Raw genomic sequence first — 72,089 nt, 5'->3', positions numbered from 1 at the left:
CTCCAAAATGAAGTGATTATTCTGTTTCTATGGAAAGATAATGCACTGGTTTAATAAAAGCTGAATCAATAGTATAACGATAGTAAACTTGCCACCTCTGCCCTTTAGTTACTGAGAGAAAAAGTGTGTTGTACATATTTAGGACATAAATTCCAAATGCTTTGATAGGCACATTCATATACTTTTCTTATTTTAACCTCACAACAGATTTGAAAGTATTATCGTTATTATTTTTACAGATGAAGAAATGCTCCTCATATCACATAGTAAGGATCAGGCCTAGAATTTGAACACAGGTCTGTACTTTTCTAAGCTATCTTCTATTAACAAACAGTGATAAAGCATGATGCTTGAGAGTGTGGTCTCTAACAGTCACTCACTGTGGATACTGGGAAAGAGTTCTCTTTGTTTGAGGTAAAAAGAGTCATAGTTCAACAGAACATTGAGGCTCAGCGGAAAGCCTAGAGTTGCTACTATAATCTCCCTAGATCCTGTGGGAAGTGAGAGGACTTGAGAAACTTTCCCAGCTGACCCCACATTTCCACACATGTCAGGAAACAGTACCTGACAGAATGTGGGTTAGAATTAAATACTAGTGATGATGGTGGAGTTGGAATTTCTTTAACAAAACCAGATGGAGGTTACCCTAATACCTCTGAGTTTTTGAAATTAAGTCCTTGATTATTTTTTCTTTCTGTCCCTCTCTCCCCGTCCCTCCCACCTGCCCTTTCTCCTCCCTCCCTTCCTCTCTCCCCCTCCTCCTTCTCCTCCTCCTTCTTCTTCATCTTCATCTTCTTTTTCTTCTCCTTCCTTTTCTTCTCTCTCTTTCTTTTGCTGCTTGGTAACTCCCAAGAAATTTTAGCTCAGAAAACACTTATTTGATACACTTGTGTGTGATCTTTACTTCCCTTCTGTTCTTTCTTTTCTCTCTTCCTTCTTGTAAGTTTTGCCCGTTTCAAAGGCAGAATCAAATAGAAAAAGATTACCCTTCATGAAGCTGGTCTTAAAAGAGAGACTGCTGGGACTCTATTGAAGTGGAAGACTTTTTTAACCAAAATGACAAGGAAAACATTGCTAAAGGTAGAATCAAAATCAAAGCAGTGTTCAAGAGGGCACATTCCCATGAACCTGGGAAGTTGATGTGGGTGGTCAATTCCGAAAAGTGAGGTGAGGATGAAAATAGGAGGATGAAAAACTCTGGGAGTATCAAGAGTAAGACAATGAATGTTACAGGAATAAGTCAGGACAAGCTAAAGTTCTGGAAAGAAGAGAGTGCTGAAGCTCTAACTTTTATGTGGCATTTGGTATACAGTGTAGGTGATTATGCAAAGAAATTTTATAGGACTAGGTATTTGTTTTGTGTTGTGTCAAATATCTTGTGCATCAAAAAGCTTCTTATGGATGAATTCTACTTGTAACATATTGCATCTTTCTTCGTTGTTGTTTAGACTTTGACAAATAATTGACCTACTCATAAAGAAAATATATTGACAGTTATTTTTTCCCCTGGAGGGAGTATATGTGTATGAACCAGCAAGAGTGAAGTCATAATTTTGGACCTAATCTTAGAAATACCATGATGTGCCATTTCTCTGACTTCTAAAATTGAAGCCAACGAGAGATGCAGGATCATTTTCTACTCTTTGGCAAAAGGTATTATAGAAATGCAGAGTATTGGCCTATCATTTACACAGTCTTGAACTGTGCTGGCCTCAGAATACAAAAGAGAAAAGTGCAGTTGGAGGCTATTGCAGCTGGCTTCCTCTGATTCATGAATAATTCCTATTCAACTCAAATAGCAGAAATAACCCTCAATAAGAAAGAGGCACCTGATAGCTCCACCTATCAATCCATGCAGGTGAACATAAAACTACCAACTTTTACATGGACAGATGTGATTTTTTATCTCCATCCCAGTGGAAAAATAAAATCAAATTTATACTTTACTGTGCTTAAGAAGACACTGACTCATGGTGAATGGCTGTGATTCGTTCCTAAGCCATTGCTCTTCCTTCAAAGCTGAAGCTTGACCCAGTCAGATTCACTACTAATTCATGCAGCAGCCACATTTACAACTGAAATGCAAGGGTGGGGGCTCAAGATGAGGTGAAGGTGGAGAGGAGGGGAGGGGAGGAGGAAGTAGCTCTAGGAAATATCAGATGATTATCTATTTATCTAGTTATCAGATGATTATCTGTTATCTAGTTAAGAGAAAAGTGATAGGTAACCAAAGAGATTAAACATAAAACACTTATTTGTAATTATAGGTTACAATTTGTGATTGCTATTTGTTATTTGTAATTGTAGGTCAATTCAGAAATGGAGACAATTCCTGGCTGCAAACATCCACATAATGTAAATTACTGCATAGATTATTAACTGTATAGTTCAGTTCAGTAAACTACAATAATTTACAATAAACATTTTTTTCCAAAAGCATCAAGTTATATTTTTGTTGTTATTTAAATATGCATGGTATATAAATGGAACAACATTGCTCTAAGTAGAATTGTTTCTTTAAAAGTAAGATCTGGGAAACATTCATAACTACTCTGCATCTCCATTACAACAGTAAGGGTGCAGAACATATCAGATAAAGGGTGTCTAGTCCCCAGCATGACAACCTGGCAGTAAATGAAGGATGAGCCTTCACTACTTCAAGTCATTTCATCTAGAATGCTTCAGTGAGTTTTTATGGAGAAATCATTTTCTCCTGTTTCTTAAGATCATTTATCATTTAGTTATATAAACTGATCTTTACAACTGTCACAAATACTTAACCCTATCCCAGAGCATATTAAGGGAAACTTGTGGAATATTTATGTGTTATGTGTGTACAAAAAGAGGTTGTCTACAAAACCTCTATAAAAGACAAGTTGCCATTTCCCATACCTTGGGGGAATAGTAGAAGCTCCTTTCTCTTCTCCCCTATGCTGAATGTACTGCCATTTTCTTGCCTTCTTTATAGGAAACTCTACCTTCCATGTATTTTAAACACTGCTAGGTGTTTGTGGAAAAGAGAAGGAGAAACTTGCTACTTTCTAATTTTTGTTGTTGAGAAAACACAATAATATGATATTTTATAGTTTAGGTTGTAAAAGCAAATCTGTGCTTCGCCACATAACAGCAAGACCTTTGAAAAATTATTGGACTGTTCTAAATGCCAGTTCCCTGTGTGTAAAATGGAAACATAACAGCATTGAGGTCTCAAAGTTGCTGTGCATGAAATAATGTACAGGAAGCACATTGTACGTTGTCTCATTTAATTCTCAAACTACTCCATGAAGTGAAACTGTTATTATTTCTCATTCACAGGTTTGTTCATTAAATTTCCCAAGTTCACTCTGTTAACTAGTAGTGAATATGGTATTCAAACCCAGCTCTGCCTGACTCTAGGGCCTGAACTTATCACTGCATGAGACTCCTCCCTAGGTACTTCACTGGTTTCTAGTGAGGAAGGATTTAAGTCACTGTTAGAGCTCTGCTATATAATCAGTCCTTGTATTTGTGATATATGTAATTTGGTCTAGCCTCATTGTATAGAAACCTGTTGTATTAGTCCATTCCCATGCTGCTATGAAGAAGTACCTGAGACTGGGTAATTTAAACAGAAAAGTGGTTTAATTGACTCACAGTTCCTCATGGCTGGGGAGGCGTCAGGAAACTTACAATCACAGCAGAAGGCACCTCTTCACAGGGCGGCAGAAAAGAGAATGAGTGCAAGTAGGGAAAATGTCAGATGCTTATAAAATCATCAGATCTCATGAGACTCACTATCACGAGAACAGCATGGGGGAAACCACCCCCAGCATTCAATTGCCTCCACCTGTTTCTGCCCTTGACAGGTGGGGTTTTGGGGGATTATAATTCAAGATGAGATTTTGGGTGGGGACACAGCCAAACCACATCACCTGTCTCCAGTTTTCATCCCATGTAACAGTTACAGCCATTTCACATCCAGCCATTGGTTATTGTTTTAAAATCACACATCTAAAAATCTCCTCAAGCATTGCTCTAGTTTGATATCTAACAGGTAACTCCCAAAGGTTAGCTGCAGTGAAGGTTCTGGGGCACAGGGTAGGCAGAGCAACTCAGCAACTGGTATAAAATGGGCTCGTCTCTAGGCGTCCCGCAGGTTTTACTCATATTCACAAACGTTAATCCAGCTGCTACCTATTTGAAATTGCTAATAGAGTTGTAATAGATTACCTTTCCTCAAGCCAATACCAGAAAATTCAAACCTGAGAAAAAATTAGTCCTGCAGGTACTGGCAGCTTAATAATAGCTTTTCTCTGATGATCTCAATCTTTGTGGTCTCAGGACCCCATGTGCTCATAAAAAGTACTGAAGATCCAAAAGTAGTTATGTGTGTCACTTATGTATTGCTAGGCTCCATATTAAAAATTAAAACTGATACTTTTTATTTGAAATAACAATAATTATCCCATTACATGTTAGTATAAATTAATGTTACATAAATATCTTTAAATAAAAAATATATTTTTCAAAACAAAATTAATGAGGAGCATGGCATTGTTTAACATTTTTGCAAATCTCTTTTATGGCTTAATAAAAGATAACTGGATTTTTACATCTGCTTCTGCATTCAATCTGTCACAATATTATACTTCCTGTAGAGTCTGGAAAATGTCATTCTTCACTCATGAGGGAATAAGAAAGAAAGAAAAAAATAACATTTTAGAATTATTAAGATAGTTTTGACCTTACAGAATCTCTGAAAGGATCTTGGGGACATACAAGAGTCCCTAGCCCGCACTTTGAGAACCACTAGCTAGAAGTATACTTGATATAGCTAGAAATAAACTTGATGCCATAAGGAATGTCCTACTGATGCAGTTGGTTTGATTGATGGTACAATAATATTCATTACTAAAATCATGCAAGCTTTAAAAAGTAAACTAGTAACATAAGGTTTGAATTTGTGAGTTCTGAAACTTTTACACAAGTAGTAGGAAGGTCCCGGACCTTTGTCATTATAGCTTTTGCAGATGTGAGAAATAATAATATTTCTTTCCTATGATCTTTGTTCACTTACAGTGGGATCTGACTGGTGTCAAAAGTCACTTAAAAGAGTGGTTGTGAGATTCAAATGTATATTCCTTCCAGTAAAGGCGTATTTACTGGACAGTGAGGTATCCATCTTCAAAGGATCCTCAGGCATGTGGTGTGTAAACAAGTCTGTGGTGGCCCAGTTGGCTTTCTCTTCCACAGCTTCCAAGAGAGTCCAAATCTCCCCCTTTTTTCCACTGTGTCCTTTAGCAGACCACTTCAGCACACATAGCCTGGTTCTTCCGCACTGTGATAGGCCCACAAAGTCTCTGGGCACTTATGCTTTCCTGTTTCTGAGTACATGCCCTATAGTTTCCATGGTTACATTGGTGAAGCTCCAAGTAGTCCAGATGGCTGCAGAACACAGTCCTCTGATTACTTCTCAGAGTACCCACCTGCTTTCTTCCATCCCATTTGGTTTTCTTTCATCCTTGGCCCAAGGAGATCTTTAACAGGCTGCAGTTCCTAGTGACCTTGTTAATTTGTGAAGCTTGTTAGTAATATTCAGCTAACTCTGCAGTTAGTCAGGCATATAATAAACCTTGAAAATAAGTCTGATACCAATGTTATCAATATTTATAAGATTTTCTTAAATCTTATAAAATCATTATTATTGCTGCTATGTACAAGTTCTTAAAATTTAACATACTCATATCATGCATCTTGCAATTTGTAGGACTTTCTTAGAACTACTGTGATATAAATCATAATATAAAATATCAGTTATGATGTATCAATAAGTGATAAGCTAACATATTTATAACTATTTTCAGTTTAAAAAATCCTTTCAAAGACAGTAATTCATTTAATCCCCAAGAAATGCTCTTTCAGATAGCTACCTCTTATGCCTCTTCTACAAATGAGAAAAAGAAATGAGGCAATGGAGGTTAATTAACTTGTTTGAGTAATCAACAGGCTGTTTTCCAATTGTAAGTCTTCAGATTAAAAACTTATCTCCCTTTCTGTTGTACTGGTGTTTAGTGTATTTAAGGTATTTTCATATTATTTGCCATATCCATGTACTTGAATTTCCTATATCAAATAAAGTTATTTAATTCTAGTTGGAAACCGTTGCCTACTAAAAAAAAAACAAAAACAAAAACTTAAGGCCCTATATACCCATGTGAAAAGGGGAAAATAGCATGAGGTTGAGAAGTTGTTAAAGTCATACCAATACCAAACTGTGACTTTCTCTTTTAAGAACTGAAAGGAAATTAAATAAGGAATAACTTTAACAATACACTATGTATAATCATTTTAATACCTGCTCATGCTTGCTCATTGAATTTTGAGCACTGTCTTCAATCATTCTGAATCCCTTGCCTCAATGAGTTCCAAGTCACCCATAAAGCAGGTGATTAACCAAAATCTATTAAAACTGTTTGAAAGTGGAGACCCTCCCCACAAGGAAATCAATATGTGATTTTCAGCATAAATTGCAGCATGGCATATTTGAAAAATTAGCAGAAGTAAAACACATTTAGTTAGCGATGAGGGTCAAGTTTATAACAGAAGTAATTATTGAGAATGTCACCCACCCAAAAATTCATTGCAATTGTCTAGGAGGAGGGAAGTGGAGACAACATATAGCTGATTCAGGTTTCATTTCAAAGGTTTCTTTATAGGAGAGAAACACGTGTATCAAGTTAGGATTCCAGTTAGGAAAAAAAGATAGGATGAGCCCATGTTTCCCAATCTCTTCTGTGAGAGAACACCGTAATACTGGATAAACATAGAGGCTGCGGTTAGCTGTGAGAACTTCCTTAGAGGCTAAGAGTTCCTGAGATCCAGAGTCTGGGGGATCAACATCTCTGGAAATTTGCACATCACTTGTGGCTCACCAGGCTACAGCAGCACATCTGTGGGAAGCTCTGCTACAGGAAACTGATGAGAGGACCATGAATAAGAAGAAAAAAACACAGCCCCTGACAGCAAAGAATTAATCCTTTCTTCCAGAAAAAAAAAAAAAATGTATAAAGCATTGACGGTGGCAGTGGCCTGTCTGGAGCAGCCACTGTGAGGACAACAGCTGTAGCAAGGGAGTCAGGGCCAGGGGTGACTGCTCCGTGGAGCTGGCAGGGGGGCAGGGCACAGGTGATCCCAGTGAGAGCCCCACACCCTACAGAGATGGCAAAGTGGCAGCCCACACTCCTGGGTGCAGGTGCAGTCACTCAGCCGTGGCTCTGGACCTGGGCATCCCTGTGCTCTCAGGGACCCAGGAAGCTTCCTGCCACTGCAGGCTTGGAACTGCTTCTCCCGCTCCCTGGCCTCTCCCTGCTGCCAGCACCCACTATGGATGTGTCTCAATAGCCAAGCCCAGGCACCGTTGTGACCCGGCTGGGTGCGCACACACTCAGGATGGTGCTGACATGCCAGCCTCCTGCTTCCTTGGCCCCCCCCAAAAATAATCTCTAAGGCTGAAACTTTGGGTGTCAATGAGCATGGGAGGGAGGCTGGGGGACTGAGGGTGGCTCAATGCAGGCCTGCAGGTGCCTCTGGTGTAGACAGCCTGGGCACCATGGATGGCGTGTTGATGGTAGCAAAAGGCAGACAGGTTCCTAGGCAGCAAGGGGTGGGTCCCCAGTGACACCTCACCTTCAAGCCAGGGATGGCCTAAAGTCTGGGGGTTGGGCTGCCAGTTCCAGGTAAAGTACAAGACCATGAGTGAGAACTTCCTTGATGCCTTTGAGCCAATCGTACGGTACTTTTTCCAGGCCTGCCCATGGCCGCTCATGGATCATTCAGCATGTCCTTCCACCCAAGAACTAGTCAGCACGCACATCCTACATTCTGAGCCCGTAAAAACTCCACACGTAGCCAGACTCATACACTCATTGGGACTACCTGCCTGTGGATAGAAACTTGCCACTTTAAGTTTCCTCTCCACTCATCGGGACTACGTGCCTGTGGATAGGCACTAACCACTTCAGGTTTCCTCTACACTCCTTGGGACTATGTGTCTGTGGATAGGATCTAATCACTTTGGGTCTACTCTCCACTGAGAGCTGTTCTGTCACTCAATAAATCACCTCTTCACCTTGTTCACCCTCCAGTTGTCCATGTAACTTCATTCTTCCTGGATTCTGGACGAGAACTCAAGACCTGCTGAAAAGAGGAAGTGAAAGGAGCTGTAACACATTCCTGGCTGGCTTGCTGAGCTGCAGGGATAACATGCTCCCAGACTGTGGTGGTGAAGAATGGTGGCCCTTCTGGGGGCCCAGACCTCAGGATTTCCCCAGCCAGAGCTGCTGTAACACTATAGTCCTCCTGTCCTCCACCAGAGGCAGGCAGCCACCCCATGCAATGGGAAGCAGCAACAGGGCTGGGCCTGCACAGGAGTCATGGGCCGGAGAGGGGCAGTGGGACTGAAAGAGTGGTAACACAAACAGGCTGAAACATACCCGCCTTCCATTTGCCCTTCCATTTGCCGCGCGGAGGGTGATAAGAGGAGAAGAGCTGTGGCCCTTCTGGGAGTCCAGACCTCGGGGCTCCCTGAGCCAGGGCTGTGACATGCTGTAATGCCCTTTTGGGGGCTCTGCAGTTCCTGGTGTCTCCAAGCTTTTGATCACTACCACATTCCCCTCACCAGTCACTGGTGCCCTCAGTGGAAACCACGTACAGTACATCTGGCCCAGTTGCAGCCTCATATAAAGCTGGTGCCTGTGCCAGCACCTGGAGCTGCCTGCCCTGCTGCAGCAGCCAGCACACCTGGCTGTCCACAGTGACCAGACCCTGCACTCACACACCATTTGATGCACCACACCTGGCTTGCCCTTGAGAGGTGTAGAAATGCAGCATCTCAGGTTGCTGCATGTGGAGTGAGCTAAGTACACTGAGCACCTACAACTTGTGACACACAGTGACAGACATTTTAAATTTCTCAGAGCTTACAAGTATTTAAGAAATTACTGCTATATATTTCTCTGCCAAATTAAATTCCTTTTCCACACTCAAGTTTTACATACTTTGCAGTCATTAATTTCATGGTATGGATTTTACTTCTTCCAATTGCCTCATCAAATAATATATAAACACTTTAATCTAAACTTATTTGTCTCTTTCCAGGAAAATAAAGTTTATTGGGTACTAATAATATAAGAGGTATTGCACTTGTGCCTTATATAAACTATTTGAAACTTACATCAACCCCACAAAACTGGAATAATCACCCAGTTTTACAGATGAGAACATTTTGGCCAAAGAAAAAAAGTAAATAATAGACAATAACCCAGCATTAAAATGGAGGCATTTCTGACTTAAAAGCCAATCCCTTTTCACTACCACAAGTTGCAGTTTTGTAATCTATCTCTATTAATCTTTGTATTGAGTTAGTAAAACAAATATGGAAAATTATCCACTGTTAGACTCATGTTCTTCCTCTATTTACTTCACAGACTGGCAGATTGGTAGTCACATACATATACCTATACATATGTGTATTAGTGCCCTTTCATGCTGCTAATAAAGACATACCTGATACTGGGCAATTTACAAAAGAAAAAGGTTTAATGGACTTACAGTTCCACATGGCTGGGGAGGCTTCACAATCCTGGTGGAAGGCAAAGAGGAGCAAGTCACATCTTACATGGATGGCAGCAAGCAAAGAGAGAGCTTGTGTAGGGAAACTCCCATTTTCAAAACCATCAGATGTCATGAGACTCATTTACTATCACAAGAATAGCACGGGAAAGACCCACCCCCACAATTCAATCACCTCCCACCAGATTCCTTCCACAACATGTAGGAATTGTGGCACTTACAATGCAAAATGAGATTTGGGTGAGGACACAGTCAAACTATATCATTCAACCCTGGCCCCTCACAAATTTCACGTTCTCACATTTCAAAACCAACCCTGCCTCCCCAACAGTCCCCAAAAGTCTTAACTCATTTCAAAAGTCCATAGTCCAAAGTCTCATCTGAGACAAGGCATGTCCCTTGCACCTATGAGCCTGTAAAATCAAAAACAAGTTAGTTACTTCCTAGACACAATGGGGGTATAGGCATTGGGTAAATACAGCCGTTCCAAATGTGAGAAATTGGCCAAAACAAAGGGGCTACACAGGTTCCAAGCAAGTCTGAAATCCAGCAGGGCAGTCAAATTTTACAGCTCCAAAATGATCTCTTTTGACTCCATGTCCTGGATCCAGGTCACATTCATGCAAGAAGTAGGTTCCCATGGTCTTGGGCAGCTCAGCCCCTACGGCTTTGCAGGGTACAGCCTCACTCCTGGCTGCCTTCTTGGGCTGGCATTGAGTGTCTGCAGTTTTTCCAGGCGTACGGTGCAAGCTGTTAGTGGGTCTGCCATTCTGGGGTATGGAAGAAGGTGGCCCTCTTCTCACAGCTCCACTAGGCAGTGCCCCAGTAGTGACTCTGTACAGAGGCTCCATCCCCACGTTTCCCTTCCACACTGCCTTAGCAGAGGTCCTTCATGAGCACCCTGCCCCTACAGCAAACTTCAGCCTGGACATCCAGGTGTTTCTATATATCCTCTGAAATCTAGGCAGAGGTTCCCAAACTTCAATTCTTGACTTCTGTGCATCTGCAGGGTCAACACCACATGGAAGCTCCCAAGGCTTGTGGTTTGGGGCTTGCATCCTCTGAAGCCATGGCTCAAGTTGTACCTTGGCCCCTTTTAGTCATGGCTGGAGTAGCAGGGCACCAAATCACTAGACTGCACACAGCAGAGGGACCCTGGGCCAGGCCCATGAAACCATTTTTTCTTCATGGCCGGTGATAGGAAGGACTGCCATGAAGATCTTTGGCATGCCCTGGAGACATACATTTTCCCCATTGTCTTGGGGATTAACATTCAGCTTCTCATTACTTACACAGATTTCTGCAACCTGCTAGAATTTCTCCTCAGAAATGAGATTCTCTTTTCTATCGTGTTGTAAGGCTGCAAATTTTCCAAATTTTTATGTTGTTAACCTTTTAAAACTGAATACTTTTCACAGCACCCAAGTCACCTCTTGACTGCTTTGCTGCTTCGAAATTTCTTCTGACAGATACCCTAAATCATCTTTCTCAAGCTCAAAGTTCCACAGATCTCTAGGGCAGGGGCAAAATGCAACCAATCTCTTTGCTACAACATAACAAGAGCCACCTTTGCTCCAGTTCCCAACAAGTTCTTCATCTCCATCTGAGACCACCTCAGCCTGGACCTTATTGTCTATGTCACTATTAGCATTTTGGTCAAAGCCATTCAACAAGTCTCTAGGGAGTTCCAAACTTTCCCACATTTTCCTGTCTTCTTCTGAACCCTCCAAACTGTTCCAGTCTCTGCCTGTTACCCAGTTCCAAAGTCGCTTCCACATTTTCAGGTATCTACAGCAGCACCCGACTTTATTGGTACCAATTTACTATATTAAGTCTGTTTTCATGCTGCTGATAAAGACATACCTAAGACTGTGCAATTTACAAAAGAAAGAGGTTTAGTGAACTTACAGTTCCACATGGCTGGGGAGATCTCACAATTATGGTGGAAGGCAAGGAGAAGCAAGTCATATCTTACATGATGGCAGCAGGCAAAGAGAGAGCTTATGTAGGGAAACTCCCATTTGTAAAACCATCAGATCACTTAAGACTCATTCACTATCACAGGAACAGCACAGGAAAGATCCGCCCCCATAATTTAATCACCTCCCACCAGTTTCCTCCCATGACATTTGGGAATTGTGGGAGTTACAATTCAAGATGAGATTTGGGAGGTGACAGAACCAAACCATATCAACATGTTAAGAACATAACTTTTAATAATATACTTTGAAAATATAAAATCATCTTTTCATTAAAAAAAGTTAATTTTTGAGGCAATAGGAGTAGATCTATAAAAACTCTTTAGCTATTCAGCAACAAATATTTATAGGATCCCAATAAAATCCTTGTCTGATGTATTGCAAGTCACACATTGTTTCCATTTGGGGGATCTCCACTTTCAAACACCTTTAATAGATTTTGGTTGTGCACTTGCTTTATGGGAGACTCTGAACTTAAGATTCAGAATGATTGAGGATAGTGCTCAAAATTCATTGGGCAAGTTCTTACTTAGTAGATCTGAGGTAAGGCCTAAAATGCTGCATCTATAACAAGCTCACAGGTGAGGCTAAAACTCCTGGTCCTGGCACCAGACTCTGAGGAGTAGGGGTCCAGGACATATCCATTAAAGTACGGTCCACAAACCAGTACTAGTCAGGAAACTGTTGGTTCCTTATCTGCAATGAGTTTACAGTAGAGACTGAAGGTAAGCATTTAGACAATTTTAGCACTTTGCGGAGTAATTTTATGTTTGTTGAATTTAATAAAATAAAAAAATTAGGGCTTGCTTTTATTTTGTATGACTTTTTAAAAAATTTCATCTTTCCAGTAATTATTTTTATTATATTTTATAAAAATATTAGCCTGTGATAGATTGGAGATTATATATAAAACTAGTTATATATAATTAATAATTAATATGTATATTTATTACATATATTACTATATATTATGTATTAGTTATATATAATTAATTATATATAGCTATTAGATATAACTTGCTACATATGTAATTATATATAGCTGGTTTTAGATATAATTATATATAATATATAACATAAATATATATTTAATATAACTAGCTATATAATTAATATATTATATAGAACACATATAACTAGTTTTACATATAACATACATAACTAGATTTATAAATTAATATATATAACATATATAAAACTAGTTTTACAAAATATATAAAACGAGTTTTACAAAATATATATAAAACTAGTTTTATAAAATATATATAAAACTAGTTACCTTTGTGGTGAAATACTACTATATGTATACAGTAGTCCTATATGTAATACATACGTACTTTATGTATATAGTAGTCCTTCAAAAATGTGTTAATACATATATAACAAAGAATACTATGCAGTCATAAAAAAGAATGAAATCATTTGTGGTGAAGGGCTAATCATATATGTATAAAACTAGTCCTTCACTACAAATGATTCAGAAGCATGAGTCTTTGGGCAGTATGGCCATTTTCACGATACTGATTCTTCCTATCCATGAGCATGGAATGTTCTTCCATTTGTTTGTGTCCTCTTTTATTTCATTGAGCAGTGATTTGTAGTTCTCCTTTAAGAGGTCCTTCACATCCCTTGTAAGTTGGATTCCTAAACATTTTATTCTACTTGAAGCAATTGTGAATGGGAGTTCACTCATGATTTGGCTCTCTGTTTGTCTGTTATTGGTGTATAAGAATGCTTGTGATTTTTGCACATTGATTTTGTATCCTGACACTTTGCTGAAGTTGCTTATCATCAGCTTAAAGATTTTGGGCTGAGACGATGGGGTCTTCTAAATATACAATCACGTCATCTGCAAACAGGGACAATTTGACTTCCTCTTTTCCTAACTGAATATGCTTTATTTCTTTCTCCTGCCTGATTGCCCTGTCCAGAACTTCCAACACTGTGTTGCATAGGAGTGGTAAGGGAGGGTGTCCCTGTCTTATGCCGGTTTTCAAAGGGAATGCTTCCAGTTTTTGCCCATTAGTATGATATTGGTTAATTCTTGTCATAAATAGCTCTTATTATTTTGAGATACGTTACATCAATACCGAATTTATCAAGAGTTTTTAGCATGAAGGGCTGTTGAATTTTGTCAAAGGCCTTTTCTGCATCTATTGAGATAATCATGTGGTTTTTGTCTTTGGTTCTGTTTACATGCTGGATTACATTTATTGATTTGCGTATGTTGAACGGGCCTTGTAATTTACAGATTCAATGCCATCCCCATTAAGCTACCAATGACTTTCTTCACAGAATTGGAAAAAACTACTTTAAAGTTCATATGGGACCAAAAAAGAGCCCACATTGCCAAGACAATCCTAAACCAAAAGAACAAAGCTGGAGGCATCATGCTACATGACTTCAAACTATACCACAAGGCTACAGTAACCAAAACAGCATGATAGTGATACCAAAACAGATATATAGACCAATGGAACAGAACAGAGGCCTCAGAAATAATGCCACACATCTACCACCATCTGATCTTCAGCAAACCTGAGAAAGACAAGCAATGGGGAAAGGATACCCTATTTAATAAATGGTGCTGGGGAAACTGGCTAGCCATATGCAGAAAACTGAAACTGGATCCCGTCCTTACACCTTATACAAAAATTGACTCAACATGGATTAAAGATTCAACCGTAAAACCTGAAACCATAAAAATCCTAGAAGAAAACTAGGCAATAACATTCAGGACCTAGGCATGGGCAAAAACTTCATGACTAAAACACCAAAAGCAATGTCAACTAAAGCCAGAACTGACAAATGGAATCTAATTAAACTAAAGAGTTTCTGCACAGCAAAAGAAACTATCGTCAGAGTGAACAGCGAACCTAAAGAATGGGAGAAAATTTTTGCAATCTATCCATCTGACAAAGGGCTAATATCCAGAATCTATAAGGAACTTAAACAAATTTACAAGAAAAAGACAAACAACCCCATCAAAAAGTGGGCAACGGATATGAACAGACACTTCTCAAAAGAAGACATTTATGTGGCCAACAAACATATGAAAAAAAGCTTATCATCCCTGATCATTAGAGAAATGCAAATCAAAACCACAATGAGGTACCATATCATGCCAGTTAGAATGACGATTATTCAAAGGTCAGGAAACAAGAGATACTGGAGAGGATGTAGGGAAATAAGAATGCTTTTACACTGTTGGTGGGAGTATAAATTAGTTCAACCATTGAGGAAGACAGTGGCAATTCCTCAAGGATCTAGAACAAGAATTACCATTTGACCCAGCAATCCCATTACTGGGTATATACTCAAAGGATTATACATCATTATACTATAAAGACACATGCACATGTATGTTTATTGTGACACTGTTCACAATAGCAAAGACTTGGAACCAACCCAAATGCCCATCAATGATAGGCTGGATAAAGAAACTGTGGCACATATACACCATGGAATACTACACAGCCATAAAAAAGAATGAGTTCATGTCCTTTACAGGGACATTAATGAAGCTGGAAACCATCATTCTCAGCAAACTAACACAATAACAGAAAACCAAACACTATGTTCTCACTCATAAGTGGGAGTTGAACAATGAGAACACATGGACACAGAGAGGGGAACATCACACACTGGGGCTTGTTGGGAGTGGGGGGCAAGGGGAGAGAGAGCATTAGGGCAAATAACTAATGCATGTGGGGCTTAAAACCAAATGACGGGTTGATGGTTGCAGCAAACTACCATGGCACATGTATACCTCTGTAACAAACCTGCACATTCTGCACATGTATCCCAGAACTTAAAGTATAATAAAAAAGATAATAATAGCCATAATGACTGCTATGAGATGGTGTCTCATTGTGGTTTTGATTTGCATTTATCTGATGATTAGTGATGCTGAGCACTATTTCATATGTTTGATGGCCACTTGTATGTCCTTGTTTTGAGAAGTGTCTGTTCACGCCTTTTGTCCACTTTTTAATGGAGTTGATTTTTGCTTGTTGATTTAAGTTTCTTACAGATTCTGGATATTAGACCTTTGTCAGATGCATAGTGTGTGAATATTTTCTCCCATTCTGTAGGTTGTCTGTTTACTCTGTTGTTAGCTTCTGTTGTGGTGCAGAAGCTCTTCAGTATACTTAGATCCCACTTGTCAATTTTTGTTTATGTTGAAATTGCTTTTGGGGACTTATTAATAAATTCTTTCCCAAAGCCAATGTCCACAAAGGTGTTTCCTAGGTTGTTTTCTTCTAGAATTCTCTTTTTTTTTTTTTTTTTTTGAGATGGAGTCTCACTCTGTCACCCAGGCTGGAGCGTAGTGACACAATCTCAATTCACTCCAACCTCTTCCTCCCAGGTTCAAGTGATTCTCCTGCCTCAGCCTCCTGAGTAGCTGGGATTACAGGCATACACCACCATGCCCAGCTAATTTTTGTATTTCTAGTAGAGATGGGGTTTCACCATGTTGGCCAGGTGGATGCCGAACTCCTGATCTCAGGTGATCCACCCACCTCGGCCTCCCAAAGTGCTGGGACTACAGATGTGAGCCCCCATGCCTAGCTTCTTCTAGGATTCTTATAGTTAGAGGTCTTATATTTAAGTGTTTAATCTGTATTGAGTTAATTTTTGTATATGGTGAGGGGGTCCAGTTTCATTCTTTTGCATATGTCCAGCCAGCAATCTCAGCACCAATTATTGAATAGGGAGTCCTTTCCCCATTGCAAAACTTTGTCAAAGATCAGATGGCTGTAGGTGTGCAGCTTTACTTCCAGGCTCTCTATTCAGTTCCATTGGTTTATTTGTCTGTTTTTATACCAGTACCATGCTGTTTGGGCTACTTAGCCTTATAATATAGTTTGAAGTCGAGGAATGTAATGTGATACTTACAGCTTTGTTTTTGTTGTTCTTGTGTGTTTTTTTGTTTTTGCTTAGGATTGCTTTGGTTATCCAGTCTCTTTTTTGGTTCTATATGAATTTTAGAACAGTAGGATTTTTTTTTTATTCTGTGAACAATGACATTGGTAGTTTAATAGGAATAGTGTTGAATCTGTAGCTTGCTTTAGTAAATATGGCCATTTTAATAATATTAATTCTTCTAATCCATGAGCATGGAACGTTTTTTGTTTGTTTGTGTCATCTTGATTTCTTTTAGCAGTGTTTTGTAGTTCTCCATGTAGAGGTCTTTCTCCTCCCTGGTTAAATGTATTACTTGGTACATTATTTGTGGGAGGGCTATTATAAGTGGAATTGCATTCTTGATTTGGCTCTCAGCTTGAATGTTATTGGCATACAAAAATGCTGATTTTTATACATTGATTTTGTTTCCTGAAACTTTACTGAAGTAATTTATCAGTTCCAGGAGGCTCTTGGTGGAATAATAGAGTAATATTGTTAGTGAAGAGAGATAGTTCAACAACTTCTTTTTCTATTTGGATGCCTTTTATTTATTTCTCTTGCCTGTTTGCTCTGGCAAAGAAATAAGGGGATATTTTGGGTATAGACACACATACAAGGAGAATACCATGTGAAGATGAAGGCAGATTTCAAGGTAATACAAGAGAAGCCAAGGAATGCCAAAGATTGCCAGCAAACCACTAGAAGCTAGGAGAGAGTCATGGGATGGATTCTCCCTCATAGACCTTAGAAGGAATGGACCCTGCTGACACCTTGATCTCTGATTTCTAGCCCCCAGAACTCAGAGACACTAAATTGCTGTTATTTAAGCAAATGTTAACAATTTCTAGAAGAAATATTTCAGCCATCAAATTGAAAAATCTCCCTACATGTGGAGCAGAATTAAAAAAAAAAAATCACCCAGTATTATCAAAGTAGCATGGCAGTACATCAAAGGTAATGAGAAAAATATTAAAAATTGATATAAATTGTATGTTTTGTGTATTTTGCCACAACTTTTAAAAATTGCAAAAAATGATAGGAAGGAAAGATAGAAGAGAACACATGAATTTAACCCTGGGGTGATTTTATAGAGTCTGAGAAAGGTGTGGAAGCAAGAGCAAAGGGCATCTGCTTTTTAAATATTGGCAATATCTCCATCTCGACTTCATCTTCATTGGATTCTGGCTGCACAGTAGCTGGTGAAGCTCTTGTTTGGCCACAGAAAGCAAATGTAGGACTAGAAAATTAAGGGAATGTCAGGGATGTGTGTGTACACATGTAGGGAAAACTCCTCTTTCCATATTTAGTAGTTCCTGGGTATGTTGGAAAGAATAAAGCTCAATATATCAGTATATATTCAGTCAGTCATATATACTAAATACCTCATACAAGCCAGGCACTACCCTAGGTTTATACACACAAAGACAAACAAGATGGAGTTTTTTCCTTCATTCGTGGGTAATCTCACTCTGTTGTACTATTTATTACAGTTACAGAAACAAGATACAATTTTTGAAGGTAATCTATTCAACGTAAACATTCCATTCAAATAGCTTTAAGGATATTTACTGGAACCTTTATTGAATATAGACCTTCTTTTCTAGAACTTTGCTACATGCCTTTGTACTCCATCTTGATAAGATGGTTAAGAAAAAAACATAAATAAGCAGATCCACATGCTTATCATTTACTTATCAATATTATTGCCTCAATTTTTTCTAAATACTTTAAGGAGGCAGATAAAGACGATTTACACACTGAATACCCTTGAGTATCGCTGTAAAAATTCAATATGAAGGCATTACTAAATTTACTTTCAATGTCCAAACTAAATGTGTTTTCAAATTAAGTTGAAGCAACTGCAGAGAAAGTCAAATATTTGCTCTCATTAATAACATATTGGTACTAAAAAGAAGAATGATAATGACAATCTCATAAAGGTTTTCTTTAAAATCTCTAAAAGATTACTAATTATACTTTATTCATCTTTACCACAATTTGTTTTTGCAGACTACTTTATTAGATTTATTTCATGGAAATTTGTCTCAAGTTTCAGCAATTGGCTAAACATCAGTACTTTAGCTATCAAAGAAAAGTTTCCTGAGGAGGAAGAAATTTCTTCTTGAATGACCTTTTTTTCAGAGGAGCACCCATCACAGATGAAGAACCAGGCCACTCTGCAAGTCAAGTCCCACTAAACCTTGAAACTTCTTTATTTTATGTTTGTTGGTTTTGTTTTGTTTTTTTGAGACAGTCTTACTCTGTTGGTTGGGCTGGGATGCAGTGGTGCGATTTTGGCTCACTGCAACCTCTGCTTTCTGGGTTCAAGCGATTCTTTTGCCTCAGACATCAAGTAGCTGGAATTACAGGTATGTGCCACCACGCTTGGCTAATTTTTGTATTTTTAGTAGAGACGAGATTTCACCACGTTGGCCAGGCCAGTCTCGAACACTTAACCTCAAGCGATCCGCCCTCCTCAGCCTCCCAAAATGCTGAGATTCAAGGAGTGAGCCACAGTTCTGGGGCTAAAACTTCTAAAATAGAGAGCTGTGTCACACAGAAAACACCCCAGGGGAGCAAGTCATGTTTCTAGGAGGCTTTCTTAGGTGATAATCGAGCGGATATTGATGGCATGCTTTTTCGTTGTTGTTAGCATCCAGAAGAAAAAAAATAAATCTACAAGAGGGGTTGAGCAAAGGGACCTGAAGGCAGGAAAATTAAGTGTAAGAATGCATAAAATTTAAAGTAAGTTTTACTGAATCTTTTGTGCTCAGAGAGATATGTGTGGGTAAATTCCCTCTCAAAGCCAAACATTATCTCCTAATTATGGCCTTAACAAATAACACTGGTATATAACAACAATGACAAGTTTAAAAAAGACCTAATTTATTTTGAGATCTACAGCCACAGACTAGTCCTATTTAGTGCCAACAGGACTAGCAATGTTGTCTACAATTTGTGAAGGGAGGCTCTGACAATGCTACTTTTATTTTTTTTAAATGGTGATAGAGGAATGCTAAGCATTTCATGCCTATAAACAAGGCACTGAAAACGAAAGGTAAGATAATGTAAGAAGTTAATTAAAGCCATTTGGCTTTTAATCTTTTCTTTGATTTTTCTTTTATTTTCCTTTAACCTTAAAGAATTCCAAACTATAACAAAGAGAGGAAAAAGCCAGCAGGAGAGGAAAAGGGACTCACTGTGATGGAGTATCAATGTTGGAAGAGTGAGAAGAACAAACGAGTTGGAAATCAGAAGATACGGCACTTACTTCCTGGACACAGAGATTTTGGGGAAGGATGCTTACTGTCTTTGTATGCCCATTTTTTTAGCTGTAATATATAAATAACAATATCAGACGGTGTGATGAAAACCCTTGTAAACTGTCATACACTATACAAACAGCAGTTATCATTATTCACACACCTAGAGCCCTTGTAAACTGTTACACACTATACAGACCGCAGTTATCATTATTCACACACCTGGAGTGAACACAGTGAAAAACCTTTGCTTTAAGGGAAGTGGGTTAGAGCCTCTACCACGTCACTGGGCCACATTACCCAGCCACAGATGAACAGCTAGGCCGCTCTGCAGGTTGTCCTACAGAAGCTTCTAAAATAGAGATGTGTCACACAGGAAATGGCCCAGGGGCTGCAAGGCATGTTGCTGGGAGGCTTTCTTGGGTAATAATTGGGTAAATGTTTTCTGTTACTTTTAACACCCAGAAAAAAATTTACAAGGGAGGTTGAATAACAAGATCTGAAGACAGGAAAATTAAGAGTAAGAGTGCCTTGTATGTAGAGCCTAAAAAGAGAATGCTGTAGATAAGAAATTGAGAAATATTACAAAATGCCCACAGGGTACAAGGGACACTCCCTTTTCACCTCCCATCTGAGCCTCAATGCCCATCCAAGTGCTGAATACTGACTGGAAATAAGGCATGGTGATGCATCATTCTGTTAGATGTGCAGCCTCCCTGGTTTTGTCCACTTTCCTCACCAAAATGCTGATTTCAAATGCCACTTGTCCTTTTAGTCTTAATATCTATTTATAACTATATCTGGAGAAGTTCTCTAATTTAGACATCTGAAATCATATTTTCCCCATCTTAAGTCTCTCTCTCTTCTTCCCACAAGAATATAAGAACCAAGAAGCCATGCATTTTATCTGCCTTGTTAGGAAATGTATCTCTACTGCCTAGAACAGTGACGTATTGTAGGCATTGAAGAAATGTGTTGATGAGTGAATAAATGAAGAAAGTGATGAAAGACTTAGTTACTAAGCAGTTATGAATAATTTACAAAAAGGAAATATGATCTTATGATTTCCAGCATACATAGATTCAAATGATATAAAACATTTGTTTTCCCAAAAAGTCCCTACTAATGTCTCTTGGTGGATAGTTAGTAGTCTCTTTGAAGTCTGGTCTCCAGTCTTTTCCCCCATCTCTTCCTCCTCCCATCTTCCCTTTGGTCTTTTATTCCCTTCTGCTCTTCCCTGCTTCACCACCTAATCTGCAGTCTCAGTTCTGTCCTGGAGAGAAGCTCCATCTTAGATGGTAGGTTTTACTGTCCACCTAAGAGTAGATTCAAGTTTTCAAAGTCTTAAGGGAGGAACATCTATAAGAAAAGCAACTCTTGCTAAATCAGTTATACTTCCATAGCAGAGTTTCCATAGCATATTATGCTAACTAAGTCTCTATTGCTTTTGTTTTCCTGTCATAGATGAGGAAGACAAGGGAAAAAAGACAAGGCTAGAAACCAGTGCAGAAAATTCCATTGTGCAACAAGAGCTCATCTCATGGAGATGGCAACTCAAGAGCTCTGCAAAGTTTTCTAAAACTGCTTCTCAAACTTTAACGTGCACAACAATTACCTGAGATCTTGTTAGCAATTTTTGTTTCAGTAGTTCTGGGGTGAAGCTCCAAGTTCTGCATTTCTAATAAACAACCAGGTGGTCCATGGGTCCACACCTTAAATAGTCAGTCTCTAATATAAAACTTTTCATTTTGGACCTCTGCTTTACAGTCCACTAAAAGTAGTCTACTTTACATTATGGTCTACTGAAAATGCACTATGTAAGAGAAAGAGCAAGAGGATTTGGGGTCATCTAGGACTGGGTTTGAAATCTGGCTCCGCTATTCCTTAAGAGACACTGGGCAAGGATTATTTTTTAAAATACAAATTTCGTAAGCTTCAGTATAATCTGAAATATGGGTATAATAATATCTGTCTTAAAGGGTTGTTATAAAAATTAACCTTTTTAAAGGCACTTTAGCATAGGGCAAAGCTTGATCCCTTCCCCTTTCTTTTCCCATTTCAAATTCTTCAAAATGGCCCGATTCAGCTTGAAATTCTGTTTCAAATCTCGTCTATTTCTACTCTTGAAAACTGAAAGCATATGCACCCAGACAGTTTACTATCTATATTAACACAATTTAACTTTTCAACCTGTGCGCTAATCTGACTTAATTATTCCAGGAAATCATTGCCCAGGAAGATGAAGTTGCAAATAACTGTTTATTTCAGAATCTCCTGAATTTATTTATCTGAAAAATCAATTCATTCTCTTTAAGTAAATAGCCTCTTCAAAACAACAGATTATTAAGCTGGGTTCAACAAATGATTGTTTACTCTTAAAGACTCTTCAGTGTATTCCCTTTACTGTGTCCATTAATTATACACTATTATATTACAACATCTTTCAGTACCAATCAGACCACTTCACTGAAAGACATGCCTTAAAGTAGACTCCAAATCCTTACAAATGCCAATTTTGACTCTTCCCTTGCAAAACACCACTAAGACTCTGCCGAGGTAGTCACTGGCTTCCCTTACTACGGTGAGAAATAAACTTGTCTTTGCTTGATCAAACATGTGATTTTGCTGGTATCTTGAGAGTTGGCAGTTGACAATCTTCTAATAAAACTATCATCCAGACAAACGTACTTAATTACTTGTTATTTCCTGGAGGTGTCATGCATTTTAATATTCCATGCTTTTGCACGATCAATTTCTTTTTTCCTGTAATATCATCTCTTTTTATTTAACCTTCAAGACTCATACTAAATGTTGGTTCCTCTGTGAAATATTTACTGAGACCCTTTAGCGATATATATTTTTCATGTTTCTCTTCTCCCATAGCATTGAGTAGGCCTTTGCCATCATACCCTATTATTTCCTGATAGCTTGGTTACACATTTTTCTTTCCCAAACATAGTGTGCTCTTTAAAAATAGGGGCTGTGCTTTATCCACCTCTGTCATTAATGTCTTAAAGAATTTTTTTTAAAAACTATTCGTTGATCAATAAATATTTGTTGAATGTTGAATGAAACACAGCCAGGATATTTAGAGGAAGAAAAATGGGTAAATAAATATTTGTTAAGAGAAATTTGAGCTTCTTTTCAAAAGGGTTTCCTTTGCAGCGTCTTATTCTTTTGTTTTAGGTAATCCTGAGAAATGTTACCTCTGAAGGCTGCTACCCCTGAAGTAGTAGCTCTCTGAGCCAGCAAAATAGGACCTTTTTGATGTCTCAAATCCTGTCAAAAAGGTAATTTCTCCTTTCTTTCTCATCTAGTAATTATTGATGGCAAGTGTGAGCGTGCAGCTGGGCCAGTCCTTCTATCAGGGTAGCAGATTTTTTAGCCCAATCAAGGCTGGGCATTTTGTGTAGCCCAATTAAGGCTGGTAGAAGGGCGAAATTTTATAATGTGAAATGTATGACCCTGTGATGGCTGATTAAAACAATCCCTGGCATAGTTATATATGTATCATATCTCAGTTTCTGATCATTTTAGGTCATTTGGAGGTATAAATATTTAATAAATATGTTTAATGTTCAGCAGTATGTGAGCACTACTTTCATCTCTCTCTCTTTTTGGCTGTCATCCAAAATTGAAAGAAATAACCTTTATTATAACATAAGCTAGTTAGCCGTCTGAGTAGTCCCTGTAACATTCACTTCATACCATAATAACAATAAGCATTATAACATATTTGTGTGAAGTCCCAATGATCTTGATTTCTGTGAGGCTTGTATTAATCAGATTTTTTCAGGAATATAGGTAGCAACTATAATATTTCATTATAAGTTTATTGTAATTTTTGCCATTAACATGTATGAACTGTGTGATCCTTAAATACTCCTGTGAAGTATTTATGTACCCATTTTACAGAGGAGAAGGAGGAAGGAGACCAAAACAGAAGACATGCCTTTTCATAGGTCACACAGAACATGGCAGAGCTAGAGCCAGATCTCAGAACTCCTGTCTCCCAGAAACAGTCCCCTTTGTTCTACAATACACAGATCTCTGTTAATATACTTTAAAATGATTATAGAAGAGATGTTACAGACCCTTCACATAGAATTTGATCAATGTTTATTTTGAGGCAAGTGAACTAAGACAGCATTAATTTTAATCACATTCTCCATCTGAGAATAGTAATCATGAAAAGAAATTAAAAGACTGAGTTCAGGATTGATTTTCCAGTCTTTGTAGCAACTCTTGAAGCTTCAAAAAGCTTGCAGAAAGACTATTTCCACAGACTGTTTTGACTTCCTCATATTAGACTATTAACGACCATACTTAGTACTCAGTAGAATATTAATAATATTGGGCTCGAATTGGGACTTTTTTTCTGTGGGTGCTTCTACATTTTGAAGAGTATCAGGGCAAATACATTACCATGCAGGGCATAACACAAATTGATGAAGTGGATTGGTAGTTTTCAAGCACAAGTAAGTGCCAGGAACTATGCTGGACACTTATTTTCTATATAATTTTTCAATTAATGTTCATAACAATCCTACATCCATTTTATAGGTATAAAAACAGACTCAGTGGAGTTAAGGAACTTGTCAAAATTCACAAGATGTTACATAACTAAGTCAAGATTTGAACCCGGGTCTATCCAATTTCAATAATTCCACTTCAGTATGATGTTTAGTTCTTTTCAAACTCCCAAAAAAGGAAAAAATCTTTACCTAGTCAGATGGGGCCCACATTTAACCTGGATAACCTACATTGGGAAAGCGGGGGAAATGCAATTGTTTTCAGTTTCCCTGTTCTCTCTTCCACATCTCTTTCCACATTTGTTGGCTGCTATTTCTCACTCTTTCACCCCTTTCAGAGACTGACCAGAAAAAAGAAGGCATTAGAGAAAAAGATTGCCCAACACAATTGCAATTCAGTATAAGAGGCTCCCCTGGATTTGACTGATGTCCAGAGCTGACCTGTTCTACCATGGGACTTTTTAATTGTTCTCTGTAGATCTGTCCAGTGGGAGTCTTTTCTATACCATCCTAGATACAGAAAATGTCTCCCTGCTGCTAGCCACTTACCCCCCGACCATCAGCCCTTAGGTTTTCAGTGGTCCAGAAGCTAATGGATCTTCTTTGACTCTCCAGCCAGTCCTCTCAAAAGCTTCTTTTCTTGGAGTCCTCTTTTGATTTCCAAGAAACACACACACAGCTTTGCTCCTAGTTTGCTCTGCCTGGTGAAAATGCAGCTCGCTCTCAATGCAACCATTTTTGTCCTGTTGTCAGCAGACACAGCTGCAGCCACAGCCTCTTGTCTTTCATTTTCCTCTCAGGCTTCAGATGCTATTGAATTGATTTTGTGGCTTTTTTCCTTTGACCTATTATTAAATACGTTACATAAGTAGAATTTTTCATGCTAATTTTTTGTATATGAGGAATAAATTCTACCTGTTTTTCATGTAGTTTTTTTAAAGAACCTATTTGCTAATATCTCATTTTGTAGCTTTATGTCTCTGCTTATAGTCAGAGAATAATTGATTAGTACTATTTTTTGGTTAGATTTTGCTAACTTTCTAAAATTATGTAAAAGTGATCCAATCTTGTCTCATGCTCTGGAAAATTTCTATGAAATAGAAGTCAACATCTCCTTGGAAATTTTAAACACTTTCTCATAAAACTCACTATGTTAAGTGTGATCGATAGTCATTAATACAATAATTCTTAGTGTTGCTCTTTGTATTATTAAATCTACTTAATTTCTATTGCTTGATTTATCAGTTTTTAAAGATACATATGATTCCCAGTTACTGCAACAGACGAGGCAACAATAACAATAATGGAATGTAATCTATGTTATGTACTCTGGTAATCCAATAATGTCAAACTAACAAGTAAATGGAAGCAGAGGGAGGAGACAAAAGGAAAAGCAGAGAAAATAGGAATTAGTCAAACAAACACATAAAAAACATGTCCAACATCATTAGTAATCTGAAAAGTACAAAACAAACTCACAATGAGATAGTATTTTATATGCACCACATTGGAAAATCTGAAAATATCTGATAATACTATGTTAGGCCAGACACAGTGGCATGCACCTGTAGCTGCTTCAGAGGCTAAAGCAAGAAAATCACTTGAGCCCGGGAGTTCATGGCTATTGTGCACTATGATCATGTCTATGAGTAGCCACTGCACTCCCGCCTGGACAACATAATGAGACTCTGTCTCTAAAAAAAATTAAAAATAAAAATAAAAATACATAGTGTTGGCATGGATATGAAAGAACTAGACATCTATGTCTTTGGGTAAAAATGTAAATTGGTATGACTTTGTACCAGTACCTAAGTCTTTTTGTGGGCATGTAAATCAATATAAAATGATAACAATAACTTATTTTTTAAATTAAAAATGCACTCATTCTATGACACAGGGATTAAGCTCCCACAACTATTCCATAGAGAAACTCTTGCATATATATATGGATAGAAATGCCATACAAAATATTCAAAGCAACATACTTTGTAATATCACAAAACTAGTGATATAGTTTGGATGTCTGTCTCCTCCAAATCACATGTTGAAATGTGACTCCTGTTGTTGAAGGTGGGGCCCAGTAGGAGGTGTTTGGGTGAGGGGAGTGGATCCCTCATGAATTGCTTAGTGCCCTCCCTGCAGTAACGTGTGAGTTTTCACTCTATTCATGAGAGTTGGTTGTTTAAAATGAGCCTGGCTCCTCCTCCGCTCTCTCTCATGCTTTCTTTCTTGCCATGTGACACACCTGCTCCCCCTTCACCTTCCACTATGATTGGAAACTTCCTTAGGCCCTTACCAGAAGCAGATGCTGGTGTGATGTTTCTTGTACAGTCTGCAGAACCATGAGCCAAATAAATATATTTTCTTTAGAAATTACCCGGCTTTAGGTATTCCTGTATAGCAATGCAAAATGGACTAATATAACTGGAAACAACTCAAATGTTAATTAATGGTAGAAAGGCTAAAAAATGTTGCATATAACGCTGTATATTATACGTTGTACTTTAACAGTGAAAATGAATGAAATACAACTATATAGAAAAACAAACTTACATCTCTTAATGTTGAGTACAAAAGAGATTTGGGGTATGTGTGAAAGTTTGCGTACAGTATGAGACCACTCATATAGCTTTTTAAAATACAAAAATAAGTACTATGTTATTTGACATAGAAATGTATGTGGTAATATGCTAAAGTAAGAAAATGATAAAGTTGGCTGGGTGCGGTGGCTCACGCCTGTAATCCCAGCACTTTGGGAGGCCGAGCTGGGCAGATCACCGGAGGTCGGGAGTTCAAGACCAGCCTGGCCAACATGGGGAAACCCTGTCACTACTAAAAAATACTAAATTAGCTGGGTGTGGTGGTGGGTGCCTGTAATCCCAGCTACTCAGGAGACTGAGACAGGGGAATCAATTGGACCCGGGAGGCGGAGGTTGCAGTGAGCAATCGGATTTCCACTTAAGATTGTGCTCTGTTGGGAGGCTGAGGCGGGTGGATCACGAGGTCAGATCAAGACCATCCTGGCTAATATGGTGAAACCCCATCTCTACTAAAAATACAAAAAATTACCTGGTTGTGGTGGTGGATGCCTGTAGTCCCAGCTACTCGGGAGGCTGAGGCAGGAGAAGGGCGTGAACTCAGGAGGCAGAGCTTGCAGTGAGCCGCGATCATGCCACTACACTCCAGCCTGGTGACAGAGTGAGACTCCATCTCAAAAAAAAAAAAAAAAAAAGAAAGAAAGAAAAGGAAAGAAAAGAAAATGATAAACTCAAAGTTGAGAATAGTATTTTCTTTGGAGGGGGAAGGATATACTAAAGTACACAGAGGTTTGAAAGGTAATAAAAGTATTTATTTCTTAAGATGGGTGATGGGCTTTTGGAGCTTATTTTCTTTTTATTCTTTATAAAGATTTTATACATTATTAAATTTATTAACTGTCTTAGTCCTTTGAGCTGCTATAACAGAGTACCATAGATTGGGGGGTTTATAAGCAACAGCCACTTCTGGAGGCTAGGAATTTCAAGACAAAGGTGCCAGCAGATTCAGTGTCTGCTGAGAACCTGTATCCTGGTTCATAGACAGTGTCTTCTTGCTGCATGCTCACATGGTGGAAGGGACAAGGGACAAGGGCACTTCTGTCATCTTTTTTATAAAGGTGCTAATCACATTTGTGAGGGCTTCGCCTTCATGACCTAATCATCTTCTAAAAGCCTCAACTTCAAATTGGGAATTAGGTCACAACACATGAATTTGGCAGTGTATAAACTTTCAGTCTACATTTAGCTTTAAATGTAAATGATATACCAATTCATTAAAAACACAAAAGTCTTCAACCTTATTGGTAAAAAAATGCAAATGAAATATATGTGTTTTAACTTCCATCAGCACAGATTAACCAAAAGTATGATGATGTTTGCAAGTGTAGTTGAAAATAATTCTTTTCCACACTGCTAGTGAAAAAGTAAATCAATTATTTGAGAGGAAGCAATTTCAGAATATCTTTTGACTCAGAAAGTCTTCTTTCAGAATATTAACTAAACAAATAATTAGAGCCACACATACAAATTTATATTAAAGATATTCAGTATAGTAGAAAGATAGTGAACCCAAGCTAAATGTACTATAGTAGAGAATTGCATCAATTACAGGACTGTGTCTGGAACATAATAGGTGCTTAGTAAACAATTGCTAAATGAACTAATGAATAAACATACATACATATTTATATGTATGTGCACAAAATATTAACAGTGATTATCTTTGGGAGAAGAGCTTATGAGTGATTTTTTAAACTTTACTTTTCTATCTTTTTCAAAAATTTTTGCTATGAAGATATAGTACTCTAGGAAGCAGAAAAAAATATGTTAAGTTCTTGCTTGCTTCAAAGCGAAATTTGCCCCTATATCTTCTATCTTCTGGAAATGTACCACATCTAACACCACCCTTTCCACCTAAATTTATTTTCATACATCAAATTTTAATACATCTTTCTCTTCCTGACATTCCCTTCCCCACCATAGTCCCAACACCATTGCTTGAATATTTAAAATTCGTATTTCTTCATTATCATGATTGCTTTTGTTAATCTCTTTTGTTTCTGTTGCATACTTTTGCATACTTTTGTTGCATACTTGTGTTTTGTTGCATACTTAACACATTTTCTTCAATGTCTCAGGCATCACACACTCATGTATTCAAAACTGAATTCATGATTTCCACCCAACACCACTTGGTTTAGTACATTTTGACAAACAGAATAAAGAAAGGATAGATGGAAACCAAATACGACTGCTCAGCATTCTGATGAGGTGAAGGTCACTAGGTTCTCTCATCTTAATAGCAAATTGAAAACCAGGGAACTACTTAGTTCTTTTCATTTCAAATAGGAACACATTGCCCTATGGTATTACGTACTCACTTTCCCCATATCCTCTGTATATACACAAATACCTAGGTGCTTGCTTACTGGTTTACCCTCAACTTTCTTGTAATTTGGAGCTGTCTCTTTATGAAAGATAAACTGTAGAATCTAAAGTTTAGGTCTTTTAGGAAAGCATTTGTTTACTTTATGTATTTGTAAACATTCTTATTTTTCTCTGTTTAGATCACGGCATACGGATATGAATCAATTAAGGAATATGGAGTTCATTTGTTTCCATTTATATTCAGTATCACTATTTGGAATAAATGGATTCACCTGCAGCTAAAACAGAATTACAGTGAAGTTTTAAAAGGGTAAATGGAAATATTACTTGGTTTCTGTCCATGCATGCATAAATAAAAATACCATTTTGTATGTTTTGAAAGTAAAGTTCTTTTTTTACGGTTTTTTTCTAAGTACTTAGTTAAATAGGATCATCAAAAGTTAAAACCTTCCTGGATTCAAAATATCTTTTCTAATGAAAGAAATGTGGTTGGAGTGGGAGACAGGGTTTATATATCCTTTCTACATATGAATTTATATCTCTATAGATCTTTCCTATGAATTCTGTATTTATATGTCCACCTGCATACGTAACATATTTTCTTCAATGTCTCAGGTATCACACACTCATGTATTCAAAACTGAATTCATGATTTCCACCCAAAACCACTTGGTTCTTCCTCTTTTGTTTTGTACATTTTGAGAAATAGAATAAAGAAAGGATAGATGGAAACCAAATATGGCTGCTTGGCATTCTGAGAATCCAAGTTGCCAGTCTTCCATATTTTGTTATGATGCCATCTGTGTCCTTCTCGGCTGCCTAGCAGAAAACAATCTTCAGAATCTTAGGTCTTTGGTGCTTCTACCAAGAGGTAAAAAGCATCACTTCTGCTCACATGTTATTATCCAAAGTGAAGTCCCATGGACATGCCTAATTTCAGGGAGCCATATGCCCAGAAATAAGGAGGAATGGGGAATCATAAGATCACTTCCACAAGCAGCAACTTAGATAATCTCATTCTGTTTACTTGGTTTGGTTCAATGTACTTTCATTCTCCCCACACTTACTATCTTCTTTCCGATTCCCACTCTGAGCCAAGGCCTAGATGATATATATTGAGGCAAAAGGGGGCCCAGGTAACATCTTCACCTGGTTTTACCCTTTTTCAATCTTTCTCCAGTTCCTCACACAGCCCTGAAAGGACTTTTTTGTCTTCTTCATGGGGCTGGAACTTCGGTGATTCCATTGAGGAATACAGTCCTCCCTGTTCTATAGTTTATGCTCTCATAAATCCTCTAAGCTCTAGTCTCTGATACTTAAAGGAAAATTTTTATGATTCAGAAAATCTATTTTTTAAGTAAAACTAGCTTTCAGGACTACTGCTCTAAACGTACTTAGAAGTCTAATTTGAAATCCAAAATTGAGTATTGATCCCTTTGTTCTAGGCAAGAACCGCATTCTTTCTGAATAAAATGAATGTTATTCTTTTAACGTGTGAGAAGTTTCAGGACAATAAAATTTAGAGAGAATTGAGAAGACAACAGATTTGTTTTTTAAAAAATGATATTTCTGCTGCCCCTGTCTCTCCTACTGAGCTACAAGATTCATGAGGGCAGAAATCAAGTTGTTTGGCTTGAAATTGTTTAGCCAAAATATTATTTGAATAAAGAGAGAGATGAATGAACAAAACAGTAGCTCCATAGAATTGCTACTTACACAAGTACGTTAGTAATTTTGGATAAAACAGAGAAGAAAACACTTAAACTTACAATATAATCTAAGGTTCTAAAGTGAGTCCCAATATATAAAAGACTGACAAAGTGCCCTGGATAAGCAGGAAACTCACTGTGGTGAAGAAAGAATGGAGACACAAGAAGCACAGTTGAGACACTGGGTGCAAGATCAGAGGACAGGGATTCTTTCCAACGAGACACAGTGAAAACCATTGAAATATTTTCTGACCCAGCATTGGGGATTCTTCCTAGGTTCCTTGAGAGGGATGTTGCAAAATATAAAACAGCAGCTTGCTTACCAGTATCCCCCTAGAGAGATGCACTCTCTGCAACCAGTCATGCGGACCCTGGCTTAGAGATGCTTCCTCAGTTTTAGGGCCATGAAGCATTGGCAGCAGAGCACAACAGTCGTGGATGGAGAATGGTGATGACCAAGACAACAGCCATATTGTTCCTGCCACAGTTTTGAGGTCAAGAATTGAGTCTTACTCATGTTTAATCAATGAGTAAGTCCCACTAGGGACTGTTCAGGAAATGCAGAGAGATTTGTAATCTCTCTGCAAGGAGTTCAGGGGCCAGAGAAAATCAGGATTATTATCCACACTTTAAATTGTCCCCAAGGCTTAAGAGACCTCAGCAAGCAAAGGTCACACATTGAAGCAAATTGCTACATCTTAGCAAATCTTTCATACACTGCATAATTCAGATGAACAAATAGGTCCCCTCGTGAGAGGGAAATTTTATAAAACTTTTTCAGACTGTCCTGAGAAAGGGCCGTATGACTGCTCACTGGGATTTGGAATGAATTTCTCAGGCTTCATCTCTTATCAGCTACCAGAAGATCCTCTATAAGTATTAAAACTTTGAGAGTATGAATCTGGCACTGTCTAAAATCAGCACGGGTGGAATTTCAAACTTCAATCTATCCCTACATGATAAAGATTTCATTTGAAGCCCCAAATATCTAGGACTCTGTTGTGACATCATTGGTAAAAACTGTCCAGGATTTGAAATTGGAAGTTTCTTTGTGTCTAAATGGTCATGGGCATTAAAATTTTTAGCCAGCTGATTCCAATCATGAAGTTAAAATTTCTCTTTCTGGTTCCCAGAAGTCTATACTGGTATATTTATTTCATGCTTGCCTATGAAGAATTAAGCTTTATTTTTATGCAAGTTAATTTTCTCCTTATGGAGTTATCATTAATATAAATAGCAATATAAATGGCAATTTATATTAATGATAACTCCATAAGGAGAAAAAGTATAAAAGTGGTTATATTCAGTAACTTTCTAATCTACAAATTTGCCATCTCTTTAAAATAATAAACAAGTACCAGAAGTTGTCTGAAAGGTGTCCCAGAATATAATTTTTTGAAGAGTTATTAAGTATCACAAGTAACTATAAAGATGATTAGAATCAGTTCATTTGGATTTGAGTTGCCAGATTTAACAAATAAAAATACAGGATAACCAGTTAAATGTGTATGTTGTACATGTACATCCAACATGGAGCCTGGTCATTGGAGGTGCCCCCGGCAATTTTTCTAGGTCCACCTACAAGGGCCAAGACTGACTAAGAACATCCTTTCACTTAAAAAAAAAAATACAGTTTATCTTAAAATCACATTTAACTGAGTATCTTCTACTTTTATCTGGCATTTCTAATTTGGAGGAACTGGTTGCTTGCCATGATACTAAAAATATTACTGTAATTTTTCATCTTGAATTATCTTTATGTCATTTGGCTTATTTATAAGAGAAAAAAGTAAATTAACTTGTACCAGAAAATATTAATTGAATAAGATCACCCTGGATTTTGCTCTGTTGGCATTTTCCTTCACATAATTTTGAAATCAGTGTTGGTTGGAGAAAAGGATTTGTTGTGCAGTATTTTAGGGTGGGAGAGTTCAGGATGCAGTCAATGGAACCATTTTAGGAAAAATTTCCCAGCATCTTACAGGGCCCTATTCTTGACAGCACACAGCTCCTCACTCTAGTCATCGAATGTGCCCAGTGGGAGGAGTCATAATTTAGGTTCACTGACTTACTTCCACTTAAATCCTGGAAATTCAGAGCTTTGTGTCTTTACAGTGACCTAGGCCTGTACTTGATTGAGGACAGGATTGAATGTTTTCATTTCATCAATAGGTTCAGAGAGTTAGATCAATTTAATAATATGTCACATAGTTATAGGGGAGATAGGTGTAACCCTGCCTGCTGGTGGCTGGCTGGAATTCCAAGCCAGTGGGTCTTATCCTGTGAGGCGCCATGGAAGTGGGATCTGCAGACTGTCACTGCTCAGCCCCCTGGATTCAGCATCTTTCCTAGGGGTATGTATGGGAGCCCACTTTGCTGGGCTGCAGCTACTTTTGCTGGAAAGTCCGAGTATCTAAGGCTCCTGGGTCTCCATGCATACCTGAGCAGCTGCTATGCTGAGACTCCATGTAGGTCTCTCAGTCTGAAGGCCCCGGTGGAGTGGGTTCACAGGAGATCTCCTGACCCAAGTGTTGCAAAGATCCGTGGAAGAAGCATGGTTTCCTGGGGTTGTACATTCACTCACTGCTTCCCTGGGAGTGGGGAGGTTCCTCTGGCTTCGTGTTGCTCCCAAATGGGGCATCATCCTGTCTTGCTTTCCTTCATTCTCCATGGGTCAAGTTGTTTCCTTGATTAGTCCCAATGTGAGTACTTGGAATTCCAGCCAGCCACCAGCAGGCAGGGTTACACCTCCCTGAGATGGAGCTCCCAGGAGAAGGAGTAGACTGCCATCTTGCCTTTTGGGTGACTTAGCTCTCTAGCCTTCAGGCTTTGGAGAGTGTGAGCTGACCAGGGGCAGAAGGGATCCTCCAGCACATCAAAACTGCTCTATCAAAATGTGGCCAGACTGCTTTGTTAAGCAGGTCCCTGATCCCATTCCTCTTCACTGGGTGGGACCTCCCTACCAGGGCCTCTAGCCACCCCTGCCCATGTTCTCTAGCCAAGAGAGATTTGAAAACTCTCTGGGACACAGCTCCCAGAGGAATGGGCAGGCCACCATCTTTGCTGTTTGGGTGACTTAACTGTTCCAGCCTTTGAGCTTTGGAGTGTTCGAGGTGAGCAGGAGTTGAGGCAGACTCCAGCACAGCACAGCTGCTCTACCAAAATGTGACCAGACTGCTCTTTGGGTGGGTCTCTGATCTCATTCCTCCTCACTAGAAGGGACCTCCCAACCAGTCTCCAGGCACATCCTACAGGTGTGTTTGGCTGGCTACAAGTGAGGCAGGAAAATAGGGTCTGGAGGCAGGGAACATAAGGCTGATTCACATTTCAGCTATGATAGGAAATATCCTCTCCATAGGGCGTAGGCCAAGTAAATGACTTTGTAATTTTACTTCATCCTCTCCATTTACATAGGGCGTACCCCAAGTAGAGGGCATTTAAACTCACAAAAACTGTATAACAGGGCCTTTGTGCTCCTATACTTGGGCCCACTCCCACACTGTGGAGTGTGCTTCCACTTTTTATAAATCCCTTCATCTCTTCCTTGCTTTGTGTGTTTTGTGCAATTCTTTGTTCAAGACACCAAGAACCTGGATACACTCCACCATTAACACCAGCTAATACAAACACACACTTAAACACACAGACTGATGTCACTATAAAGTAACCATATAAACAAGCCAGCATAATAACCAGCTAACAGCACAATGACAGGATCAAATCCACATATCAATACTAACCTTGAATGTAAATAGGATAAATGCCCCACTTAAAAGGCACAGAGTGACAAACTGGATTCAAAAAGGCAAGACCCAATGGTATGCTGTCTTCCAGAGACCTATCTCACACATAATGACACCCACAGGCTCAAAATAAAGAAATGAAGGAAAATCTACCACACACATGGAAAAAAGCAAAAAGCAGAGGTTGCAATTATAATTTCAGACAAAACAGATTTCAGATCAACAAAGATAAAAAAAGACCAGGGCATTACCTAATGGTAAAGGGTTCAATTCAACAAGAAAACCTAACTATCCTAAATATATATGCACCCAACACAGGAGCACCCAGATTCATAAAGAAAGTTCTTAGAGACCTACAAAGAGACATAGACTCCCACACAATAATAGTGGGAAACTTCAACACTCCACTGACAGTATTAGAGAGATCCTCAAGGCAGAAAATTAACATAGACAATCAGGACCTGAACTCAAAATTGGACCAAATGGATCTGATAAACCTTTACAGAACTCTGCACTCAAAAGCAACAGAATTTGCATTTTTCTCATTGCCGCATGACACATACTTTAAAATTGGCCACATAATTGAACATAAAACAATCCTCAACAAATACAAAAGAACCAAAATCATACCAAACACACTCTTGAACCACAGCACAATAAGAACAGAAGTTAAGACTATGAAAAACACTCAAAACCATGCAATTACATGGTAATTAAATAACATACTCCTGAATGACTTCTGGGTAAATAATGAAATTAAGGCAGAAATCAAAAAGTCCTTTAAAAATAATGAGAACAAAGATACAACATACTAACATATCTGGGACACAGCTAAGGCAGTGTTAAGAGAGCTATTCATAGCACTAAATGCCAACATCAGAAAGTTAGAAATATCTCATATTAACAATCTAACCTCACAACTGAAAGAATTAGAGAAGCAAGAATAAATGAACCCCAAAGCTAAAAGACAAGAAATAACCAAAATCAGAGCTGAACTGAAGGAGGTTGAGACACAAAAAAACATTCAAAAGATCAATGAAATCAGGATTTTGTTTTATGAAAAAATTAATAAGATACACAGGTCCACTAACTAGACTAATAAAGAAAATATAGGAGATTCAAATAAACCCTTAGAAATGATGAAGGGAATGTTACTACTGACCCCACAAAAATAAAAACAACCATCAGAAGTTACCACGAACACCTCTATGCAAAAAACTAGAAAACCTAGAAGAGACAAATGTACCCCTGGACACATACACCCTCCCAAGACTAAGCCAGGAAGAAATCAATTCCCTGAACAGACACATAATAAACTCTGAAATTGAATCTGTCACAAATAGCCTTCCAACCAAAAAAAAAGCCCAGGACCTAATGGATTCACAGCCAAATTCTACCATACGTACAAAGAATTCTACCGTATGTACCATACGTACAAAGAAGAGCTGGTACCTCCCCAAAACTTTAGAAGGGACTCCTCCCCAATTCATTCTATGAGGATAGCATCATCTTGATACCAAAACCTGACAGAGACACAACAGAAATAGTAAACTTCAGGCAATATCCTTGATAAACACTGACACAAAAATCCTCAACAAAATACTAGCAAAAATTCAGCAGCACATAAAAAAGCTAATCCACCATGATTAAGTGGACTTCATCCCCAGGATGCAAGGTTTGTTCAATATATGCAAATCAAGAAATAGTTCATATAAAAGGAACTAAAGAGAAAATCGACGTGATTATCTCATTAGATGCAGGAAAGGCTTTTGATAAAATTCAACATCATTTCATGCTAAAAACTCTCAATAAACTAGGTATTGAAGGAATATACCTCAAAATAACAAGAGCCATCTATGACAAATCCACAGTCAACATTATACTAAATGGCCAAAATCTGGAAGCATTCCCCTTGAAAGCCAGCACAAGACAAGGATGCTGTCTCTCACCACTTCTATTCAACATAGTATTGGAAGTCCTAGCCAGAGCAATCAGGCAAGAGAAAGAAATAAAGGGCATCCAAATAGAAAAAAAGGCATCCAAATTTGCAGGCAACATGATTCTATATCTAGAAAGCCCCACAGTCTCAGGCCAAAAGCTCCTTTAGCTGATAAACAACTTCAGCAAAGTTGCAGGATATAAAATCAATGTACAAAAGTCACTAGCACTCTTACACACCAACAACACCCAAACTGACAGCCAAATCAGAAAGGCAGTCTTATTCACAATTGCCACAAAAAGAACAAAAACTTAAGAATACAGCTAACCAGTGAGGTGAAAGATCTCTACAACAAGAATTACAAAACCCTGCTAGAAGAAATCAGAGAAGACACAAACAAATGGAAATACATCCCATGTTCATGGACAGGAAGAAACAATATTGTTAAAATGGCCATACTGCCCAAAGAAATTTACAGATTCAATAAAAACAACCATTATAAGTTATTCCTGTCAAACTACCAATGACATTCTCACACAACTAGAAGAAACTGTTTTAAAATTTATATGGAACCAAAAAATAGCCCAACTACCCAAAGCAATCCTAAGCAAAAAGAACAAAGTTGGAGGCATCACGTTTCCCAACTTCAAACTATACTACAAGACTACAGTAGCCAAAATATCCTGGCACTGGGACACAAACAGACACATAGACCAGTGGAACAGAATAAAGAGCCCAGAAATAATGCCACAGAACTACAACCATCTGATTTTCAACAAGGTAAAAAAAAAAAAAAAGCAATGGAAAAAGGACTCCCTATTTAATAAATGGTGCTGGGATAACTGGCTAACCATATGCAGAAGATTGAAGCTGGACACTTTCCTTACATCATATACAAAAATCAACTCAAGTTAGACAAAAGATTTAAATGTAAAACTCAAAACTATAAAAACCCTGGAAGACAACCTAGGCAATACCATCCTGGACACAGGAATAGGCAAAGATTTCATGACAAAGACACCAAAAGCAATCACAACAAAAGCAAAAATTGAGAAGTGTGGTCTAATTAAACTTAAGAGCTTCTACACAGTAAAAGAAGTTATAAAAAAAAAATGCAACCTACAGAATGGGAGAAAATATTTGCAAACTATGCATCCAACAGAGGTCTAATATCCAGCATCTATAAGGAACTTAAAAAAATTTACAAGGGAAAAAAAAATTAAAAAGTGGGCAAAGGACATGAACAGACACTTCTCAAAAGAAGATGTACATGCAGCCCAGAAGCATATGAAAAAAAAAAAAAGCTCAATATCACTGATCGCTAGAAGAATGAAAATCAAAACCACAATAAGATGCAATCTCACACCAGTAAGAATGGCTACTATTAAAAAGTCAAATAACATGTTGACAAGGTTGCAGAGGAAAGGGAACACTTATATACTGTTGGTGGGAGTGTAAATTAGTTTAACCATTATGGAAAGCAGTATGGTGATTCCTCAAAGAGTTAAAAGCAGAACTACCATTTGACCCAGCAATCTGATTACTGAGTATATACCCAGAGGAATATAAATAATTCTACCATAAAGACACATGCATGTGAATGTTTATTGTAGCACTATTCACAATAGCAAAGACATGAAATCAATCTAAATGCCATCAATGACAGGTTGGATAAAGAAAATGTGGTACATATACACCATGGAATACTATGCAGCCATAAAAAAGAAAAAAATCATGTCCTTTGCAGGAATGTGGATGGAGCTGAGGGCTATTATCCTTAGCAAACTAATTCAGGAACAGAAAACCAAATACTGCATGTTCTCACTTATAAGTGAGAGCTAAATGATAAGAACTTATGAACACAAAGAAGGAAACAACGGACCCTGCTGTCTACTTGAGGGTCGGGGGTGGGAGGATGGAGGGGAGCAGAAAAGATAACCATTGGGTACTGGGCTTAATACCTGGGTAATGAAATAATCTGCACAATAAACCCCTGTGACACAAGTTTACCTATGTAACAAACCTTCACATGTACACCCAAACCTAAAATAAAAGTTAAAAAAAAGAACAGCCCAGAAAGAGTATGTAATCAAGTTATATTGCTTAAGCATGTCATAATTGACTGGCTTAACCACACACTTTTTATAGACCTCTACAATACACTATTTTAGCATGAGGTCACAACAACAGTTAGAACTGGAGGAGAAAAAATTATAGGAGCTGACTAAAAACCTAAAGCAAAGTTATTATCTCAGGTCTTCTCAAAGGGAGTGAGACACAGTAACAGTTGAACATCTTTGATATGAATCTGAGAAATTTTAAAAGAAACCAGTTATAGCATTAAAAGACAAATTTCCTGTAATGCAAATCAAATACCTTAAGAAAACCCAGTTCCAATATGTAGATTATTTTCTAGAAAGTCTACCACAATTTTTCTTCACAGCCAGCTTAATCATGTACAAAATCCCCCTGACAACTTTCCGTTTACAAACCCCATCACTCTTTTGCAATGCTTGGACTGTCTGACCTATCCTATGCCACCTCTCTCCCAAATAACCTGTCACTTTATTCTAGGAAAAGAATCTACCACACAAGATCCCTCCTCATACAAAATCACTCTTTCTTTATATCACTCCCCACACAAAAAAAATGTATCTTCTATCTATAACTCTCCTCATATCTTTCTTTTTTATTCACTTGCTCCTTCACATGTTTAACTAGCCTTTTAATAAGTTCCAGATTGGAAAAAATATTATTCTTTTTTCCAATTAAGAATACATCTTCCCTGGCACATTTCATATAAACTTAGGAAGCAGAAAATTCTGAAATGCCCACCAGATACTGGGATTTTACAGATGAGAACCATTCTATAATTTTGAGAATTTAAACCATACACAAAGCTACCCTTTCAAAGCTTTTTAAAATATTCTAAAGCCTAAAAACATCAGTGATTTACCTAGGTAAAAATCTTGAAGTCAAATTTTAGAAGACACAACATTCTCTTTCAACTCTCAAGTTTAGCCTGTTCTTGTTTAATTCATGAGCACTCTTTTATTTCTAAGCCAATTTGATAGCATGCTGGACACAACACACATCACACAAAGGAAGAGCCCTACATACAAGACAGCTGGATCCAAGTTATTTACAAAATTAGAGCCTATCCACCTGGCCAAATTGTGTTTGCCCCAACAGGTATGGAAGACAGGTAGAGGCAGGGAAGGGGATCCTACAGAAGAGAATGGATGAACCACATTGCTCCAGAGGAGACCTCAGAGTCCCCAAGCCACCAGAGAACTTACCCAGATGTGGAGACATCAAAGAAAAATGTTCAGCTGGCTGCTTCTCTGCCACTGTGGGAAGCTGTCCGTTAGAAGAAGGGTCCAGGACCCCCAGTAAATTTACTTCAGCAGCTTGTTGCAACTAGTGTAAGAAAGCTAGCTCTAGTATCAGAAAGCCCATTAGTCTCCTTCCCACAGCAATTATTACCCAGAATTTTTAGAACATGGAGGAAGTCCTGGGTTTCATTTCTGACTGGGCAGATTGATGAGGAGTCTTTGTTCCCATGCATCAGGGACAGTTAGAACATTCTCATGGCCAATGGCCCTCATTCCTGCAGAAGGCACAGCAATTTTGGCTAGGAGCTGGTAAGTCAAGGACACTCATCTGGGCATCCCAGATGCTTATCTCATGACACTTTCTTCGGATGGGTAATTCTGAATTGGCAGGAGGCCTAAGACAACTGCTAACAATTACACTTTTTGATTATTTATTTTGGTTCTCTGTCTCTCTCTCTTTTGCCCCGTGCCTATTGTTGTAAACCTTAAAGGTCATGTTTAAGAGCTGGCTCATAGGAGTTTAAAGTCCCACTGCTGCTTTTTGTAGCTTCCTTCTAATGTCAGGGGCATATTGAGTAATACAATATACCCAGGAAAGTTTGCCTTTCTGGGGAGTCTGGCCTGCACTAGTATATGTCCTGAGTGCCTCAACCAAACAAACTGAAACAGAGTGGCTGTTTTGCCTTTTCCTCAAGTTACTTTTCTAACTGTGTCATGACTGGCTTAACCACACAATTCTTCCTCCTCTTCTCCATGGCAGAGCAAGTAGATGATAATACTTGCAAGTCATTCCAAGTTAAATCAAAGAACATGATAAACTTAAAAACTCCTGGATTTCCTGAAAACCAGCCAAATTTCTCCTTGCATAAAGCCAAAACAGACATAGAAAATGGCATGTGTACCCTAAGAGTTCCCCTATTTCCAACAACTATTTCCCACAATGAACACAGGTTTGACTTTAGGGGCTGATATGTATTTCTTTGAAGAAGTTTATTAGGTAAATCGTGTGATTTTTTTCTTCATTATTCAAATGCAAAGCTAATTATATTAATAATATTTCAAAGTAGCATCCAATATTTTGAGAGAAATGCACAAAATAAGGAGCAGAATACTGAGAGAGAATGCACAATGCTGAAAGAAATACTGAGAGAGAATGTAAATGAGAGAAATGCACAAAATAAGGAATCAGAGCATGCTTTAGAGTTTAAACTCTATTTCATGCCTATATAAACTTGGAACTTATTGACCTTACTGAGCTTCTATTTCCTCCTTTGCAAAATGAGGAAGCTAGATTAGCCATCCAGTGCAGATGTAGCATCTGATGATTCTTATATAAGAGATAAGCATTTGTTTAATTCCTTTCAACCAGCAATGAACACTTGCTGAATGCCAGGCAGCAACACTTTCTGCTCTTAGAGGAGAGCCAATGTTGCAGCATGAGCAGGGGCCACCAGACTTCTGATTCAGGAAATGACTAAGGCCTCTAACCCACTGTTTGCATTGCTGTTTTGGCAACCTTCCTCTGTCATTTTAAAAGAGCTCATTCTTACAAGTGAATTTATAAGAGCTTTGTATAAAAAGATTTTGAAAATTTTGCAGGATCCTGGACTTAACTGAAGACACTGAGATGTCTCAACACAGGGGCTGTGTCTTGAATATGCATGTAGTAGGAGTTAATCAATATTGAATGAATGAATGACCTTGGAACTTACTGATTATCAGTGGGATAATGGTTTCACCTTTGATTAAATTCTGGAAAACTAAAGCATCTTCTTCATGTTTGGCAGTATCATCTATGCTCTATAAAAATTTGAGAAATAATATTAACATACTTATATAATACGTATAGTTTGTATCTCTCTTTCATTTACATTGTCTTATTTGTTCCTCACTAAAACAATGTGAAGTTGGCAAGGCAATTATTATTATATTCTTTGATTTTTTTAGGAGAAAACCAAGGTTCTTAGAGTCTTAATTAGCTGCCCGAGACTCTGCAGCAGTAAGTAGCAAGAGAGTATAAAAGCACAATTATTTATCCTTTCCTACCACATGATTATGCTTCTATCAAAGTTTCAGTCTGTCACTAAATAAGATAATGTACACAGATTGCAAGGCACAACAGGGAGTGTGCCATACAATTTATTTCTACCCCTCTCCTTCTCTGCTCAGCATGTGGTAAGGCAGAAAGGGTGCTTCGCTGAGTGGCATGATTTGTTTTTCCATAAACATTGGTTGAAAGCCTACCAAAGGCCAAGTACTGCGCCAGGCTTGAAGATACCAATGTAGTAAGATGCAATCTTTGCCTTCAAGTCGCTTATTCTATAGTACAGAAGACAGACTAGTAAAGAGGAAATACTTTGAAGAATGTAATGCCTACCAGACAAGGTACCTCCTGAGAACTAACAAGAGATACCAATCCAGTTTTAAGACAGCCTCAAAAACTAACCAAGGAAGTAACCATCCAGACTGAAACTTGGTTTAGCAAGGCTGTAGGGTCATTTAAAATGTGTCCACAAATTCGTTGAAATTCCTTTAAAGAGGTGAAGCTTAATTTGCTTCCTTGATTGGGTGTAGGCTGGACTTAATAAATAAGATATAGCTAAAGTGATGGTATTTTACATCTAAGACTAGGTCATAAAAAATGTGTTGCTTCTGTCTTGCTCTCTCTTGGGTCACTTCCTTTGGAAAAACTCAGCTGTCATGTTGTCAAGACACTCAGAGAGACATGTGAAAAGGCCCACATGATGAGAAGCCAAGGCCTTTGTCAATAGGTGTCAAGGAACTAATACCTGCTGCCTATATCCATAGAAGTGAGCCATCTTGGAAGTAGAATCTCCATCTCTAGGTAAGCCTTCAGATGACAGCAGCCTTGGCCAATGGCTTGATTGTAACCTCGCGAGAGAACCTGAGCCAGACCTCCCAGCTAAGCTGCTTCCAGATTTCTGGTCCGCAAAAATTGTGAAATAATAAATATTTGTTTTTTTAAGCTGCTAAGTTTGATTAACTTGTTATTCAGCATAGATAACTAATATGTGGAGAATGGAAGAAGTGGCTGTGAAATTATTCTAGAGATGTAAAAGGAAAAAGAGTCAAATTAAAATGCTAGGGGGAAAAATCACAGTAATGGAGATGAAGAATACGTTTAACTTTTCTATCAGTAGACTTGACACAGCCAAGGAAGAATAAGTGACCTGAAGAAAGGTCCATAGAAATCATCCAAATTAAAACTTGGGCAGTGGGCAGGAGAGATATCATTGAAGAAATATTTGAAGAGAGTAGCTAAAAAGTCTCCAAAAATACTAAAAACATAAAATCACAGGTACTAGAGGCTCAGAGAAGCTCAAACAGGACAAAACAGCCAGGTGTGTGGCTCACACCTATAATCCCAATTCAGAAGACTGAGGTGGAAGAATCGCTTGAGGCTAGGAGTTCCAGACCAGCCTAGGATGTAAAATGAGATTCCATCTCCAAAACTAACAATATAAAAATTAGCCAGCCATGGTGGTGCACACCTGTGGTCCTGGCTACTTGAGAGGCTGAGGCGGGAGGATCACCAAAGCCCAGAAGTTCGAGGCTGCAGTGAGCTACGATCCCACCCCTGCACTCCAGCCTCTGCAACAGAGTGAAACCCTATCTTTCCAAAATCATAACAATGATAATAAATACCTAGAAACATGATATTCAAAATGCTGACCACCAAAGATAAAAAGAAAATCTCAAAGTCATCCAGAGAAAAAGTCACATTACATAGAAAAAAACACAGAGAACAAACACAGCAGAATTCTTGCCAGAAATTTTGCATGCTAGAAAAAATTGAGTGACATTTTCAAAGTGCTGAAAGAAAAATACTATTGACACTATACTTAATAAAGATATCATTTAAAACTGAGGGATAAATAAAGACTTTTTCCAACAAACAAAAACTAGGAGCATTCTTTAACAGCAGATATGAACTATAAGAAATGTGAAAGGACATTCTTCAGGAAAAAAGATTATGACATCAGACAGAAACTTGAATATACGTAAAGAAATGAGGAGTCCTAGAAATGGTTAAAAAAACATAAAAGACAATTGTTTTCCTTATTTTTAATTTCTCTAAAAAATCATTTTCTACAGTTAAAATAGGCAATGATTTGTGGGTTGGGCACATAAGTGAAATTAAAACATAAAACAATAGCCAAAAACATAGACTACAGATATTGTGAGTGTACTGTCATAAATTTCCATACCATGTGTGAAGTGGAATAATGCTATTGAAGACACACTTTGATTAATTAAAGATGTATAATGCAAGCCCAAGGTCAAGAATTAAAATAAATTAATATGAGGGTAGAAATAATAAGCCACTAATAGACCTAAAATACAATAATAAAATATACTCATTAAAATGTAATCTAAAACAGAAGGAAAAAAAAACAGAAAAAGAAAAACTACCAAGATGATAGATATTAACCAAACCATAAAAATACTTACCGTCTATGTATATTATCAAAACACAAAATTAAAGTCATATATCATCAGATTGTATTAAAATGAATAAACATAATCATGTCTATAAGAAACATACTTTTAAACATTTAGATTGGTTTTCAAGTAAAAATATATTAAAAGATAAAGCACACACACGTTAATTAAAAGACATAGCACACATACATTAATTAAAAGAAAAGAGTAACTATATTAATACCTAATAATGAAACAAAGAATAGTACTAGAGATAAAGAAAGGCATTACCTATTGATAAAAGGCTCAATTCACCAAAACGACATGCTTATGTACCTAACAGTAGGGATTCAAAAAGACATGATGCAGACTAAAAGAAAGGAAGGAGAAATAGGTAAGTCTACACTTATAGTTGGGGACTTCAGCACTTTTCTCTAAATAAATTGATAAAACAGAAAGATGGAAACATCAGAAAGGATATGGGACATCTGAATAACACTAAAAACTAACCTGACTTAATTGCCACCCAAAAGCATCAGAATACAGATTCTTTGCAAGCACACATTGACTATTCACCATGGTAGATCATATTGTGGGGAAAAAAATCAAAGCTTAACAAAATAGAGGGATTTAAATCTTATAAAATATGACCTATGATCATAATGGAATTAAACTGGAAATCAATAAAAGAAAGATAGCTGGAAAACTTTCAAATAATTGGAAATTATATAACACTCTTTTAAATAAGACATGCCACATTTCAAGGAGGAATTCAGAAGGAAAACTAGAAAACGTCTTGAAAGAAATGATAATAAAACTCAACAATAACAATCTATGAGAGACAGCCAAAGCAGTACTGGGGGCAGTTATAGCATTCAATTCTGAAATTAAAAATAGGAAGGGTCTCATCTCAATGATGAGTGCTTCCATCTAAGAAACCATAAAAGGAGTTAATATAAACCCAAAGTAAACAGAAGGAAATAAGCAATAAAAAGCAAAAGTGAATAAAACTAAAAATGAAAACAATAAAGAAAATTAATGTAAACAGACTCGGATTCCTAAAAAGGTGAATAAATTAATATACATCTAATCAGAACAACAAAGAAAAATATAAAACATAAATCTTACTTGCATTTGGTGCCTTCTATTTTTGTTTAATTTGACTTGAGTTGTTTCCCATTCCTTGAAACCAAATCTCCATAAGGCTAGGCACATAAGACAACCAACCCTGTAAAGACAGAATCCCAGAGGAATGTCAGATCTCATGCTTAGTTGAAATGATGCAGCAAGAATACATATTCGGTTAATTTATCTCATTTAAAACATTATTTATCTTCACTGGGAAAATGTGCATAGAAGAATATACTTCTTAATGACTTTATACTACATTTTAAATCAATCTTGCTTAAGGTACTAGAGATTTGATTCTATTAATGTCATTGGAATTCATTTTCATTTTCGCTGAGGATTTTTATTCCTCTCCATTGATAACTCATGATAATAATTGAAATGGAAGAAGCCTTTATCTTTATTTTATAAACTCTTTAAATGAAATTATTTTTATACAAAATATGTATTTATTTAATCTGTAGAATTACAATCTTTTAAATTATTTAACTGTTTAAGGAGAGAAATGCCCAGTGACATGAAAAGAAAATGAGTCTGTTGTTTTGCAACATGATGGAGAAAACTAAAATAATTCTAATATTAATCAGGCATCAAGGTGTGACTGTCATTGTGCCATGTCTTAGCAAGGCATATGAACAAGTTTAAAACACAGTTTCTTCACATCTAAAGATTCCAGTACAATTAAGAAGACAAAAATGTTTCATGCATGTAAAATCAGAGTATAAGACAGAAAACGTTTTTTCAGAGAATAGAGACAATTTTAGTAGTGTTTTTATGGAGAAAAAGAAAACACATAGAGAAAAACTTGCTTGCAGAGAACGAGAATTAATATTCAAGAGAAATGACAGAAACTTTTCCAAATTTATAGTAGACATAAGTTCTCAGGTTGAAAAGGCACATTAGATCAGGCAGGATAAATAAAATGAAATCCAGACTGAGGCACAGTGTAGCGAAACTGAAAAACGTTAAAGAAAAACACAGACATTATCCACAAATGAACAATAACTACAACTGATAGCCAACTTTACAACAGCTACAGAAGAGGACAAAAGATAATGTTAAATACTATAATAAGTAGAATGTTAGATATAGCTTAGTGTGAATTTTTTTCATATTAGAAAATCCAGGGTTCCACAATGGCTAACATTGGTTAATTCCTCAACAAGGCCATAACGTCTCAGAGTCTCAGTTTTCCTACTCTTTCATTTTCATGTTTGGATTTCATGCCTAGAAAATGGGTTACTGCAGTTTCCAATATCTAGTTCATGATTTTTAGCTCATGTCTGAAAAATGGTTATTGCAACTACAGACATCTAATCAATGCTCAAGGCAAGAAGAAGAAGGAAGGGGAATGTCTGTCTAATTTTAAAAGAAAACCTTTTCCATAAATGCCCCTTCAGAGAATTCTACTTATATAGAATGTAGAGTAAATGGGATTACTACAATAACACTTCCTATTTAAAAAAAAGAAGAATTAAGAAAACCAATAGTCAACAGTGCATATTAAGTCTCAAGTTACAATAATTATAAGGATTCTTTATCCAAGCAGAGGAACAACTTCCACTTTAGTCAACTTGACGTAAGCACAGGGCGATGCTTTCTGCAAGACTCTGTCTTCCTCACTTCTCTCTGGTTTTGTACTCTGGGAGATTCTTCTGTGTCTATTTGATCACAGCTGAGATGACTGTTAAAGAGGATGTATTAATACCTAGGTGTTTCATGGTTTTCCAATGAACTTGATGTTGACGTGAGTTTGGAGCTGGGCCGAGGGGATTGTTTTAGAAGTTAAACAGTCACAGGCTGTGTCTAGATGGGCTTGTCATTTTTGATATTGAGAAATTTCTCAAAGCTTTCCCATCTGTTAGTTTCTAGTCATGTCAGTGAGCAAGTAACGACAGCCAAAGATCTTATCTAGAGATGTGCAGTCTTCAGAGCAGTGCTACTCAGTGTGGCCCAAGGACCAGTGACAGCCAGTGAACAGTTTTTTAACTGTTCCATGACAAAAGCAGAAATAAAGAATAAAATTGAGAAATTGTTATAACATTTTGAAAGAGTAATTCTATCTGTTATATACGATCATTAAAATGGGTTTATTTTTATGTATTTTTCTTTTATATATCATTTTCATAGTAATATATTTTCATTGTATTTTGCAAAGTATTGGTCTGCAATGAAGTGGCTGGGGAGGTGGATCCTTCACACAGATAGTTTGAGAAGCACTCTTTTAGACTAAAAGTTTTAGTCATTTACTTGTGGGCCTCTTTGCCCCATTTGCTTCATCTTAATGGTTGCTCCTTTGAGTAAATTTGAAACAATAGCCTCAGTTGGAAATAAACTACTTCTTAATCCAGTTTTTTCTGAGGCTCACTTCTATGACTAAGACAGAACATTTAAATAAGATTTCTTAGAAAGACTTAGCACTTCAATATTCTCAGCTTCAAGGATGTATCTTAAACTGTCCTGGCTTCAAGTTGAGTTCTGAAATAAGCCAACATTTCCATTTCATCAAGGCTCCAAATTACGAGGTTCAATTCATTTAAATTTCAGGCCTAATGGCAGAGAGCACCTCTCTTAGCAAAACTGTATATGGAGTAAACAGAATGCAAAAAGTCCATCTTATATATTAGTAAATTTCTTTATTATAAGGCTAATGAAATATTTGGTTTGAGCCTATGGAGCTAGTCAGCTGGAAGTTCTAGGACCCAGCTGCATGGTACAGATCTGTCTCAGTCCTGAAGGTGATCTGGTGTCTTGGTTCAGTGGCCAGTTGTGATTTCTACAACAACAGCAGTGGTCTGGTAAGAGTAGGCTTGGAGAATACTAAGATGTGGGGATCCACTTTCCACCTCTCTATTTCCCAAAGAAGAGCTATTCACTAATATTCCATTTTTCCTTGCCCTCTTTTCTATGCCACTTATTCCTTAATGAAGACAAGTACTTTGTTCCACCCTTGTTTGAAAACATTTGTGAAAGACAGGAACCAATTGCCAAAAGTCTTATTTCTGAATTTGTGTCATGTCATATATAAATCATGATATATGCATCACACGCAAGGTGGATTTAACCCAGTAATACAAGAATCGTTTAATATTGGGGGAAAAACCCGGTAACATACTTAGTACATTAACAGTTTAAAGTAAAATAAAACAAATGATGTAAAAAGCTAAAGGCCTTCAATAACATTGAATACTTACTCACGGTAAAATTCATGTTAAACTTGGAATTGAAGTATCTTTCATTACCTGAGAAAAGGAATTCCAAAAATACAGAACAAACATCATATTTTAAAACTTGAAAGAATACTCCTTAGTAACAGTAGCAAGATAAGAGTGGTATTTGTCCTACCACTATTAAATTTTAAATTTAATATTAAATTTTATTCAATTAAATTTTATTCAATTAAAGATTGAATAAAATCTAAGAAAATACCTGTAATTCATCAATGGAGAAAGTTATAGAGCTTTTATGCAGTATATAAAAGTCACCATAAATAAATGGTGATCTATGTGCATAGGTACAAAACACTGATATGTTAACAAAGTCAAATATTTCTAAAATCACAATATTTTTAGCAAAATTATCATGCTGATAATAAAATGATAAGATGAGAGAAAGACAAAAACGGACAAAAAATTTTGAACAACAAGACAAAGAACAGGGACGAGGTAGCAGAAGAATTATAAAATATCAACCAATATAATTACTATGGTAATTAAACAGAGTTGCCTTGGTAAAAGAATAGAAATACAGAATAGAGATACTCAAACAGAATCAAGTTTCTATGAACACTTGTAAGAGACACAAGATTACAATTCAGAGGAGGGAAAGATGCATGTATGTGGGGGGAAATGTCATAAATGGGAAAAATAAGGTCAAACCATTACTTAATATTTTACTTGAAAATAAAAGTCCGCTGGAATAAATAATTACATACAGAAAGGCAAATCTTTAAAATTATTAGGAAGAAATTTAGGGAAGCGTTCAAAGAAAGATTTTAGAGTGCACCACAGTTTTTGACTTTTCCAATTTCCCCTACAAAACAGGCAGTGCAAATGGAATAACAAAACATGCTGCCAAAGTCTACAACAAAAGTGAACGACAAAGTATCTCCATGAACCCTAAAATGTGAGAAATTGAGGTCAAACTAACTAGAATAAGTTTCACATAGTAATGGTAACTGTGAAGGGTGAAGTAGGGAGTAGGTAAAAGGATTTCTGATAGCTGGGAAAGCTGCAGTACCCTAAAACTGAATCACTCAAGTACCTAAAATGGAGACATCTATTTTGGAAAGTTCAGTGAGCCATTCTTAAAACAGCACCAAAACTGGAACTGGTTTCATGGGCTCTAATTTGCAAGTGCAAAAGTACAACAAAAGTCAGATGGTGCGAGTCAGTTTTTGTCGTATGAAAACTTGAAATATAATAGTTCCTTTTTAGGTCAAAGACCAGAATTCAGAAAAATCTACTGTGAGTAGAATTTAAACTTAACAGGATAGAGACATGTAGGACCAAAGAAAAGATCCAGATAAAAGTAGGGGAAGAGAACAGAGAAAGTAGGTCACAGAAAGAAGGAGATCATATATTTAACCACTTCAGAATAATAAGAAAAGAGAGTTCTACAGCTGTGAAGCAATGTGAACCACAGATATCTGAGACAGGTCTTGGTTAATTTAGAAAGTTTATTTTGCCAAGGTGGAGAATGCACCCATGACAATAACCTCAGGAGGTCTTGACAACGTGTGCCCAAGGTGGTCAGAGCACAGCTTGGTTTTATACCTTTTAGGGATACATGAGACATTAATCAACATATATAAGATGAACAATGGTTTGGTCCAAAAGATGGGACAACTCCAAGTGGGGAGGGGGCTTCCAGGTCATAGACAGATAAGAGACAAATGGTTGTATTGGAGGCAGTCTTATGTGCATTTATCTCAGTGAGCAGAGGGGTGACTTTGAATAGAATGGGGGACAAGTTTGCCCTAAGGGATTCCCAGCTTGACTTTTCTTTTTAGTTTAGTGATTTGAGGGCCCCAGGATTTATTTTCTTTCACAGCAGGAATGCTCTGAAGGCTTACACGCCTCTTCTGAAACTGTGAACAACCCATCTCACTGAAACAAGAACAAAAGACTGCGGTCAATACACATACAAAGTAAGATAAAAGAAAACAACGGGAGGAGACAAAATAGCCTACCAGACGCAGATGGGAAGCACTTTGCCCACAGAAAGACACCAAAATATCAAGTAAACTATCACACTTCAAACAGATCTTTTGAGAAAAAAAAATGCTGAAAGTCTACCGTGGTAGAAGAGGGCAGAAGCCTGGAACCCTGCACAGAGTTGCTGAGTGCCATGCAGCTCCTGGCCTTGAAGGGAACCTAAGGAAGGGATGAGAAAAGAAACTACAGGGAAACACACTCCTGCCATGGACCTCTGGGATCCTAGCTACAAGAGACCCCATGACCCCATAGACATTTGAATTTGCAAGAGAAACTGCCTGAAGAGTAGGCAAAGCCAAAGCTCAAGCCTGCTTGCAGCCCAGAAGGTTTTGCATGCAGGGAAGCTACAGCAAAATGCGACCATAGATGCCTATTCCCCAAGGCTCTCCATCTTGCTCCAAGTTGCTCTAGGCCCTGCTGACTGCCAGGCTGGAAGAGAGAAGGGCAGTCTTTCCTGAGGGATTTGGGCATGTCTGCACACCCTGCTGTCTGCTGGCCCCTCCCAAGACCCCTGCCTGGCCACTCGCATGAGAGCATACACACAGCACAACCTTCACTGCCCCACCTGGGTACTTTGCCAGTGGAGTGGGACACTATGGTCTCCTCAGCACAGCCAGGGCTCAACTCTGAAGGGCCAGAAGACAAAGCCACTGTGCCAATCCCAACCTCCCAGGGTTCAAGCACACATCTCAGGAATATCAAGCTGAGATCTGTAGCCGGAGCATGAGTGGGATAGGAACCCCCACTCTCCGAACACTGAGAACAGTGAGATGTGGGTTTCAGGGATGGCACAGGAGCTGTGAGTACCTCCCTCCACAAGACTGGTCCAGGAAGGGTATAGCCTGTTTGCCAGGCGCAGCCTCTACTTGAGGGAGCCCCATGGCCAACAGTCCAGTGACCTGGGTGCGGAAAGGTTGAGACAAAACTAACTGGTTGGGAAACTGGGATGCAGGGGTACAAGAAGACTGACTAAATGCAGACAAGTGGAGTGGCTCCCACAGAGGGACTGAGAATACTGGCATGCTTTTAACAGATCTTCAGAGGGAAGGTGCTGAGAGTGGAGGGAGGGAAGACACAGAAGCTGGTCTGAAGGGTAAAAAACTGAGAACCTTGAAAGGCTACTGCACACTGGGGCTCATTATTGAACCACAACAACTCTGGCGGAATGGGTTAGTTGAATCGGCAAGGAGCAACCCGCTCTTGTCATGGGCCTCTGGATTCCTGGAAAGAGGGAACGTTTCTACAACCATGGACACTTGAGGTGACAGAGGGAGCTGCTTAGAGAAGTGGTGGATCAGCAGGCCTGCTGATGTGAAGCCCAGAGGGTTTGGTGTGGGAGTGGCTGTAGTGGAGCAGGGCCAGGGAAGGCCATCCCCCTAGGCTCAACTTGCTGCCATAGGAGACTTTAGCCCTAAGGGAACTGACGGACCTAACCTCCGAAGGGTGGTGGAGCACTTCAGATGGGGCTGGTTCAGCCTGAGCACTCCTGGGTCTGCTGACCTCTCTAGTGGATCCAGCCTGGCCATGACTTCTTATAGGGCAGTCTTGGGTTCCCTGAGAATCCACACCATAGCTTCTGTGCCAGCAGACCATGCCTGAGCAGTGAAGAACTCCAGAGAGGCAGCTTCTAAGGCTGCACACCAACCTACAAGCTCCCTCCCCATAGTGCAGCTTCCTTCAATCTCATGACTACTCCACACATCACTTTACTGATACATGTCTGCAAGGGCAGGTTTTGCTTTACTTCTCCACCAACATGTGTGAGCATAGTACACCTCTCACCCCCACCAGACTGCCATTGCAGATGGAGCCTTGATGGGTACAGAGCCAGCAAACTCCACCTCAGCCAGTGCCCTGCTCTTGCTCTAACACTGGGAAGAGAACAAGGTATCCTCCCTGAGCCGTCACTCCAGCTTGCAGAGCACAGAGAAGGCACCCAGACCTGGTCAGCACCTTGCTCCAAGCCAACTCCACTTCCATGCAACAGCACACACAGTCTTCAGCAGGCCCCCCTGAGCTCCACTTTCCTCCCAAGCTGCCTTGCCTCCCTCACTGTGATTAACATCCACAGGGAGCCAGTCACCACTGCATCCACTAGCACTCTGCTGCAGCTACCACAGCTTGGCCCCACCCCAACCCCATGCAGTAGACTCCAAACCTCAAGGAGCCAGACAACAAAGTTAGGACCCAATACAAGTCCCCCAGAGTTAGAATATATAGTCCAGAAGTTGGGAGCTGAGCATTGGCCACCTAAAATTTTCCAGAAATGAAGCCAGTCAACTGAATCCACCTTATACCACAATCACACCCTCAAGGTCATCAAATAGGATAAAAGAAAAAAAAATTCAAAGATTAGTAACCTCAAAGACTGAAGGTAGATAAGCCCACAAAGATGAGAAAGAATCAGCATTAAAATGCTCAAAAAGCCAGAGGGCCTTCTTTCCTTCCAATGACCACATTACCTCTCCAGCAAGTGTTTGGAACTATGTAGATGCTGAGATTGCTGAAATAATGGAAATAAAATTCAGAATGAAGATAAGAATGAAGTTTATTGAGCTCCAGGAGTACACTGAAACCCAATGTGAGGAAACTAAAAATCATGACAAAACATTGCAGGAGTTGACAGACAAAATATCCAATAAAGAGAAGAATGTAACTGACCTGACAGAGCTGAAAAACACACTCCAGGAATATAATAATGTTATCACAAGAATTAATAGCAGAATAGATCAAGTAGAGGAAATAATCTCAGAACTTGAAGACTAGCTTTCTGATATAAAAGACAGGCAACAAGAATAGAGGAAAAAGGAATGAAAAGGAATGAACAAAAGCTCCGAGAAATAAAGGGTTATGTACAAAGATTGAATCTATGACTGATTGGTGTACCTGGAAGAAATGATGAGAATGGAACCCACTTGGAAAATATATTTCAGGATATCATCCATGAAACTTCCCCAGTCTTACTAGAGAGGTCAACATTCAAATTCAGGAAATGCCGAGAACCCTAGTTAGACACTTCACAAGAAGATCATTCCCAAAACACATAATCATCAGATTCTCCAAGGTCTAAATGAAAGAAAAAATTTTAAGGCACCTAGGGAGAATGGTCAGGTCACCTACAGGGAAGTCCATCAGACTAACAGCAGACCTCTTAGCTGAAACCTACAAGCCAGAAGAGACTGGGTGCCAATATTCAACATTCTTAAAGAAAAGAAATTCTAACCCAGAATTTCATGTCTGGCCAAACTAAGCTTCATAAGCAAAGGAGAAATAAAATCCTTTTCAGAGAAGCAAATGCTGAGGGAATTTGAGAATTTGTTACTTCTAGACCTGCCTTACAAGAGCTCTTGAGGAAGCACTAAATATGGAAAGGAAAAACTGTTACCAGGCATAACAAAAACACACTGAAGTACACAGACCCAGAGATACTATAAAGCAACCACCCTAACAAGTCTGCAAAATAACCAGCTAACATCATTATGACAGAATCAAATCCATACATATCAATACTAACCTAAAATATACATAGGCTTAATGCCCCAATTAAAAGACACAGAATGGCAGCCTGGGTGAAAAACCAAGACCCACTCAGATGCTGTTGGATTAGTCCATTCTCACACTGCTATAAAGACATACATGAGACTGGGTAATGTATGGAGAAAAGAGGCTTGGTTGACTCACAGTTCTGCGGGTTGTACAGGAGGCATGAGTGGGGAAGACTTGGAAAACTTACAATCGTGGCAGAAGACAAAGGGGAAGCAAGGCATGTCTTCACATGGTGGCAGAAAAGAGAGCAAAAGAAGAAGTGCTACACAATTTTAAACAACCAGATCTCGTGGGAACTCACTCACTATCATGAGAACAACAAGAGAACCACCCCCATGATACCATCACTTCCTACCAGGTCCCTCCCCCAACACTGGGAATCACAATTTGACATGAGATTTTAGTGGGGACACAGAAGCAAACATATCAGCTGTCTTCAAGAGACCCATTTCACATGTAATGACAAACATATGCTAAAAACAAAGAGATGGAGAAATAATATACCAAGCAAATGAAAATCAGAATCAAGAATTGCAATCCTAGTTTCTGACAAAACAGACTTCAAACAAACAAAGATCAAAAAAGACAAACAGGGCATTACATAATGGTAAAGGAACTTCCATTCCTTCAACAGGAAGATCTAACTATCCTAAATATATGAGCACCCAATACAGAAGTACCCAGATTCATAAAGCAAGTTTTGGAGACCTGCAAAGAGACTTAGACTCCCACCCAATAATAGTGAGAGACTTCAACACCCCACTAACAATATTAGACATATCATTGAGACAGAAAATTAACAAACATATTTAGGACCTTAACTCAGCACAGGCTCAAATGGGCCTGAGAGATATCCACAGGACTCTCCACCTAAAAACAACACCATATAGATTCTTATCACCACAGGGCACATACTCTAAAATCTATCACATAATTGGAAGTAAAAAACTCCTCAACAAATGCAAAAGAAATGAAATTATAACAAACTTTCTCTTGGACCACAGTGCAATCAAATGAGAAATCAAGACTAAGAAATCCACTCAAAATCATATGATTACATGGAAGTGGAATAGCCTGTTCCTGAAAGACTTTTGGGTAAATAATGAAATTAAGGAAGAAATCAAGAAGTTCTTTGAAAAATGAGAACAGACAGACAGTGTACCAGAATCTCTGGGATGTAACTAAAGCAGTGTTAAGAGGGAAATTTATATCACTAAATGCCCACATCAAAAAGCTAGGAAGATCTCAAATTAAGAAGCTAATAACACAACTAAATAACTAGAGAACAAATAGCAAACAAACATCATAGCTAGCATGAGACAAAAGATAACCAAGATCAGAGTGGAACTAAAGGAGATACAGATGCACACAAAAAAAACCCTTCAAAACAATCAACAAATCTGGGAGTATTTTTTTTTTTTTGAAAAAATTAAGAAAGTAGACTGCTAGCTAGACTAATAAAGAAGACAATAGAGAAGAATCAAAAAGCAGCAATCAGAAATGATAAGGGGTATATTACCACTGACCCCACAGAAATACAAACAACCATCAGAGGGTACTATAAACACCTCTATGCACATAAACTAGAAAATCTACAAGAAATAAATAAATTCCTGGACACATACTCTCTCCCAAGACTGAACCAGGAAGAAATTGAATCCCTGAACTGACCAATAATGAGCCCTGAAATTGAGGCAGTATTAAATAGCCTATTGATCCATAAAAAGCCCAGGAACGAGATGGATTCACAGCTCAATTTTACCAGGTATACAAAAAAGAGCTGGTCCTTTTCCTACTGAAACTATTCAAAAAAATAAAAATGGACTCCTCTCTAACTCAGTATCATCCTAATATCAAAATCTGGGAGAGATACAACAATAAAAAGAAAACTTCAGGCCTATATTTTTTACGAACATCAATGCAAAAATTCTCAACAGAATATTGGCAAACCAAATCCAGCAGCACATCAAAAGCCTTATCCATCATGATCAAGTAGGCTTTAACTCTGGGATGCAAGGTCAGTTCAACATAGGCAAATCAAGAAATGTGATTCATCACATAAACAGAACTAAAGACAAAACCAAATTATTATCTCAATAGATGCAAAAAAGGTTTTTGATAAAATTAAACATCAATTCATGTTAAAAACTCTCCGTAAACCAGGCATTGAAGGACCATACCTCAAAATAATAAGAGCCATCTATGACTAACCCAGAGCCAACATCATATGGAGTGGGCAAAAACTGAAACAACTTCAACGAAGTTTGAGGATACAAAATCAATTCATGAGGTCAGGAGATTGAGGCCATCCTAGCTAAAGTGGTGAAACCCCATCTCTATTAAAAAGACAAAAAATTAGCTGGGTATGGTGGCGGGTTCCTGTAGTCCCAGCTACTCAGGAGACTGAGGCAGGAGAATGGTGTTAACCAGGGAGGTGGAGCTTGCAGTGTGCTGAGATCACGCCACTGCACTCCAGACTGGGTGACAGAGTGAGACTCCATCAAAAAAAGAAAAGAAAAAAGTCACTAGCATTCCTATACACCAACAACAGTTAAGCTAAGAGTAAAATCAAGAACGTACTCCCATTTACAATCGCCACAAAAAGAACAAAATACCTAGGAATATAGCTTACTAGGGAGGTGAAATATCTCTACAAGAAAAACTACAAACCACTGCTCAAATAAATCAGAGATGACACAAAAAAAATGCAAAAACATCCATGCTCATGCACAAGAAGAATCAATATTAAAATGTCCATACTGCCCAAAGCAATTTACAAATTCAATGTTATTTCTATTGAACTACCAAGGAAATTTTTCATAGAAGTAGAAAAACACTATTTTAAAATTCATGTGGAACCAAAAAAGAGTCAAATAACCAAGGCAATCCTAAGCAAAAAGAACAAAGCTGGAGGTATCATACTACCCAACTTCAAACTACATTACAGAGCTACAGTAACCAAAACAGCATGGTACTGGTACAAAAACAGGCACATAGACCCATGAAACAGAATAGAGAACCCAGAAGTAAGACAACACACCTACAACTAACTATCTGATCTTCAATAAGCCTGACAAAAACAAGCAATTGGGAAAGATTCCCTATTTAATAAATGATGCTGGGATAACTGGCTAGCCATATGCAGAAGATAAAAACTGGATACCCTCCTTATACCTTATACAAAAATCAACTCAAGGTGAATTTAAAGACTTAAATGTAATAACCAAAATGATAGCAATTCTGGAAGACAACCTAGGTAACACCATTCAGGACACAGACATGGGCAAAGATTTCATAATGAAAACACTAAAAGCACTTGCAACAAAAGCAAAAATAGAAAAATGGGATCTAATTAAATTAAAGAGCTTCTGCACAGCTAAATAAACTATCAACTTAGTCAAAAGACAACCTACAGAATGGGAGAAAATTTTTGCAAACTATGCATCTGACAAAGGTCTAATATTTAGCATCTACAAGGAACTTAAACAAATTTACAAGAAAAACACAAGCAGCCCCCCAAAAAAGTGGGCAAAGGATATAAACACACACTTTTCAAAAGAAGACATACCTATAGCCAACAAGCATATGAAAAAAAGTTCCACATCACTGATTATTAGAGAAATGCAAGTCAAAACCACAATGAGATACAATCTCACACCAATCAGAATGGCTATTATTAAAAAGTCAAAAAAAAACAGGTGCTGGCAAGGTTGTGGAGAAAGCAGAATGCTTATACACTGTTTTTGGGAGTGTAAATTAGTTCAGCCATTGTGAAAGACAGTGTGGTGATTCCTCAAAGACCTAAATTTAGAAATATAATTTGACTCAGCAATCCCATTACTGGGTATATACACAAGAGAATAAATTATTCTGTTGTAAAGACACATGCACACGTATGTTCATTGCAGCACTATTCACAATAGCAAAGTCATGGAATCAACCTAAATGCCTATTAATGATAGATTTTATAAAGAAAATGTGGTACATGTACACCATGGAATATTATGCAGCCATAAAAAAGAATGAGATCACGTTCTTTGCAGGAACATGGATGGACCTGGAGGCCATTATCCTTAGCAAACTAGCACAGGAACAAACAACTAAATACTGCCTGTTTTCCCTTATAAGCAAGAGCTAAGTGATGAGAACACATAAATACACAGAGGGGAACAACACATACTGGGGTTTATTGGAGGGTGGAGGATGGGAGCAGGGAGAGGATCAGGAAAAATAACTAATGGGTACTAGGCTTAATACCTGGGTGATGAAGTAATCTGTACAACAAACCCCCATGGCACATGTGCACCTATATAACAAACCTTCACATGTACCCCAGAACTTTAAAAAGTTAAAAAAAAAAAAAAAAAACTAGCTGGTTGGGCCAGCTACTGGGTCAGACACTAGAAGGAGCTCAGTCAGGGGAGTGTGAGTTGGGCAGTTCCCACAGCCATCAGCTGTGTATAAAACCATGTGCCACGGATACCACACCAGCTGCACACCCATGACAACACTGCCCTGCCTGATGATCCCCATCCTCGACCCACTGTATCAACAGACAACCCACAGCCACACCCCACAACACACCTGGTCTCTGCCAAATAGAGAGAGACAGTGGGCACCCAGGGAACTGTAGGTCACCAGGTGACCAACCTGACCTAACCTTTGTCTCATGCCACCCCTAAGAGAGGATAAAGTATGGCCTGCCAGAGTCCCCAGTGGGGCTAAGGAAACACAAGCCTGATATCAGTGATTGGAAGGGGCTCCTTCAAGACATGGGAATGGATCTGGCAAGGGGGTTTTCTCTCACCCTCCACCTCCCCCAACCCCAGAGCACAGCTGCAAACATGCTGAAATACCAAGAGAGGCACATGGCTGAGCAAAAGCCTATCTGCAAGTCATCTACTGGCTCACAGCCTGAATTACACCACCAAACAAAAATTCATTCAGCACATACTGTTAGTGAAACCCAATGCAGAAATCAAGGCACAAAAAATAAAAATAAAAATAAATCCTTCACAGAACTTTGGCCCTCAGAAAGAACCAGAAATGAAGCCAATCAACTATATTCAACATGAAGAATATAAATGCAAAAAGTCCCATCCAAATGATAGCAACTTCCAAAAATATAAAGAAACACCAACCCTCTCAGTTGATAAATAATTAGCTCAAGAACTCTGACAATTCAAAAAGTCAGGGTGTTTCCTTACCCCTAAATGATCACACTTATTCCCCAGCAATGACTTCCAACCAGATTGAAATGATAGACATAGAATTCAGAATCTCAACGAGATTCAGGAGAAAGTTGAAGCCCAATCCAAAGAAGCCACTAAAATAATCCAAGAGTTGAAAGTTAACATAGCCATTTTTAAAAAGAAACAAATGGAACTTCTAGAACTAAAAAATTCACTACAGGAGTTTCATAATACAGTAGAAAGCATTAGTAACAGAATAGACCAAGCTGAGGAAATAATCTCAGAGCTCAAAGACCAGTCCCTTAAATCAACCCAGTCAGGCAAAATAAAGTAAAAAGAATTTTTAAAAATGAACAAAATATCAGAGAAATATGGATTATGTAAAGAGACCAAACCAATAACTCTTTGGCATTCCTAAGAGAGAAGGCAAGAGAGTAAACAATTTGAAAATCATCTGCGAGGATATAGTCTATGAGAATTTCTTCATCTCAATAGAAAGTCAACATGCAAATTGAAGAAATTCAGAAAACCTTTGAGAGAACCTCATATACAAGATGACTATCCACAAGGCACATAGTAATCAGATTCATCAAGGTCAACACAAAAACAAAAATATTAAAGGCAGTTAAGGAAAAGGGTTAGGTCACTTACAAATAAAGTCCCATCAGGCTCCCATCAGGCTAACAGCATATCTCTCAGCAGAAACCTTACAAGCCAGAATAGTTAGAAAGTTATTTTTAACATCCTTAAAGAAAATAAATTTCAACCAAGAATTTCATATCACACCAAACTAAGCATCATAAACAAAAGAGAAATAAAATCCTTTCCAGGTGAGCTGAGGTCCTTAAGATCCAGAGAGGTCTTTAAGAGGGTTAGAAACATGGAAATGAAAGAATAGTAACTGCTACCACAACAAAAACTTTAGCAAATAGCCCAAAGACCCTACAAAGCAATGACACAATTGAGTCTACAAAACAACCAACAACATGATAACAGTACCAAAACCCCACATGTCAATATTAAACTTAAAATAAATTGTCTCAATGCCCCACTTAAAAGGCATAGAGTAGTGAATTAGATTTTAGAGAAAAAGACCCAGCCATCTACTGTCTTCAAGAGACCCATCTCACATGTAACAACAACCACAGGCTCAAAATAAAAGGATAAACAAAGATATAGCATGCAAATAGAAAACAAAAAAACTGTGGGCCATTATTCTTATATCAAATTAAAGAGACGTTAAGCCAACAACAGTCAAAAAGAACAAAGAAGGGCATTACATAATGATAAAAGGTATAATTCAATAAGAAGACTTAACTATCCTAAATGTTTATGCACCCAACATTGGAGCACATAATATATAAAAACAAGTGCTTCTATAACTACAAGTACTTCTTGAACTAGTACTAGACTGGTCTTAGGCAGTCACACAATAACAGTGGGGAACTTCAACACTCCACTGACAGGATTAGACAGATCATCAAGGCAGAAAACTAACAAAGAAGTTCTGGACTTAAATTCAACACTTGGCCAATTACAAGACTACAGATAGTCCACCAAACAACCATAGAATATACATTCTTGTCATCTCTACATGGAAAATATTCTAAGCTTGACCATATATTTGGCCATTAACAAGTCTCAATAAATTCAAAATATCAGAATCATACCAACCATACTCTTGGGCCACAGTGCAATAAAAAATAGAAATCCATACCAAGAAGGTCTTGCAAAACTACAGAGTTACATGGATATCAAATAACTTACTTCTGAATGACTTTTGGATAAACAGTGAAATTAAAGCAGAAATCAGAAAATTATTTGAAATGAATAGAGACACAACACACCAAAATCTCTGAAATTGAGTGAAAGTGGTGTTAAGAGGAGAGTTGATAGCGATAATTGCCTTCATCAAGAAGGTAGAAAGATATCAAACTAACAATTTAACATTATACCTACAGAAACTGGAAAAAAAAGAACAAATTAACCCCAAAGCTAGCAGGAGAAATGAAATAACTAAAATAATAGCAGAACTAAATGATATTAAGATACAAAACTCCACACAAAACATCAACAAAAGCAGAGATTGGTTCTTTGAAAGGATATACAAGATTGATACACCACTGGTTAGATTAACAAAGAAAAAAAAAAAAAAAAGAAGATCCAAATAAGCACAATCAGAAATGACAAAGATGATATTATGACCAATCCCAGAAATACAAAAGATCCTCAGAGACTATTGTGAACATTTCTATGCATATAAACTAGGAAATCTAAAGGAAGTGAATCAATTCTTGTTCACACACAACCTCTCAAAACTCATTCAGGGAGAAGTTGAAACCCTGAATCAACCAATAACGAGTTCCAAAATCAAAGCAGTAGTAAAAATCCTACCAGATAAAAAAAGCTTGCAACCAGATGGATTCACAGCCAAATTCTGCCAGACATACAAAGAAGAGCTAGTACCAATCCCATGAAACTATTCCAAGAAATTGAGAAGGAGGGACTCCCCCTGAACTCATTCTACAAAGCCAACATCTTTCTGATACTGAAACCTGGCAGAGACACAGCGAAAAAACAAAACTTCAGGCCAATATCCCTGATGAGCATAGACACAAAAGTCCTCAACAATATTAGCAAATTGAATTCAGCAGCACATAAAAAAGTTAATCCAGCATCATAAAGTAGACTTTATTGCTGGGATGCAAGGCTGGTTCAATATAAGCAGATTAATAAATGCGATTCACCACATAAGCATAATTATTTTTTAAACCATATGATTATCTCAGTAGAAGCAGAAAAAGCCTTCAACAAAATTCAACATCCCTATAAGATAAAAACCCTCAACAGGTTAGGCATCAAAGAAACATACCTCAAAATAATAACAGCCATCTCTAACAAACCCAGTCAGAATCATACTGAATGGGCAAAAGCTAGAACCCTTCATCTTGAGAACTGGACCAGGAAAAGGATGCCCACTCTCACCCCTCTTATTCAACCTAGTACTGGAAGTCCTAGTCAGAGCAATCAAACAGGCGAAAGAAATAAAAGGCATACAATCGGAAAAAAAGAAATCAAACTATTTCTCTTCGCTAATGATATCATTCTATATCTAGAAAACCCTAAAGACTCTGAAAAAAGGCTCCTAAAACTGATAATTTTAGTAAAGTTTCAGGACACAAAAATCAGTAGCATTTCTATATACCAATAATGCACAGGCTGAGAGTCAAATCAAGAATGCAAAGCCATTTTCAATAGCCAGAAAGTAAATAAAATACCATGGAATAAATCTAGCCCAGGAAGGAAAGACCTCTACAAGGAGAGCTGCAAAACACTTGTGGAAAAAAAATCAGAGGTGATGCAAACAAATGAAAAAACATTCCACACTCATGGATTGGAAGAATCAATATCATTACAATGGTCATACTGCCCAAAGCAGTCTACAGATTTAATGCTAGTTCTACCATTAGCATTGCAATGCAGTGCTAATGCAAACTGGTAATGCAAACTACCAATGTCATTTTTTTTACAGAATTGGAAAAAAAATCTTCTAAAATTCACATGGAACCAAAAAAGATTTTGAATAGCCAAGGCAGTACTAAACAAAATGAACAAAGCAAGAAGAATCACATTATCTGACTTCAAACTATACTACAAGGCTACAGTAACCAAAACAGTATCATACTCATGAAAAAACAGACACATAGACCTATGGAATAGAATAGATAACTCAGAAATAAAGCCACACAACTACAACCATCTTATCTTTGACAAGACTGACAAAAACAAGCAATGAGGAAAGGAGTCCCTATTCAATAAATAGCGTTGGGATAGCTGACTAACTATATGTAGAAGATTGAAGCTGGACCCCTACCTTTCAGCATACATAAAAATTAATTTGAGATAGATTAAAGATTTAAATATTTAAATATATGACCTCAAACTATAAAAATCCTAGAAGAAAATCTAGAAAATACCCTTCTCAACATCAACCCAAATATGTGAAAGAATTTATGGCTAAGTCCCCAAAAGCAATTGCAACAAAAACAAAAATTGACAAGTTGGACCTAATTAAACCTAAGAGGTTCTACACAGCAAGGGAAACTATCAACATAATAAATAAAACCTATAGAACAGGAGAAAATAGTCACAAACTATGCGTCTGACAAAGGCGTAATATCCAGCATCTATAAGGAGCTTAAATCAACAAGCAAAAAACAATCTCGTTAAAAAGTGGGCAAAGAACATGAACAAATACTTCTGAAAAGAATACATGTAAGCAGCCAACAAATATATGAAAAAAAATGCTCAACATCACTAATCATCAGAGAAATGCAAATCAAAACCACAATGAGATACCATCTCAAATCAGTCAGAATGGCTATTATAAAAACTCAAAAAATAATAGATGCTGGTGAGGTTGTGGAGAAAAAGGAATGCTTATACCCTGTTGGTGGGAGTGTAAATTAGGTCAGCCATTGTGGAAGACAGTGTGATGATTCCTCAAAGACTTAAAGAGAGAAATACCATTCCACCTAGCAATCCTATTACTGGGTATATACCCAAAGGAATATACATTGTTCTATTATAAAGACACATGCATGTGTATGTTCATTGAAGCACTATTCACAATAGCAAAGACATGGAAGAAACCCAGGTGCCCATCAGTGGGGAGGTGGATAAAGAAAATGTGGTATATATACACCACAGAATACTATACAGACATAAAAAAGAACAAAATCATTTCGTTTGCAGTAAAATGAATGCAGCTGGAGGTCATTTTCCTAGGCAAACTAAACAGAAAATGAAATATTGCATGTTCTCATTTACAAATGGGAGCTACACATTGGGTATACATGGACATATTTAATAAAAATAGGAACAATAGACTGGAAAATTCAAGAGTTGGGGAGGCAAAGTTTGAAAAACTACTTATTGGATACTATGCCTACTTCCTGAGTGATAAGTTCAATCATACTCCAAACTCCAGCATCATGCAACATATCTTCATAACAAAACTACATATGTAACCCTGGAATCTAAAATAAAAGTTGAAAATTAAAATAAAAATGTACGGAGCCATGTAGTACAATATATTTAATATTATGAGTAAGCTGTAATTAAATAGCATGGCATTCACATGTGACTAGATAGGGAGAATAGTTAAATAATCTAAAATAGACCCAATTTTATATGAAAATGTAGTATATGCTAAGGCAGCACCTCAAATACGTGAAAAAAAAAAGTAGACTTTTTAATAAGTGATGTGAGAATAACTAGAGATATCTATGTGGAAAAAAAAAATGTTATCATTCTTCTTGCTTACCCAAGGATAAATCCCAAATTAAAAAGAGATTTCAATTTTAGAAAATAAACCACACAAATACTAAATGAAATTATGAGAGGAGAACGCAAACTTTAAAAAGTTTGAAAACCTCCAGATAGGTGAGTCATATTAAACTAAATTATATACAAGTTTATTATTAAAATGATCTAAAATTTGTTTTGTACTATATATTTACAGAATGCTGTCAAATTTATTGAATGGTGAAACTTTCATAGTGATCCTTTGAGGTATTAGAGACATGTTATCACTCCTTGATAATATAGAAAGTGAGATTTAGAAATGACAAGAAACCCGTCATCATTCACATTGCAGGAAGTGGTGGAGAAAAAGAGAACATATCCTGAATCCAGGTATAATATTTCTTTCATTTCATCATGCTGTTCTCCCTCCCTTCTTTTTTTCTAGCCTTTTAAAATACATTTTCTTCCCTTTATTTTCCTTCTCTTCCCTTACTATCTTGTTTTTTTCTGACTAGAGAGAAAGATACTAGGAAAGATGGATGGATGAATGGATGGATTGATGATGGATCGATGGATGGATAAATGGGTGGATGGATAGTTTGGCAAGTAGGTTAATGGATGGATGGGTGATGGGGTGGCTAGGTAGATAAATGGGTGGATGTGTGGGTGGATGGGTGGGTGAATGGGTGATGGGTAGATGAATAGGCAAATGGATGGGTGGGTATGTGAGTGAGTCAATAGATGGATGCAAGAATTACTGAATAGATATATGAACAGAGAGACAGAGAAATAAGGGGCTCAATAGTGAGCATGTGTGTAACTGATGCATCATGGAGAAAAAAACGAATCTTTTTATTTTTTAAACCTGGACTATAAAGTGTCAACAAGTCCTGTTCTATCACTAAAGTGTCTAGGAAGGTAACAATTAGAGCAAGCTTCTTATGCATTCTCCACATCACCTTCACACTTCCAAAATCTATCCAGAAATTCTGGTCAGAGAAAAAAATAGCATTTTGCAAACAATAACAATATTACATCACGGCTGTTGGGTTTATTGGAAAATATAAAATAACAATACTTATTTTTTATTATTCCATGTCTGCTGTTCTTTGTTATAGTCAAACTGTCGCAATTAATGAAGCATGACTCTGGTCCCCACTTGACAAGAGGCTGGGATGATTTGCTAGCTGGAGTGTGAACTGTAGATAATTGTTTCTGGCAATGCCATGTTATTGAGCATTTACTGCCAAGAGTGATTTGCCGTTTGTTGGAGTTTCCAGGAATGATTTGTTTTCACTAACAAATTTTGTGAAACATTGTGATTCTTTGGTCTTGGCCTCTTCAGATAATATGTTTTATCTGTTGTTATTATGAGGATCATTTTGAAAAACTCATTGAGAGCTTCACACACAATTTCAATAACCATCAAAGTTACCGGAATGACTGTGCCTGCCAGCCTGATAATCCCACACCTATTTCCTGTGGCCTGCTGGGGAAGAAGATGGCTTTCATTCACTCAAATTATCAAAAATTACCTCTGCTAATCGCATTTTGAGTCATTAACAGACACTGATTACCATTGCAGAGCAGTTACTTCTCTGCACCATTGCCAAATTACTGTTTCTCCAATACTGAGGACAGAATATGACCTCCAGCTAGCATTGTATGATTCGTCTATGCCACTGGAAAGCTGAGACAGTTTGTGGATAGCCTCAATAATTCATCAGTCAAATTTTACCAAGTTTATACTACTGTAATACTATGAAGAGGGGGTCAGAATACCGCCCTCTAATTTTTATGCTCCTACCTTGTGGATGTATCTAAACAATGAAGTAAAGCTAAATAGCTAAAAAAAAAAAAATGTATCTGTCAAAAGAGTGAAGAGCCACCAGATTTCCTTTCACTCATGAATAAAACTTCAGACTAAAAGTAAATAGGGTAATTTTCAGCAAACTTTATTTCTTTTATCTCTTAAACCCATAATGACTAGGAGAACTTGAAAGTAAATAGAGGAAAATTCATAGTACACAGCATCTAGAATTTCAATCGTTTTTGTTAGATAATGTAAAAACATTTTTATAGAGGAAAAGAATAGCCTTTATAAGCCTCAGCATCAGTCACTGGCTATCAACTCTATCCCTGATGCCTAGTCATTTATTATTTCTTTTATTGATGAATGTGCAGAAGGTTTATTATTAATCAGTTAGTTGGTCAGTAAGTCAGTCATTTAGGCAGTCTGTGATCCTCAGAATTGCAAAATAAGATGGATGGCTGGAGCTTAAAATAACCTTATATTTCCTTCATCTCATAAATGTGTTTGGATTACCAAAGATCCTTTTAAAATACTATATTCTCTGAGACTTCTACTTCTGGGAAAATAGAGTACCTATACTTTTTGCTATTCCTCCCACTGAGCACAACTGGACATTATATGTAAAATGAAGATCATAAGACTGAAAAGCAAAAAGAAGGCTAAGGACATCTGGACCCAAGAAAGAGTGTCTTGGTGAATTCTTTGAGTACTGTTTTGCCTCATATGTCCCAGACATGGAGGTGAAAAAGACCACAACCTGGAAATGCCAATGTGTCATAACAAAACAAACAAACAAACAAACAAAAGCCCCATCAAAAATCTTCTCCCTGAAGCTAAGGGACCAGAAAAGAAGCAACCAAGTAAGACAGAAAACTTTCAGACAGTAACTGTTCTACTCTAGCCAAACACCACAGGACATTGTGATCCCATTTGTACCCACACCAGCAAAAGGTGAAAGGAAAGCCTAAACTTCCATCCTCACTAGGTTATAATGAGATGTCCCACCATTTCCACAGTAGTGGTGTCAAAGAGGACCAAGTAGGAACCAGAAACTTTATTTCTACTGACCAGTAATAAACATGTTTGCTTTTCTTCCTCCTGCAGTGTCATTAAGGACCATGCGGGGAGCCAGAACTCCTACCTCTACCCAGCAGTAACGAGAAGCTCCACTTTTTGGTTTAATTTGAGCCCAAGTGGGGAACTTTTATGTGGTAGTAATGAGGAGGCACGCTCTCTTCCATTGCTGGAGCAATGCCAGAGAACTCATGCTAAAACTAAAGGTTTAAATAAGATCCAGAGTCTTGGAGCAAAATACAAAAATATTCAGTTTCCAATTTAAAAAAAAACACACGCCAAAAAAAAAAAAAAAAAAAAGAAACGAAAGAAAAGGAAACAGATCTTAAACTGAATGAAAAAAGAAGGTCATCACTAAATGCCAACACCAAGATGACAGAGAAGGTAGAATTATCTGACAAAGGATTTAAAGCAGAATCATAAAAATATATTAGTAATTATGAATAAATTTGAAATGAATGAAAAAACAGAGAGCCTCATCAAAGAAATAAAAGATGTAAAGAAGAACCAAATGAAAAATACGATAGCTGAATAAAAAGCTGGATAGGCATGGTGGCTCACGCCTATAACTCCAGCACTTTAGGAGGCCAAGGAGGGCAGATCACCTGAGGTCAGGAGTTTAAGACCAGCCTGGCCGACACTGTGAAACCCCATCTCTATTAAAAATACAAAAATTAGCCAGGCATGGTGGTGCATGCCTGTAATTCCAGCTGTTTGGGAGGCTGAGGCAGGAGAATTGCTTGAACCTGCGAGGCAGAGGTTACAGTAAGCCAAGATCACACCACTGCACTCCAGCCTGGGCAACAGATCGAGATTCTATCTCAAAAAAAAAAAATACAAAGCTCAGCAGATGCACTCAACAACAGCATGGAGAGAACAGAGGAAACAATCTGTAAACTAAAAGATAAAACAATAGAAATTATGCAATCTGAACAAGAGAAAAAAAATACTATTTTTTTTTAAAGTAACAGACCCAAGACACTAGTAGGACTATAAGATCCAACATTTGTGTTATTGGAATCCTGAAAAGAGAGAAGAAAGATACAACAGGGCTGAAAAGTATTTGAAGAAATAATAGCTAAAAGCATGCCAAATTTAGTAAGGAATGTAAACCTATCCACTCAAGAAGCAGAATAAATCCAGATAGGATAAATTCAAAGAAGTTAAAGCCAAGACACAACATAATCAAATTTCTGAACACTAAGCACAGAAGAAAAAAAAAAAAAAACCTTGAAAGCAGCCAGAAAAAAAAAAAAAAAGACACCTTCCCTATAAGAGAAAACCAATTAGAATGACAACGAATTTTTCATTAGAAACCAGAGTAGTGAAAGAAAAGTATCAACTCAGAATTCTAAACCTAAAGAGGCCGTCCTTCTGGAATGAAGGAGAAATCGGGACATTCTCTGGTGAAAGAAAACTAAGAATTTGTCATGAGAAAATATGTGCTGAAAGAATGCCTAAAAGAAATTCCTTAAACAGAAAGGAGGTAATAAAAGAACTTTGGGATTCAGGGGAAAAAAGGAACACAGTAAGCAAAAATGTGGATTAAAATAGTAGGTTTTTCTTGTTTTCTTGAGTTTAGTTCTAAACTATTTTTGACAATTGGAGCAAAAATTGCAGCACTATCTGATGTGGTTCTAAATATATAAAAAAATAAATATGTTAAACAACTATACACTGGAGAGGGTAAAAGGATATAAGAAAGGTATGGTTTCCATACTTCATTCAAGCTGATAAAATGATAGCATCAGTAAACTGCGATAAGTTGTGTATATATAATGTAGTAAATAGGGAAAACACCAAAAAAAAAGCTTTACAATGAGATGCACTCAAAGACGATATAGACAAACCAAAATGGAATTCTAAAAATTTCCAAATAATCCACTGTAGACAAGAAAAAGAAAACAGAGAAACAGAAAACAGAGAGGACAAACAGAAAACAAAAACTAAAATGGCAGACTTAGCCCTAGCATAACAATCATTACATCATACATAAATTATTAAAATACACCAATTAAAAAACAGTGTGGATTTTTAAAAATCACCTAACTGTGTGCTGTCTATAAGAAACATTCTTTCAATATAACAATATAGTCAAGTTCAAAGTAAAATGACAGAGAAAAACATATTCTACAAATATGAATCAAAGAAAAACAAGAGCAGCAATATTAACATCAGATAGGGTAGACTTTGGAGCAAAGAAAATTACAAGAAGCAAGGAAGAATATAATATATTAATAAAATAATCAATCTATCAAGAAGAGCAAACTGACAGAACTTAAAGGAGAACTAGGCAAATCCACAATTACAGGTGTAAACTTGAGTAGCTAAACAACTGATAGAACAACTGGACAGAAAATCAACAAGCATCTTCAACAACGCTAAATTACTACAACAACTACAGAATTTTATCAGCACTTATAGAACACTTCATCCAACATCAGAATGTGAATTCTTTTCAAGTGCCCATGGAATATATTCCAAAGTAGACCATATCCTTGGCCATAAATGTGTAAATTCTTTTACACAAATGTAAAAGAATTGAAATCATACAGAGTGCATTCCCTGATAACAGTGGCATCAAACTATAAATCAGTAACAGAAAGATAGCAAAAAAATTTACCAAACATTTGTAAACCAAACAACACATGCCTAAATAATTCATGGGTCAAATAGGAAATCTCAAAGAAAATTTTTAATGAAAACACAACATATAAAAACTTTTGAGTGACAGCCAAACCACACTGAGAGGGTAATTTATAGCACTAAATGTGTACATTAGAAAAAAGAGAATTTCTTTAAAAAAAAAATGTAAATTCCATCTCAAGATCCTAAAAAACAGAGATGAAATAAACTCAAAGCAAGCAGAAGGAAGGAAAAACCAAAAATAAGAGCAGAAATCAATGAAACTGAAGATAGAAAAATAATAAAGAAAAGTAAATAAAACAAAGGGATGGCTTTTGACAAAGGTCAATTAAATTGACAAACTTCTAGGAAGTCTGCAGAAAAAAAAGAGATTGGAAGACTCGACATACTAAAGATGTCAATTCTCCTCAAATAGAGTATACAACATTCTTGAAATGAAAAAAATTATTATAGGCCAGGCATGGTGGCTTACACCTGTAATCTCAGCACTTTGGGAGGTTGAGGTGGGTGGATCACCTGAGGTCAGGAGTTCAAAACCAGCCTGACCAACATGGTGAAAACCCATCTCTGCTAAAAATACAACAATTAGCCAGATATGGTGGCACATGCCTGTAATTCCAGCTACTGGGGAGGCTGAGGCAGGAGAATCACTTGAACCCAGGAGGCGGAGGTTGCAGTGAGCTGAGATTGTGCCATTGCACTCTAACCTGGGCAACAGAGTGAGACTATGTTTCAAAAAAAAGAAAAAGCTATTATAGTAGTTCTAGGGGCTAAAGACTAGGTGATGATAGGAGAGAAGTAGGTATGTTTATATAAGGGCAACAGGAGAGATCCCTGTGGGAATGGAAATATTTTGTTTTCCAATTTAATTAATCAAACAAATGTCTAAGTTGGAATGGTTTATTCCAATCTCAATATCAGAGTGGAAGAAACTGTGAACCAGAAAAGTCATGTGGTTTGACCAAATTTAATAACTTTGTTACAGAGTTATGACAGGAGTCTACAAGAGTCTACAATGCCCAACTCACGCTTTCCACCAAAGTATTAAGTTGAACTATATGAAATTACCAATACTGAACCATTGTTACCTATTAAAAAGGTAGGTTCAACTGAGTATATAATCTTCCATTGAGAAAAGGACCTCAAAAACTGTTATATTTTCCTAATAAGCATTTATTTAGCTTCTACTACATACTTAATTAAATATTTAATGTGTAACTCTAAGGAATGTGCCATTTAATTCTCCTTTGATATATGGTTATTAGCATTGTTCCTAGGACTTGGACTCCCTCAGGCACTTCCTAAAATCTTATTTCTTCTATCCCAGACTGAGGCCATCCCATATTTCTTGTGCTCTATGAAGTTTACAGATTGGATGTCACTAGATGGATTCTCAAAGCACCATGGAAAAAAGCTGGAGGACCAGCACTTGATGGAGGCTCATCCAGAGGCTTTGCCTCTGTTTTAATCCCAAAGATTCCTCTCACAGAACCACCGTTAGTTAGGAGATAAAAATTTCTAAATAGGTATAGGCTATCCTCAGGGCTTCCAAGAGCCTTCCAGGCTGGAAATGATTTCTAGTCCTACTATTGGTTTCAGAACAGAATTGAATCTAAGTGGCCAGGGATGGGTGGATGTGAGGATGGAGACTCCAATATCAAGCTGTATTCCCAGAAATCTTTCTCATTGAGGGTCACCTAGGATATTTAGCCCAGGGCCTCTTTATCTGGCCAGGTCCCAATGCCATCACCCTGCTCCCTCGTCACACTGGGAGCACACTTC

The 72,089-nt window shown here is 37.6% G+C and overlaps 1 long non-coding RNA gene across 1 annotated transcript; it reads right to left on the bottom strand.

The window, feature by feature from the left end:
* Positions 1-24,044: 24,044 nt before the first annotated feature.
* Positions 24,045-54,519, bottom strand: LOC117093825. Its single transcript, XR_004441260.1, has 3 exons — positions 54,411-54,519; positions 45,514-45,613; positions 24,045-25,136 (listed from the first exon to the last, which is right to left on the bottom strand). It is a non-coding gene; the product is annotated as an uncharacterized LOC117093825 (long non-coding RNA).
* Positions 54,520-72,089: the final 17,570 nt, after the last annotated feature.

This window comes from Trachypithecus francoisi, unplaced genomic scaffold (assembly GCF_009764315.1).
Source record: "Trachypithecus francoisi isolate TF-2019V2 unplaced genomic scaffold, Tfra_2.0 Lachesis_group12, whole genome shotgun sequence".
In the NCBI taxonomy this organism is placed as follows: Eukaryota; Metazoa; Chordata; class Mammalia; order Primates; family Cercopithecidae; genus Trachypithecus; species Trachypithecus francoisi.
This window is presented reverse-complemented; position numbering and strand designations above follow the sequence as displayed.